At 34.7% G+C, this 72089-nt stretch overlaps 3 protein-coding genes across 7 annotated transcripts; 1 reads left to right on the top strand and 2 right to left on the bottom strand.

Annotated features, from left to right (window-relative positions):
• Positions 1–15866: 15866 nt before the first annotated feature.
• On the bottom strand, positions 15867–27852 carry LOC18441934 (ARM repeat superfamily protein). Its single transcript, XM_088868920.1, has 15 exons — positions 27570–27852; positions 25596–25772; positions 22021–22145; positions 21774–21912; positions 21362–21511; positions 21214–21267; positions 21017–21112; positions 20874–20933; positions 20431–20505; positions 20257–20310; positions 19813–19914; positions 18292–18954; positions 17542–17676; positions 17324–17431; positions 15867–16337 (listed from the first exon to the last, which is right to left on the bottom strand). Exons 1-15 carry the CDS (start codon positions 27780–27782, stop codon positions 16188–16190), a joined length of 2301 nt encoding a protein of 766 aa, XP_088725046.1. The 5' UTR covers positions 27783–27852; the 3' UTR covers positions 15867–16187.
• A 5979-nt stretch (positions 27853–33831) lies between these two features.
• LOC110007902 (uncharacterized) lies at positions 33832–45910 on the top strand. Of its 4 annotated transcripts, XR_002282231.2 has the most exons (5): positions 33832–34406; positions 34495–34589; positions 38850–38943; positions 44885–45132; positions 45397–45910. XR_002282231.2 is itself a non-coding variant. In XM_020672036.2 (4 exons), the coding sequence occupies exons 1-4, from the start codon at positions 34275–34277 to the stop codon at positions 43675–43677; spliced, it is 417 nt and encodes a 138-aa protein (XP_020527695.1). In that variant the 5' UTR covers positions 33842–34274; the 3' UTR covers positions 43678–43924. The 4 variants fall into 4 exon arrangements, 2 of the variants coding, with proteins under 2 accessions (XP_020527695.1, XP_088725044.1); XR_016057018.1 differs by lacking the exons at positions 44885–45132; positions 45397–45910 and adding an exon at positions 43566–43924 and having other exon boundaries at positions 33840–34406; XM_020672036.2 differs by lacking the exons at positions 44885–45132; positions 45397–45910 and adding an exon at positions 43566–43924 and having other exon boundaries at positions 33842–34406; positions 34511–34589.
• On the bottom strand, positions 44178–50572 carry LOC18441936 (BTB/POZ and TAZ domain-containing protein 1). Of its 2 annotated transcripts, XM_006852161.4 has the most exons (5): positions 50131–50572; positions 48932–49062; positions 45383–45686; positions 44864–45177; positions 44178–44528 (listed from the first exon to the last, which is right to left on the bottom strand). In XM_006852161.4, exons 1-5 carry the CDS (start codon positions 50266–50268, stop codon positions 44363–44365), a joined length of 1053 nt encoding a protein of 350 aa, XP_006852223.1. In that variant the 5' UTR covers positions 50269–50572; the 3' UTR covers positions 44178–44362. The 2 variants fall into 2 exon arrangements, with proteins under 2 accessions (XP_006852223.1, XP_088725043.1); XM_088868917.1 differs by lacking the exon at positions 48932–49062.
• Positions 50573–72089: the final 21517 nt, after the last annotated feature.

Raw genomic sequence — 72089 nt, 5'->3', positions numbered from 1 at the left:
AGGCCAAATCTATTGGGTTGATGGATTCAATTTTTTTGGATCATTGCATAAGTACTTGTTCATAGGCGAATACATAGGCCAAATCCATTGGGTTGATGGATTCAATTTTCTTGGATCATTGCATAAGTACTTGTTCATAGGCCAAATCCATTGGGTTGATGGATTCAATTTTCTTGGATCATTGCATAAGCACTTATTCATAAGCCAATACATAGGCCAAATCCATTGGAAATTATATTTTCATATTTCTTGTAATATATATGGGCTCTCCGGCACTTGTATAACGCGCTCCGGGACTTATATACAACGTGCTCCGGCACTTGCAGAACGCCCTCCGGCACATGATGAAGCAACTTCGGCACTTCATTATAACAGACCGGCACTCAACTTGCTGGATGAAAGATCAATCCGGCACTTCACTTGCTCGGTCCGATAAAAAGCTCACTGGATTCATTGGCAGTCCGGTGTTTGAAGCACATCGGATCGGCACTTTGCTCCCTGGAAAATTATTAGTCCGATGTTAAAGCAAAGCGCTCTGGCGAAGTATACAAGCACTCCGGCAAAATCGCGAAGAAGTCCGGCAAAGGTTTATGAGGCTAGGTCAATCCAGCACTCTATAAGAGCTGAGCAGCGATAATGTGAAGCAGTCCGACGATTGGTGGCCTCGGTTCGGTGAAAATCTCACTGAATTCATGGGCACTCCGGCATTCTGAGAACACTGGACCGACGTTTTGCTCCCTGGAAAATTATCTGTCCGATGATTAACTAAAGCAATTCGACGATAGACAAAGGCACTCCGGCAAAATCTTTAATCATTCCGGCAGAAAGGTATCAGGCTACATCAGTCCGGCATTCCAGTGGAGCAGACCGGTGATACATTCAACCAGTCCGGCGATTTTGACCTTCAGTCCGGTGAATAGCTCATTGGATTCATGGCACTCCGACGGTTGAAGAACAGCGGCCTGACACTATGCTCTCTAGAAAATTATCAAGCCGGTACTACTGCAAAGCGCTCTGGCGTTATATACAATCACTTCGGCGCAATCACTCAGCAGCCCGATAGAGTTGTAACAAGCTGGGTTAGTCCGGCATTAGATATATTCAAACCGACGATATTGTCAGGTTGTCCGACGTTTGTGAGCCTCGGTTCGGCGAGTAGCTCTCCGGATAGAAGGGCTCTCTGGTATGTGAAGAACAGCGGACCGACAATTTTCTCCCTGGAGCTAGAGGAGTGTGTTCAGACCGGCGATTTATGAGCACGGTCCGACGAATTTGTACTTGGTTAACTCTGGCATTGTTACTACTGGAGTGGATTCAGTCCGGTCTTATAGATGTGTGTTCCGGTGTATCATTGTCTACTAAGCACTTTGGTAGTTGTGAAAAGCAGTCTGGTATGTAGTATTTGTCCGGCAACTAATAACCGCGGTCCAATGATGTTTTATACTGGGTACGTCCAAAGGATTTGGTCGTACAATGATAGTACGGTAAGCGGTATTTTGTTCAAGAAAAGAGTTCCTTTTTCAGTTGGGGGGGGGGGGGGGTATTAGTAAGAATAGCTGGTTTTTTATAAAAAGAAATAAGAAAAGATTAGTGTGGGGTAGAGTGTTTAGAAGGTACAAATTGGGGGCAGGGGGGGGAGGGGGGGTTGAGCAATTTTCCCATAAATTAATGTACCCTTTGAGAAATGTTTTATCATACCCAACAACATAGTAAGTTATATCTTATCCTACTTTTTAGCCATTCAATTCAAAATCCACGGCTACAATTGTTCATGCCAAATACTGAGTTATTTTTCTTTCTTTTTTTATATAAATCCAACAAAATTTTGGGTGTCCCATAATAAAATTAAGGTGAACTTGGGAAAAATTAGAAAAAAAAACAAATATTTTCTATAAAAATAAATGATCAAAACCCCCATGTTCTAGTAAATCAACAAAAATATTTTTTTTCATTAGTTTTATCATGGGCTCCCCTATCAAATCAATGCATGCCCCAAATTTTGCTTCATCAAGATTGGAGAGTTAAGAGCCAACTTGTGACATTGTACCTCAAGCCATCTAAGCCATCTACTCAGATCTGACGGCTGAGATCAAGGATCCTATATACTATATATGTGGGCAGGGTTACATAGAAAGCTTTCCCCTCTATAATTTCACTCCGCTCAGGTTTCTCTTGAGAGTATACTAGGGGTGGCAAGGGTCGACCCGTACCTGGATCCATTTTTGGACTCAAGTGGACGCAAAGTCATTAGACCTAGACCTGGATTCGAAATTATGAGGTGGATCCGAACATACCCAATACAAAAATCAAAATATCTATATTTTTAAATATATTTAAATATGAATCATAAATTGGGACCCAAAAATATAAAGTGGAACCTAGACCCGAATAGTTTTCGGGTCCATGTTCGGATCCGGACCCAATCCACAGGGTCCAATTTTTAGACCCATACCTAGGCCCGAGGGTTCGGTCTACCTGTCTGGTCCAGGTCTGAATCCATTGCCACCCGAAAGCATCATTCCATGACTTTGGATCCAATCAAAATAGTATTATTATTTTGGAGAGCTTTGAAAATAGCAATGTTGACATATTCGCTTTGGAGTCTTTTTCGGTTTGATGAGAAGAATGAAGCAATTCAGTGTTTCAGCGCTGATTCGACAGAAGACTTCAGACTTTTTTTAAAAAAATTAGTATAAATCAATTAGATATATATATATATATATATATATATATAAATAATGAAAAATTTTTTTTAAAAAATGCATTTATATAGCTATTTCTTTGCCTCGATGAAGCATACCCGAATCACCCCAAATCTAACCGAAGTAGCTCGAAGAGGTTCATGCCGGACCGAAATGACAACACCATGCTTCACTTCTCTTCGGTTTATACCCAAAATCCAAAGGCTTCGGTGGAAGAGGCCAAAGCAAAACGAATTTGAAATCATTGGAAAATAGGAGCCGAGTGGCTGTGGCATTCAATGTTCAAGCGAGATTTGTACGAGGTCACTTGGCTGACACTTCCCTCAAATTTTAGTTTTTTTATCTAATCCAAGCTCACAGAGCCAACATTGCTTAGAGAATACCATGTCCTTGAAGAATTGAATCAGTTCATTCATGGCGTTGAAAGGTCATCTAGAATCATTAAGGATGAATTACATCAGTTTTGATAAGAATTTGAAGCAATACGCACCCTACAATGTTTGGCCACAATTAATTGGTTTTAAAACACGATTTTAAATAAAAAAAAATCTCAGATTTTTTAAAATCCATTAAAAACTCTGAATTTTTAACAAGATATTAAAAAAATCATTTTTTTTAATGAAACTGATATAAATCTGTATTTTATCTTTTTTCAATAAAAGTTTTCACAAAAACTTATTCACTATAATTTTGTTTCTTTATTAACTTAAATATTAAATATAAGAAAATTTTCACCAGTAAATTCCCCTTAAAAAGTGTATAAAAAAAATACAAGCAATATATTTCCTAAAAAAAAATCAAAACAATCTTATATCTCAAAGTAATAGGTAAAGTTAGAAGAAGAGTAAGCAATTGAAAAATCTTTTTTTTTTTTTTAAACCAAAAGTGTCCTTATAAAGAACAAGAGAGAGAGAGATTCCATGATACTGGGGATTTAGGCAGTTAGGAATTTAGTGTGTGATTCGAATTTGCTTAAGCATTTTGTTGTTTTTTTATGCACAGAGAAGTTTGATTTTTGTTTATTTTTTATTTTACCGGTGTATACAATATAGCATTTTGGATGGACCACTATTTTATATATTTTGGTCTTTATATTTTGTTTTAGTTAACTGCAATCCAATGCTAAAAGTCTTTTTTATTTTTTTTTCTTTGAACAGTAATCCTATACTTTGGTATACATTTCTTATTTGGAAAATTATGTAAATATCCGTTAATTTTTTTGTTATTACAATAATACCTAATAATTTCCGTTATTACATATATTTTTCTTCAAAAACCTAAATTAAGCTTATTTCAATTTTTGAAAAACTGAAATTGAGTCCGTTTTTTTCTTCTCTCACTCTTACCTCTCTCACAAAAAAATCCCAATCTATATCTCTTACCTCTCTCACAAGAAAGGGGACCTAAATGATACAATAATGGCGGTGGACAAGGAGACAGGAGGAGCAGAGGGTGCCACTGATGCAGTCCAAACATAACATGTTGCACTCACTCTTATTTGAATTCCCATATGACTTGCATTGACGAAAGAAACCCGTTCATAAAAGAGCTTTCAGCCATAGTGGCCGAACCATCATCTCCCCCTTAAAATCACCAAGAAACCCCACTACGTTTTTTTAGGTAAGTGAACGTATTACGTTATCACCCAAAGAGAACAGAAGCCAATGTTCAAAATATGCTTAGAGATAGAAATACGTAAGACGGTTCAGACTTTAAACCCATATCATGGTTTGATCCACTTCTAGTTTGATGAACAGGAATCGATCTTTTTCTCTCTAGGTTGAAGTGGGGTCAGTCTTCCTTCCTCGTTAACAGTGGGTCGCTCTCCGTTGGTCTCTTTATCTCTATGCCATTTTATGGTCTCTTTATCTCTATGCCATTTTATCTTCATCTACTGTTCTCTCTCATATTACTTCACAGTTTCCCTCTCTAAACTTTATTTTCTCTCTCTTCTTCTTTCACAGTTTCTCTCTCTAAACTTTATTTTCTCAATAAATGGATCTCCAAAAATTTCGGTTCTTCTCTGCCATTTTTTCTTAATCTGCCGTTCTCTCTCATCTTCCTTCACAGTTTCTCTTTCTAAACTTTATTTTCGCAGTGAATAGATCTCCCAAAAATTTTGGTTTTTCTCTTCGAGTTTTACTTAATCTGTCATTCTCTCTTATCTTCCTTCACAGTTTCTCTCTCTAAACTTTATTTTCAGAGTGAATGATCTCCCAAAAATTTCAGTTTATAAAAAACCGAAATTTTAAAAAATAGATAGCTTCGTCTTATTTTAAAATAAAATGTTATGAAGTTGAAAAAATAGTCAGAGGAAACTATTAGGTATTTTTGAAATAACAGAAAATAAATAGATATTTATGTAATTTTTCCTTTCTTGTTATTTACTAATGTAGTTCTTGTGCTTACTATTATTGTAGTTGTTTCATTTTTTGCTCTCAATAAATATGTGAAGTTTTGTGTGATAATAGAGTAAACATTGTTGTTGAAAGTGAAGACAATAAATTGGCAAGTATTACTCTAATGACACTAGGTAAGGTAAGGCCATAAAGTTATTATTCAATAGGCTTTAATATATCTTCAGGTTGATTGCAAATCATAATTCTACATTTTGACATCTTTATCTATCTGATTTTTTTCATTCTATTTTTTTGAACCAAATCTGAAATACCACGATTTTGTAACTTACCTTATATTTTGGCAATCTGTGTTTTTGACCCAATTGTTTCTCCCGACTTTTTAAAATAAAATTGATTTGTTACGACGTTTTGGTTTGCGGATATTATTATTCCCTTACTTTCTAAATATGATTTAGATCTCTCTCGCCAAATTTCCTGAACTTTGTACCAACCAGGAATGTTACAATTAGTTTAACATACTAGGAATGCTACAAAAGAAAAGGGGCAATTGGAGGCCTGCTTTTCTCAAAAAAGAGAAATTAACAGATTGACATCCTTTGAGATCTGACATATATCAGATTGGGCTGAGCTAATACATATATGATAATACTTGTGGCGTTTATTGTCCTCCAATTCAAAAAAATTTCACCTCAATGTGGGATATTGTTGATTTGATGAATCAAAGTACAATTTGGTCTCTAGGACCACTTAATCTTTCACTTTGAATTTGCATATATTAGTACTTTTATTACAAAAGTTATGTAGTTACTGAGGAAAAAGTTTATATAAGGGTGAGGCTCTAAACAGTCGAAGCAAAGCGCACCTCAAAAATTCACCAGCAAAGGTGGTTTCGATACCCAAAAATCTTCAAATCGGTCATCTCGACCTCGAGATGTACGAAGATGAGAAAAAACAGATTTCAAGTCCTAAAAATAGTACATCTTGTAATATATTTTCTACACAGCCAATTTTCAAGATTTTCAAACATTCATAGGTCTGCTTGATCTACACTAGTTTGGGAGTTATCACAAAGATTTCCAATACTAAAACAACATCTTTCCAAACAATTTGAAGATGCACCTTATTTTGATGTTTAGGGCCTCCGCTTTATACAAACCGTATCCAATTATTAAAGGCCAAAAGTAATTATACTCTCGCAAGAGCATAATGTCCTTTTATTCGTTTGAGTAAAACCCCAGCTAGAATTGGTTATAGGACCCTAAATTTTGGGGATGTAACCTCTTTAACCCATAGATTAATTTAATATAAAAAATCCCAAATTTATTTTTGTACTTGAAAAAAATAATATCTCAATAATGAATAGAGGCCATCTAATTTTTAGATGGTGAGATCTAAGAATTAAAAAACTCAAATTCCAAATTTATTTTTGTAGAATAATTATTTATTAATTCTTAAGTGATTCTCAAAATTTTAGATTCAAAAAAGAAAAAAGTTTATATTTGGTTGCAACCTTTTTTTTAGGACAAAAATATTAGGTTGCAACGGAGAATTAAGGTGCATCTAAAAAATCCATGTTAAAAGCCTTTTTCGAAGTCTGAAAATCTTCTAATTAATCATATGAATAAAAAAAATTGGTCCAAAAAATAGTGCAACTTGCAACATATCATCTGGACCATTCATTTTCAAGATTTTTATGCATTTACATCCCACTTATTCAGAACTATTTTTTAATCTAAACTCATATAGTTAGAGATAAAAATGGATTCTCAAATGGAAAAATTTTGTATAGATCTCTAAATCCTCATATTCTTTCATGGTAAACCCCCCATCCGTTTTTCTTTCAAATAGCATAAAAAAATCATTGAGGATTTCACCATGCCTCATCTTCTCTTATCTTCCTCTTTTATTGATTTTTTTATTATAAAACTTAACCCCAATAAAATCTTTTTATACCATTGCAACCCACATGCTTGTTTTAATGGGTAGATAGAGGAAAAAGAAAATTAAAAAAAAAATTGAGTTGAAATAATATAAAAAGATTTGTTACAGTTAATCTTTATAGTTAAAAGTCAATAAAAAAATGAAATATGAGATAAAAAGCTACCATAAAATCATTAAAAGTTGTTTATGCCATTCGAAAGAAAAACTAGAAAAGAATCTACCATAAAATAATGTGATGAATTAGATTTCAATATGAAATTTTCCATTTTCCAATTATCCTAAGAAGATTTTACACCAAAATTGTATGTTCAGATAAAATTTGAGGATGCCTTCAAGGTCACAACCTTACGCAAACTAGACGACGAATACGAGATACACATGGCAAACCCTGGATATGCCATATGGCAACGGCAAAATAACAGCCCCTTCATCATAAAAATTTGGAAATCCTAGAGAGAGAAAGTTCTGTCCAAAATCGTGTCCCCCCTTTTTATTTTGAACTACCAAGAAGAAACATACACGATTCCCATCATTTTCTCTCTCTTTACTATAATCTTCCCCATTGCCATGCATTCTCTTCCCATTCCCTTCAATTTATTAAGGAGAGAGATTCCCAAGGCTCTCTCTCTCTAAAAAAATGTTACACTGTTGCCCAAGTCCTCTTTCTCTCTCTAAGAGAAGGTGTTACACTGTTACCTAAGTCCTCTTTTTCTCTCTATTCTCGCTCTCTATTTCTCTATTTTCGTGTTTCTATGTTTTCTCTCTCTACTTTTGTGTACATATTATTCAAAGGCAAGTAGCCATTTTTTATAGTAGAGTCGTAGTGGAGATGGTATGGTCTTCGAGGCTGCATGGGCAACCTTGTAAACATGCGCGCGTGCCAGCTTTCTCCACAAAGAGTTGGTTCTAATAAATGGATGAAGTTTCTGTAAGGCTTAAGTTTTTCGAAAACAAAATAAAGCCTCACCTCAAATTCTCATCTAAAGCTAAGTTTTTCAAAAAGAGAATAAAGCCTCACCTTAAATTCTCATATAAAGAGTGCTTTTGGCAACTCAATCTCAATGATGACTCTAAAGTCAATTTTAAACATTGACAATAAAACTTCAAATTCAAAAAGTTATAGAGGATTTGTGAACACTTATTTTTAGGATAAAAAGTATAGTCTAGACAATTTATTATAATATACATTAGAGCAATGATATCATGCAACCGTTGTATGGTAATATGATGCAACAAGGTTAAAAAACCATTTTATAGTTATTTGTTTGATCCAAATTTTGAAATATACAATTTTTTCTTTCTAATGAACAATCACAAAAAAAGAAAAAATTAAAAACACAACTTAGAAAGTATTTTTTTAGCCCAATTAACATAGGCCGTTCATTTTGATGAGATGCTTAGATCTAAGTCTTAAAAAGATTTTTTCATTTTCAATTTTTTTTTTATGGCTTTATTATCATTAGATGAACAATGTTTAAAAAAAAAAAATGATTTTAAGTTTTTAAAGGCTAAGATCTTAAAATTCACAAAATGAATGGTCTAGATTCGTTTTTAGAGATGACTCATTTTGACCATAGAATCCAAATTTAACTTTTTTTTTTGGGAGGATTGATTATTGAGATGAAGAGAGTGTGTGTGCAAAATTTAGAGTCATACAAATACCTCAAACATAATTTTTTAGAAGTGTCGTTGTATTGTACTATGATACAACCGTTACGATGTATCATTGCTCTATACGTTATTTTTAGAGTTTGAACTCTTAATGTTTTTTAACAACCGTAATGTTCAATCCGAGAGAAGATCAATGTAAAGGTTTTTCAAATGCTCGACTTGTAAAGGTTTTGATAAGGCTGCAGCCCTAAAAAACTGTTTTCTATAATAAATAAGCTTGCTTTATAAAACTATTTTCTATAACAAATAAGCTTTATTAGGTTATTGGTATAAAAGAAACACTTTATTGCTTATTATTTTGGCTTTGTACGGCTATGTCATGTATGGAGCCAATGTACGGCTCCTCGAGGGTTGCCCTATTGCTTTCTCTTTCTAGGAAAGCATGTTGTCCCTTCCATGACTTGGTTGTGTATTAAAATTGGCTCATTTGAGTCCTTGTCGACCTTTTATTTGGCATGTGTGACTCTGAAAGCAGTTGGCCACACAAAACAATGCCCGGTGGAGTGGGTTCTTTGCTTTATGGTCTGTTGCCTCTCTCTCTCTTCTTTGCGTTTTCGTCCATGGCTTCTCTCCCTTTGAACCTCGGCAACTCTCTCTCTCTTTATCCGTGTTTTATGTGATTGTAATGTCACCTGTACCTTGGAACAGTATATGAAAGCCCGACTTAGGGATGGGACTCGATCCATGCCCGAACTAAGTATGTCAAAAAAGATAATAAATAATAAAAATATAAAAAAAATTTAAAAAAATAGGAAAAGAGTGTTTAAATTAAAATTAAAATAAAATTTTAAATAACGTTTAAAAGGTAGTGAAAAAAAGAGATTTTGAAAAAAAAAATCAATTTGTTATGGGGTATTCTAGAAATAATTCAAAAAAAAAGAAAAATGTAAAAATAAGTATTCATGGCTAAAAAATATCTAATCTTTGCTAAAATTATAAAAAAAAACATATTACAAATAACTTTTTTTTTTTTTGGTGTAGTTTGCATGGTTGCAACCTTAAACAAACTAGTTAAGGCGCACCTTTAAATTTTATTATAAATATAATTTTGATATAAAAATGAAAGAAAGACATATGTAATCTTTTATTGGGGAATACAATTTTTTTTTTTTTTTTCATCATCCCTTTCTTTTGGCAAAAGCTCACTTACATGTGGTCTTTATTATAATAAGATAAATTTCAAAATAAAATCAACATAACAATAAAACCAATATCTTAACAACTTGATTTTATTACACCTCACACTGAGTCACCATCATCCGATGGCGCAGGATCAACGGTCTAGCTTCAATCTCGAACCGGAAAAGAAAATTTCGGTCAAGCTACATCAATGGAATATGAACCCTTTTGATCACAAACTCAAACCCCAAGTGAATTCTCTTAGCAACCTAGTTTAAGAGAGATGGATTTTTTTTTTGCTAAACCCTAAAACCCTTAACCATAAATCCATATTTGAGAGATAAAATAGAGACTAACTCCATAACCAAAACCCTTAGGTTCTTTCACAGTTTAGAAGAGGGAGATCAAACATGATATAGAGAAACTTTCTTAAAAGAGAGATAGAAAGATAAGGTGTAGAGATTTTGGGTAGAGACAATCCATTTTTTATAGGCTTGAACAAGATTATGGTTTCTTAGGGCTTTCCTTGGCTTGCCACTTCTTGTGAGATTGAACATAGACCATCGATCAAGCGTGACTTGTGGGGTGAGATATCTGAATCATCCATTCCATAGATGGGTCATCAACATTATGGAATGTGCATAGACCATTATCCTCCTTTTCTTAACCATTTTCCCATTAATAGAAATTAGATAAATTAAATCTAGTTAAAATATTATGCATTCCATAATCTTTTACAAAATATTCCAAAGATATATCAAGTCAATATACACTTTCAATATTTGGTCAATATATAATCAAAATATTTCATATCTTATTTAACCACATGTCATAACATAATATTACCAAAATATGAAATAACTTAAACTCCAATAAAGAATCCAATGGGTGGGGCATGCCACCCATATGTGGCACATGTGGGCCCCACCCACTTGACACATGGTGGGTACATATGCACTATTGGCCCCTCTATGATATTTTATATAATTTTAAATTATCAAAAAATATTCTGAAACATTATATGAAATTTATCATTTTGTAAATCAATATCTTGATTTTTATAAGTCTAAAAAAAATTATAAATAAAATATCAAATGACTCATAAAAATTCAAATAATATTTCTAAAATAATTTCTATCATAAAACAAATATAATTAAATTAACTTCATGGGAAATGGATCCATATAGTTAAGGAATTTAATCTGCAATCATGGGGCACTCCACCTTCAATTGTGAACTACAGACCACACTTGCCTTATCGAACCGATCCAGTGTTTTCCATGACCCACAGTCCAAGCAGGGGCTCATTAGCGGGTCACCAAAGTCTGGCGGATGAGCCTAGGGAACGTAATCCCTATCTGTGGATTACAGGTCTTCCCTTAGAGACAAGTCAAGGTCATCAAGATGTTATGCGACCACAGCTCTATAGCGCATAGGGGCATCTCTCGAACATACATACGCTTCACCCTAAAATGTGGATTTATGGCTTTCTCAAATGATCTATCGATATGCATACCGTGTGATGGTACATGGATGAGGTTTTGGCCCGTATCTCTAAATGCCATCATCACACACAAGGGTCACATAGTCCCTCGGCTCACTCAGCCGGGTCTGTTCTCCGACCTCATCAAGGACTAACACATAAACTCTCATCGGTTTGTTCTTCATGCGCAGGTAACATGGGTTTTTCCCAACCGACTGGGCTAAATTGTTAAACACAGGTCGGTATCAGCAAATCATCGTTTGCTTAGTATGGTCCACGAGGGACCACACTCCCACTGAATTCATGTTCCACTATATCATTTCATTTTACAAGTACTCATAAGGCCTTTAAAGGTCACATAAACCCTACAAAAAAATTCTTAACATGGCTTGAGAATCTATTTTTCCTCTAATTACAAAATTTTAAACTCTAAACATGGTTCAAATCAAGTAGATCTATAAACACATGAAAATCTTGAAAATTGACGACCTAGATAATGTGTTGCAAGATACACTATTTGGACTCAAAATCTTTTTATCTTTTCAAATTTATACATCTCGATGTCAAATTTATCAATTAGAGGATTTTCCAACATCCAAACAACCTTTTATGATGGATTTTTGAGGTGTACCTTTAATTCTACATTTTAAGGTTACCACCCAAACCGGGGAGTCCGAGTTGGTTTGTCCGAGTTTTGGAACACTGTTCTAGAAACACACTCCTATGCAAGTCTCACTCAAACACAAATCTATAACCCAATGTTTTCAAACTTGGAAATGTATAATGACAGACTATTTATTTTTAGGGGTTGTTTACAAAGAAACCATTTATCTTTTATATAGGAAGTAATAATTGTTCTTGTCCCTTAAATTTTAAAATTGGTGGTTGTAAGAATGTCATTGAATATACAAAGTTAAAATAAATAAAAAAATTCTTGAAGTTCGCGACTCACCTCAAGCCAACCAATTTGACGTCTAATGAGTGAGAATGATTGTGACATTCATGTACAAAAGATAAATGGCCTCTTTGTAAATAATCTCTTGTTTTTAATACAAGAAAGTCACAAATTATTGACCATTGGATATGAAATTTAGTGGATGATGGAATTTCTTGAACGTTGTGACACATTGCAATTTGTTGGATTAATAACCTTATTTCAAAAGTGAATAGCCTTATAGTATATATACCCTTTTAGATCACCTAAGCCAAGGTCACTTGGCCCTTTGCTGAGGTGACTAACTCTTAGTTGGGTTATACACCTTACAAGATGTAGAAACAGACAAAAAAAATACAAAATGGTTTAATATCATCGAGAGTTTTTATCTTTTTTTTTAGGTAATTCAGTGAAAAAAATAGGCCCCTACCCATGTTTTCAACTATATTAGGAGTTAGCTTTTTGAAAGAATTAGTCAAATAATGTTAGTGGTAGGAATAAAAACCACAATATGGTAACTAGAGTATGGAGTACTACCATGACAACTCAAGCCCATGAAAAAGTTTATACAAGAAAGATTATTGAAAAAATTGATTTATACATTGAAAAACATGAAGGTGTTCTAAATCGTCTTAAAAGCTATTAACATCATCTTAAAACATATTCCTAACTTATAAAATGGCGCGTTCCAAATGTTTTGTATTTTTTACATTTTTATATATATTTTAGTAGTTTTTTTTGGTGGCCGGCGAGTTGGGCACAATAACTCCTCTCCAATAGGGCCACCCCTGCTATTGGACCAAGTCGGAGTGGACACGACTTAATACAAAAATACTGCTTGAACCTATTGATATATTTAGGGGTGACAATGGGTCCGATGGCCCAGCCTAGCCCTAAAAAACTAGGGTTGGGCCACAAAACGTGGCCTGGGGGCCGGGCCTAGCACAAGGCCACAATATGGTCAGCTTAGTTCGGCTACTTTCTCTCTTATTATTACTTTTTCTTTAATTCTATCTAGTCCCCTAATAAGCATAGGGCCGGGCGGGTGTGGCCAGGGCTGGCCCGACCCGTTGCCAGCTCTAGACATATTTGTCAAGAGGGTAATGGGCAAAGGATTTGATCTCCACTGTCAATGACATACCACCAACGGTGGACATAATCCATACTTATGGTCCATGGACAATAGCACCACTGTTACCTCCGATGGTAGAGATTGGGTTGCCACAAGTTAACAGGTCTCAATGAATCGTTTTCTCGTTGTTTGAGAAAGCATATAACAAACCAGCGATGGTAGAGATTGGGTTGCCACAAGTTAACAGGTCTCAATGAATCGTTTTCTCGTTGTTTGAGAAAGCATATAACAAACCAGATGGGGAATAATCTTGTAGAAATATTTATAATGGTTCCCTTGAGTCCACAACCATTGATCCAATCCAACTTCGAGATCTAAGGGTACTGAGTGAAGAAGAGTTTACAATTTCATCTCCGCTTCAAGGTTTTAGAATTTGAAACACTTCGTAAATCATTACAATAGGCTGTGGATGGCCACAGGGTGCACAAGCACCTCTTAATGGCTCAGATTGAACTACCCACATCAAAGGGTTAAAATTGAATTTCATTTTTCCATTTTTAATTTTTATCTACAAAGGACATAAATATGAAATTTGGTTATGTGCTTCACTTTTATAATTAGCATTGAGTAAAAATAAATAAACATTATATTGAATGAAATATATTGCTCAAAATAAATTTAAAGATATTTTGGCCATTTATAATCAATGTTGAAATTGGTTTTAGACTGTCATGGAGATTTTAGATGCTCAAAGTGCTTTCTAGATGATTGAGGCATTACTTTGTTTTCATAAAACCTAGGCTCGATAGAAACTGCTTCATATTTGGATGCTAGTTCATACATTTGGATTATGGAATACGCGGTTGCTTCAAAATGATAGAATAATGCAATATGAGAAGGAAAATTATTTCATGCGGCAGAGACGACATTCCGGATTTATGGTGTCCCCATGGTATAAAGCATCCATCTTAAAGATGGATGCAAATGGGTGGTCCATCTAAAAACAATTGAAACTAATGATCCCATTGTTTTATTAATAGAATTATTTGTTTTAATTTTCAAAAATTATTTTATTTTTCATATTCATAATCTCCATGTTAGAGATTACATGTCCTTGAAAATTAGATCCAAGAATCCATCCCAAAAATCGATGTTTAAGAGGTGACTCATTTTTACATAGACTCATAGAAACCTCGTCCATTTGCAGCCCCAAGCATTATTACAGTTTTATTAGGAAAGGGGCTGGGGCTGGGTCGTGGTGGTAACACCCCACATCCTAGTCACTATGTGGTTTCCATTTCCACCACTAACATCACCCCGCTAAACATTACCCCACTAATACTTTCAAAAAGCTAACTCCTAATCTACTTGAAAGAAAAAGGGAAGGACAGTCTTTCCCACTGAATTACCCAAAAAAAAAAAAACCAAAAAAACGGTTTCACTGAGAGAGAGTCATGCGGATGTTGTAACAGTATGTCTGTAGCAACAAAACTATCACCCAGGTCTAATAAAGTTTCTAGAGATTTAAGAATAGCATCAAATACTAAAACAAAAACAGCAAACAACAAATTATTGAATTCATATGCGTTTTGTGCATCGAGACTCAATGTGGCCTTGAAAGGTATCACCAATTTCTTCTTAATCTCCATAATTACAAAAAGATGCAAATAGCATAAGGCCGAGGCTTTACGTCAAAGGGTAATGCCACACCTCAAAAACTCATCAAAAAATGCAGTTCCAACTTCCAATGCCAAATACTCGTGTGATAATCTCAGAATCTATTTGCACCTATGATTATGAAATTTGAAGCCCTTAAGAAGGTACAAATCACACAATCTATAAACGCTTAAAATAGCTGATAACGTATCACACCATTTTCATTGATAGAAATCTAAATTTTCAGATTTATGATTGTCGCGGCTGAAATAATCAATTTAAAGTTTTCCGGCACGTCATTGAAATCTAAATTTTCAAATTTATGATTGCCATAGCTGAAATAATGAATTTGAGAGTTTTCTAACATGAGAATTTGTATTTTCTGACAGTTCTCATTTGCAACCCAAAGCATAATGCAAAACGTTTTTTGAGAATGTCCAATACCTTTGACATCCTCTGCACGAAAATGTTGAATTTTCCTAAGATCTTCTTGACTCTTACTCAAAAGGTCCAATAATATATGGATATTGGACCTTTTGAGGCAGTTATAGGTCCTGGGAGATAATTCTAATTGGTCAATAAGAATACGTTTCAATGCAATTCTTTTTTCGCTTTCCCCTATCCCTATATAAGCCAACCCCTCATGAAAGGGGAAAAAAGGTGCAGTAAATATGTTTTGATCGTCATCTAAGTGGAAGTCCCGCTCCTCCGCATGTAGAAAAAGAATAAATAAATCGATCAAATTACGGGAAACTTCGTAAAGTGCCTTTTTAGGAGTTAAACTTCCATTTGTCCCTATTCCAATAATTAGACCTATAGTTAATCAGAGTTACACTGATGATGGCGAGATCCTATACCTGCCCAAAATCCCCACCATGCCTCCAACCTTTTCCAAGTGTTTGGTACTCAAGTCCCTCTGTCCAATAAGTCCCTCTAAAACTCTTAGCTCTGTTCTGTGATCATATTTCTAAAAATTGTTGTTTCACATTTCGCTACACGTAGAAATGAGAGGACAAAATCAACTTCCTATCAAATAACTAAATACCTCATCAAATCCCCCAATTTGATGGGGTTCCAATCTTTTTTTTAAATTACAGAGAACTCTATATTAGAACCAGGAAAATTTATATCAAAGACCCGCATTTAAACCAAACACATGATTCAAAATTTTAAATGAAATTATGCCTTCAAACTAAAAACATGGTTTTCAAAATTTTCATCGAACCGATGCCTTTTTTACAAGCAATGTCTACTTCCAAGCCTTCCTTCCCCTAAATTGTTTTCCAGCTCTCCGTTGCTTCTGCTTCTTCTCTTGCCGGGATCGTGCTATCTTCGATCTCTTGGCAGCGATTGGCATTGCCTTCTTGTGTTCCTTGTACCGGTTACTCGAACCACCAGTCTGTAAACAGCACAACAGTTAACTCCCTGTCAACACACACACACACACATACAGATGCATGCATGCACAAGCATGCATGTGCACAAAGGCTTCTCTGCCCTCAATGCTCTCAAAATACTGTTTAAGGTTAGAACAGTATCTGATATGATATAGAAACCCTTTCAGTCAGTGAGATTTGCTCGGGTTAATTTCGTCAATGTGAGGTCACAATATAAGTTTCTAGTGAGAGAATTAAAACACAAGAACACTTCTTAGGTAATGTTAAGAGTCCCACAGCTGAGAGGGGAAGAAGGGAACCTATGCAGAGGCATAAGCATATTATACATACAGAAAACAACATTTATTAGGTGAAGTTCAAATTGGCGCTGTTTAACAAATACTATGTTCTGCATAAATTTGTATTGTACACAAAAACACTAGTCCAATTCAATTCACAGTTTCCCACTGAAAAGTGCCATCTACTAGGAGGATTGAGCACTCATGGTCAGTTTTTTTGAGTAATCACTTCCAGTCATTTTATTGATTGCCCGTTGTTATGGACTCTTCTGTTACAATCATAGTACCATTCATAAGGTGAAATTGGCATGCCACTGCTTAAAACATGCTCAACGTCATTTGAATAAATTTGCATCATGTATTGTACCCGTCACAAATGACAAAATTTATTCCCAATAAAAGAGTTCATCTGCTAAGAGATGGGAGTCATTTAATGAATTTTTTCTTTAACAAAGTCTACAACTAAGAAACAGTATTTTCAAGGTTGTTACTGTCAGATAATAACCAACAAACAAAAATAAAATCCTATATAAATAAATTTTAGTCAATTAGAAACTTCAAACTGTTAACTTCTAAAAGAAGTATCATTTCTTGGAAAACAAATAAAGGAAGAGGAATCCCTTACAATTCACATACTGGAAAGCAAATAACTTAGTAAAACTCATATCACGTGAACATATAAAATTTATATCCAGGGAGAGCGGACAAACCTTTTTCTGCTTAACAGCAGTGCGGGCAGAGTACTTTCCCCTTTCCTCCCGTCCCGCTTTCACCAATGCCAGCCTCTCATCCTTTGTTAATCTTCTTCGTATATGAATCTTTATAATATTAAAAAGAGAACATATTAATACAAAAGTATCCCAAAGAGAGCCAGAGAGGCTGTGTAAATGACAATCTTATTTCTAGTTTGCAAAAAAATTAGACATGCCTCAAGTTTGGCAGGGTCCACACGCTTGGTGCTCAGCTCCTCAGAATCTGGTACTTTCAGACTAGTTGTTTTTGCACTTGAATTACCTTTCAATAGACCATGCACTGCCAATGCTGTCTTTGCTTCTTTCTTCGCCTAATAGAAATCCAAAAGAATACTCAAGCAAATTCGAAAGTCATGCTGTCATGCTAGAAATTTATGACATATGAAGTCAGTTCTAAAGTCATCAGGCTTTAGCTGTTCCCAGTGAGCATCTCTATTGAGGTCTAGGTTCAAACTCTAACCTTACATGGTTAGAGATTTGTGGCACCACCATGCATTCAATATTTTACAAATTTTAGAGTTTAATGGCTTGACTTTGATTCATACCTTATGGTTTCTGGTTATTTAAGTTTTTCTGGTTATTTAAGTTTTTAGTTGTTCATAAACTCAGGTTTTGGATGTTTTACTTCAGTTCAACTCTTGAAGTCCATAATAAATCCTTGGAAGATTATAAATATCTGGGATTTTGGAAGGAAATCCAGTTCAATATCCAAAAAAATATGATCTCACTAAATCTTGGCAAGACCCAATAGAAATCACCAAAAAGAACAAAATATCTTTCAGCGTGGTTTTTAAGTGGTGTCTATTTTACAGAGCATTTGTATAAAAATTCTGCCAAGCCAATTGAATTTCACGTTTTCCTTTGTATTGAAATCAAGAGTATAAACTTTGGATTTGACCCATGCAAGCTTCAACAGTAGTGTGTACCTTAAGCTCCTTGATCAACTGGAAATCTTCATTGGACAGAATACCGTCTGTTAAAACTGAAGAAACAGTCCCCATCTTCTCCACAGCAAGTCTCTTCAGAGCCCTCAGGCTTGTTGCTGCACTCGGCTTTTGATCACTAGGATCAAATCTCTTTCTCTTCCTTACATTGGTTTCTCCCTCTTCTTTTTTTCCTCCTCTCTTCTCTGAACTTGATTTCTCCTCTTCTTCTTTCTTCTGTGCACTTGGTTCTTCCTCTTCTTCTTTATTCTCATCCTCTTCATCTCCAGATATAGAATCTCCTCTAACCGACTCTATTTCATCCTCACTCTCCAAGCCATCTTCATCATCTTCTTCAAGAGCTACACCATCATCTTCTCCACTTTCCTCACTACCTTCATCTTCTTCATCCGACCTATAATCATTTTCCTCTGCCCCTGCGCTTTCCTCAGAGGAATCATGTCTATCAGAGTCTGAGACATTGGTAGCCAATTCATCTACTTCATCATCATCACCATCACTAAAATTAGAGGCATTTGCATGTTCCAATAATAGCTCAGCACCAGGCACATTGCTGTTCACACTGGCCTCACCATAGGCTTTTGGCTTTGCTTTTGAATCAGAAGGTCGTCCACGATCCTTCTTACTGAGAAGTGAAGGGCATATCTGCAAATAGCAATACATTTCCAGATAAAGAGAATGCAGATATTTTACTCATTTATGTTAAGGGAGAAATTATCATAGACAGCCTGCATATGGTTATGGTTATGGTACAAAGCCAAGGCATTCAATGTCAGGTCCAACAACAGGCGATGGACATTAACCACAGTTCCTGTTCACCAGGTTACAGTTAATGCATACTGTCTGTCATTGAGAATGGAAGGTGGATGCGCTGGTTGTTTAGAATGATACCACCACCATAAACAGGTTGCAGATGGTATATTTTCCTTCATATATTCTGTTTTTTTCCTGTTGTTTCAGTTTATACATATATAGCAGTTTCCATACGAACACCTCCGTAGGTGTAGAGGTACGGTGCCCTTCAAATTTATCAAGGTATATAATTATGATGTAAAATGTTATTAGGATTATCTCAAAATCTATTTTTATATCTAATTATAAAATTTTAAATTTCAAAAATGGTTAAAATCAAGTAGATCTATAGACATGAAAATCTTGAAAATGGACGGTGAAGATAATATGTTGTAAAATGCACTATTTCTGAGACTTAAAATCTTTTTATTTTTCATAGTCATACATCTCGATGTCGAGATGATCAATCAAAGGATTTTTCAACATTAAAACTATCTTTTCCGATGGATTCTTGTGGGGCATCCGTAGCTCTACATTATAAGGTAGCATCCTTATATAAACTTTTTCCATATATATATATATATATATATATATATATATATATATATATATATATATATATATTCCTTCATATATTCTGTTTTTTTCCTGTTGTTTCCTTCATATATATATCTTTCTTTTCTGTTTCCATAATAAATAATAAATTATTACCTGTCTGAATAAAGTCATCAATGAACGTGCTGCTGATGAAACAGCTTTTTCATGTGACTTTTTATAAAGGACAAGGTCTTGGAGTAAATCCCCAGTCATCAACTGTTCATAAAGAGAGAAGGCATTTAGGAAAGGCATAATGTGAAAACTGATCAGCAAGGTACACAATTGCTCCTGAATATATTTTTCAGGCATAGATGCAAAGTATGTGTGCTTAATGTGTGCGTGTGTGTGAGTGGCTGCTAGTTTTCAACTTCAACAAAATGCAAGTGGTGTCTACTACTATCTCAAACAGATCATAAGTTTCATGTCACTATTTGTTGTAGGTAGCATGTCAACTGCTGAACCTGCCAAATAGTTTAGACATGTTTCACGGCAGAGCACAAATGAATTATGCATGTTTAGGAAAGAACCCAATGTGAAGCTGAAGTTTTAGATATTCACCAAAGGCATGCGCAGGCACATCTCCCTCACCACATTAAGCCCCACTGCAATTGCCTGGCAAAGCAAGAGTAAAATAAAAAACCAGCCCACCGCCTATGGAAAGCAACAATGAACAAATCAACCGAAAAACCAATATCTAAACTAAAATAATTAGCTGTCAAACCAGTTTATTACTTCAGTACGAGATCGATCATGGACAAATTGATTCACCACTTGCTTCAGAAGTGACTCAACTGCATCTGGAGGCACCTGGTCCCAGCAAAATAAAATAGAATGCCCCACAATAAGCCACGCACATAGAAATATACTCAACAAGAACTAACAAAACAGACGGCACAACGCATGAGAAAACAACAATGCTAAAGAATATAAATTGGGAATGACACTTACACCAATGAACTATAATACAGCATTAGTCCATTAGCATCATCATTATTTGATGCAAAATGGACAGATGGAGTAAGACAGAGAGCAGGACATGACCCCAACGGTGGCCCCCACTCTCTCTTCACCAGTGTCCAACATTCCATTGCACAATGATAAGCCCAATGGACTATGGTTTTCCAAAGTTCATTGGATTATATAACATATCCCATATTAAAATTTCGAATTACAACCATATCATGGCAAGCCTGGACAGCTGCTGCTAGCAAATTAGTGACGTCCCGCTGATGAGGCTGCAAGAGTAAACATGCAATTAGAGCTTAATATAATAATAGCTCAGATTTGCACTAGCAGTAGCTGGAGTGTCCTAGCATACCTGAACATACTTTCGAAGGAATTCATAGAAATTTAACAATATTAGGCGATGAAGCCCCACAGTCCGAGCAATTACTTTTAACATCATCATCTTAACCTGAAAATTCAAATTTGGGAATGAGGTGGCATAAAATCTTCTACAGGGATATAAAAGTTTCATTTAAGGCAAAGACGAGGCAATCTTTCAAGAGCAGCTACCTCAAACCTCTCATTGCATGTTTGAAGACGAGAGAAGAGCTTCTCGGCGAACCCCTAAGGGGAAAACGAAATGAAGTAAAATCAAAGAAACTTCCAATCAAATCAAAGAAACTCGTAGCCAAAGTTCGCAGTGAGAAGCAAAGCATACCTGTGCATCTTTCAGATGTGAAAGAGGTGAATAGCCACTAAAACCAGAGTTTTCTGAAGACACGCGTTGCTGTCTTTTCATACTGCGCATAACACGTTGCAATTTTGCTTTTTTCTTCTTCTTGCTTGCAGTTGTACCTTGATGATGTGCCTACAGAGAAAAAAGGCTTCGAGTAAGTGCCTTGAGCATCGAGTAACTCACAGAAAAGGCACTACTGATATCACCATGGATCATTTGCTTCCCAAATCTCATCCAATTGAGCGAAGGTGATGAAAATTGAGTTCTAAGTAGACACTAAAAATTTTCATATTATTCATACTTTTTGCTATTTTAGAGAAAAAATGCAGTATTTTTATGTTAATCAGTAGAGAAAAAACACAGTAACTAACAACAAATTTTTTGAGGTAACCACCTTGTGAACCGCCGCCCTGCTTAGAACCACATGAGGTTTCTGTTCAGTTGTATCATCTTCGCTGCTTGAGCCATCACTCTCATTGCCTTCCTCAACGCGCTCATACCCAAGAAGGAAAGATAGAGCAGCTTTCATGATCCTGGATTAACAGAAATACAGTAGGCCTTCTAAACAATTACAAAGTCCTGAAAGGATGATCATGATTGAACAAATACACAGGATTACGGAAAGAGGTTTTACTCTATACCTGGATGATTTATGAAAACAGGCTGTACAAATTGCATTTGCAGTCCGTTCATCAAACCAGACTTTTCGGCGGTGAAGATCACATAGTACAATTAGCGCCCTTTTAGCCCTAGATTCATCTTCTTCCTATGGCAAGATATCAGATTTCATTCACATAAAGTAGTAGCATAATCATCTTAGACCTTCCCCGTTTAGGAATCAAGTGTCAGTGACCAAACACGAAAGAAAAATGAAGCAACTTGACTATCAATTGCAAGTAAATTGTGAAGTCCATAATAGATAAGTAAATTCATAAATTGGTAAATATGATGGGTTTGTACAGACCAGTGTTTCAAAACTCGACAGACTTGGCTGAGTTACTCGGCCTCAGCACCCCGCTAAGGCGAGTAGTGGTGTCCATACTGGCGGTATGGGCTTGCCCAAGTTCCACAGTACTTCGGCGAGTTTGTACAGCACTTAATAAAAAAGCATAAAAGGGGGGCTGAAATCTGCCCTTCTTTTTACATCTGTATCTCTTCTCTGAGAAAACTCTCTCTCTCTCTCTCTCTCTCTCTCTCTCTCTCTCTCTCTCTCGTCGAATGCCAATCGCCCACAATCTGTCTCTCTCTTGGCCACATGCACTCTCTCACTATTTCTAAGCCACGTGCCCATGTACTCTCTCTCACTATTTCTGGGCCATGTGCCCCATGCACTGTCTCGTTCACTCTCTCTTGGTTATGTGCCCCATTCTCTATGTGTGTGTTTCTTTTTCTTCTTTTTTATTCTTTTTTTTTTGTTGGGGGGGGGGGGGGGGTGGTTTGTGCGTGTAACGTGGCCAAGCTGAGTAACTTAGCCCTTACCCAAGCTGCGTAACTTGGCGGGGGGGGTTGTGCATGTCTTTGTGCATTGGGGTGGTTTTGAGGGTTTTTTTGCTCAAGCGTGACTTGGTGAGTCCATTCAGACCCACCCAAGTTACTCAGCTTGGGCAAGGGCTAAGTCCGGAGCCCTAGCCAAGTAATTTAACATTGGTAGATTAGAGTTTTTGGAAACACATGAGATTCCAAATCATCTTAAGAATCAGAATTGCACAATTACAATTGGCTAGAAGATTCTTGTTTTTGGAATCGACGTCTGTGCGAGGGGCAGTGCAAGAAGGGATTCCTATTTTATAGGAATTGAATTTTGACCCAAATGGAGTCAAGATCCCTATATACATAGAATCGAGATTCCAACCACTTTAGAATCGAGTTTCTAACCTATTTGGAATCGATCCATATGGAAATGAGATTTCTTCATATATGGAATTGAGATTCCTGGAAACGAGTTTCTAACCTGTTAGGAGGTACGAGTTAGTTTGTGTGGAAGGCTCAAAAGGGGCAAGGCAAAAGGACGTGGTTGGCAATAATGAGAAAAGATATAGGGACTTATAATCTCATTGAGGGTATGGCTTTTAATAGAGTAGAATGGCACACCGAAATTCATGTAGCCAGCCCCAATTAGTTGGGAAAAGGCTTTAACAATGATGATGATATCGGATTCACTAATGTAGGAATATAAGCCCAATGGCGACATACTATTCAAGTGGCCATGTTGTGAGCCACTATTTATGTACATACTTTTCTATATACACATACTTTTCTATAAATCACTATGAGATGAAATTTGGGATGTCCTCCTTTACTGCACCAAATAAAAGGAATAGTAAAATATCCTAATAATAAAAAAAGACTAAGATAGCCCTTATAAGTTTTAAGGTATTTGGGTTATTTTTATTATAAAAATATTTTTTATTATTTTTAGTAGGTAGTCCTAGCACGAAGGGTGGCCTAAAAAGGGTGAGGACCTTAAATTTTCCCTTAACTCGTCCCAAGCCAAGGTAAAGAAGGTGGGTTGTGTTAGATAGGCAGCCAACGTAAAACTTTGTTAAAACTTTTCCATGAATCCTGAGCTAAAAAAAAGCAAGGGGTAGGCCCAAAAGGACATGGTCGGAAGTTGTTAGAAAAAATATGGGGACTTATGGCCTCATTGAAGATAAGGCCCTTAATAGAAGAGAATGGCGGACCAGGTTTCGTGTAGCCCGCCCCAATTAATTGGGAAAAGGCTCTGATGATAATGATAGAATCGCGAGTCCGACATCTTTGGAATCGAGTTTTTATGTATTCGGAACCAACATTCATACCAATTTGCAATCGAGATTCAAATCAGTATGGACTTGAGTTTCAACCCACATGGTAATAGAGATTTGTCACTCTATGGAGTTGAGTTTCAACCCCTTTATAATCAAGATTCCTACATCAACAACATCATGTCCCTTAACAACTTAGAACCTCATCAAACAATCAAGATCGGAGGTCTCTAATACCTGAAGAAGGGTTCCAAAGATATGAAGTCAATGTATTGAATTATTGACTATTAAACCTCAGACACAATATCAGAAGTAAGGTTTAATCCACCAGGGAAATTGTCTACAAAAGATACAAATATTATCTCGTATTTTTTAAATGTGAGTTTGATTTCATTATTATAGTTCAAAATAGGACTTTGTCTGTGCCATGGTGTTGTCTGTGTTGTAGTCTGTAAAACTCTTTACCGCTTATATTTTAGAAAACACAACCAATCTTAGCACAATTAGAAACATGATCCGAGCCAGTCCTGGCACATTTTAGAAATGCGATCCAAGTCATTCCTATAACCATTAGTATTCTCATTGACAATCTAATGCTAGTTATACCTGCCTTTGTTACATGCAAAAGACATAAGAATTATATAATGTTAAGTACTTGTTAACTCTTAACATTTGCATTTGAAAATTGGTTCGTGTTATAAATACTTCAGCACTGTGCTCATCGGATCATTATTTGCAGCACCTATACACCAGGAAAAACAATGTTCTCAAATCGGGTTACCAAATAACTGAAAGTAGAATCCATAAATATTTGAGGTGAGATTCCACATCAAAGAGTCATAGTTTTGTGCACTTATTAACATCACTACTTGATTTTATGGAATCAGGGATTCCACGAATATTCGGATAGAAATTATGTGAAGATGGAAGCAAGATTCCATGTTGATTGAGTCACAGTTTCCTACACCTACAAACCAAGGGTACTTGATGTTGTGGATTCTGAATTCAAAAAAGCAATCAAATCAAGATGCATTATATTTGGAATCAGGAATCAAGATTCAATAAATATAGGAATCGAGATTTGAAAAGTTGGAATTGAGATTCTATGAATGTTGGGATCAAGATTCTTAAAAAGTTAGAATCAAGATTCTTAAAATAAGGAATCAAGATTCTTGACTTCAAGGAAACAAGTTCCGTGAAGATTCCTTGTCGGAATCACCGAATCGAGATTCCGAAGAAAAATTTTGACTTGGGTAGATGGATTCTAGTAACTATGGTACAGATTATAGACCTTTGTTTCCTTCTTCTTCTTATTTAATGACCATGGACCTCTGTTTATATTGGTTCTGAATTTGACAACCAAGCACATATAGAAAAACAACAATAGCAAATGCATAAACACAAATTTTTGTGGTAAAGGCATAAACACAATGTTTTTGGATAAAGGCATAAATACAATCAAAGATGCATACCATCAGCATAGCAAAGAGAACATTCTGAAGTGAACGATTCTTGGCATCATTTCTATGTTTACAATTCATGCGCCGAATACTGTGGACAACATGAGAAAAGGTCATCTTCCTTAAAATCCTGTCTCCAAGAGTTTGAAGTGCCATAAACAGTGTAAGTGTTTCTTCAATATCCACCATCTAGTCAACAATCAAAGATCGAAGATGCAGTTAAGAGACCCATTATAGACCATGAAATTGTAAAAGCAAGCATGCCCCAAGTGCAATGTCTTCCTAAAGAGAAACAACACTCTAATGAAGATCTCAGACTCGGATTGTATGTTTGAAAGAGCAGTAAAGAAGAAAATTTTCCAAAACCAGCTTGCAAGTGATCGTTTAAATGATAGCAAAGCCTACTCCCTTTATTGTATAATTGTACAATTTGCATGTACAAATCATCTTTGATTTTAAAAATGAAAGGTTTCAAATTTTACATGGTTCATTGTTTTTCTTCATATCTTCAACATCTTAGCAGATCAAATGTTGAATGCATGAGTATCAAACAAGTTAATAGAGCAACAAAAAACTATAAGAGCATAACCATGAGGAGAAAGATACGAATTTCTCAGACAAAAAGGATGCAGGGTCCTAGAGGTGAAAAGGATTAAAAGAATGCGTGGAAGTAACCGTAAGTGTTGCAAAAGTACAATGTCAAGTTACTCAGCAAAGAGTAAATGTGCTAAATTTGAAGTGATCGAAGTTTCTTTTTCTTTTTTTTGAATGAAATTAGGTAAAATAATTGAAGAAGAAGATGCCCTTGAAGAGGAAATAAACAACACATGAGAATCTGACAGAATTTGGAAGGCAGAACTACCAAAAAAATCATGCTTTTCAATATCATTTAGTAGACACTTCATAACATGCCATTCAATAACATTTTCGGCAAGCAAACCATCATAATGGGTTGTCCTTATTTGAACTGGTATGATCACTGGTTCGGTTCTGGCAGCAGCAGTCGTCTTCTTCAACTGCTTGTTAAGTTTTTGGGGATTGGTTACCCATAAAGTTACCATAGATAGAAATTCTATGATTCCCACCATCTGCAAGTGATATCTACTTGAAACAAAATACAGTGTTTCCTCTATAAATGCCAGAAAGATTCATTATAACAACAGGGTTCTTCTGTATATGTCATGCGTATTCATCCAATTTTAGTGAATAAATCTGACTAATTTGATTTGAGCACAAATTGTGTTAGTATATTAAAAACTTTGAACTTTTCTCCAAATGAACCCAATTGAAAACACAAAACAATATCCATGCAATTTATACAAACTCTAGCATAGCCATGGTACTACAAGCAATTCCCACTTAAACTCACCCCAAACCTGCTATTAAAAATGGAATCATAAGAATTCAGTTCAACCCTGTCTCTGTGAGTGAAAGATCGACAGATTACAATTATTTAACCAGCTTTAAGCACTAGTTCAACATTTTAATAGCCAATAATTCCTCCTATAGTTTATTCATTTATACACAAGAGCAACCAACCAACAGTACCTGGACAAAGTACAAGTCTAGACGATTAGTTTCAAGAACACAAGAGCAACTGCACCCATTTTCTAGATTGTTTCCAAAAAGGAATGAACATCAATGCATGGTTCTAAGTTTTTGTTTTGTCAGAAGAGTTCCACTTGTATGATCTTCAGCTGAATTTCACTATTGTTCTCTTTCCTTCATGGCTAAATCTATACCAAATCCCAGCGCTATGCCGATTGCTAGTATTTTCTTTTTAAATAGTTAATTACACTTATTTAGCAAAGAAAATAACAATACTAGTAGCAATAATAGCAAAATAAAACCATAAATATTCTAAATTGAGATAATAACACAGCCATACGAGATTGAGAAATTGTAGTCACATTATGCTAACTGTTCACAAGCAGGAGACCTAGTACTCAAACAGAGAAGAGAAGAGAGAGACAAAGAGAGAGATACCTGTCGATTGACTAACAAAATTAGAGCTTGAGTAATCTGGCACCTCAAGCTTGAAGGCAAAGTACGAGCCCCAGTCCTCAACAGCTCAATTAAATTAGCAGGAAAGCTACCGAGCTTTTCAGGATAAGAGGGCATGACATGAGAGAGAAACATGGCGAGATCACCAAGGTCCTTCGTGATGGTCGGGTCTGGTTCCATGAAAGCTGATTTCATGGCGGCCTGTTGTTCAAAGACAAAGAGAGCAGAGGAGAACTGTTTGTGAAGGAGGTCCAGCTCTGTTGTGTAACTCTCTGGATCAACCTTCATTTTCGATTGCAGAGAAGGGAGGCTAAGCTTCTCTGAGCTTCGGCCTGAGGCCATAAGGCTGTCTGGTGTGGGCATCGTGGTGGATGGGAGCACCATGTCTCTCTAAGTCGCCGTTCCTCGCTAGAGAGAAAGAGAGAATATGAGACTGTTTAAAAGAGAGAGGGGATACAGGGTTTAGAGAGCGAGAGAGAAGCAGTCGGCTTGGTCTGGGCGCGCGCTCTCCTATTGGGAGAGGGAGCGTAAGAGGGAGAGAAGCGGTTTAGGGCTATTTCGATTTTAACGTAAGGGTGAGGTGCGTATAACTGTAGCCTTGGCACGGACCCTGACCCGAAGCCGGACCGAGGGCTAGACGACCTATGGATCCACAAGTTGGACTTGGCGGGTTGGCTCCGGATTCCATCGGGTCCGGATCTAGTAATACTTTTCATGTCTTGTGTGATATAATTAAATACATGTATATTTTTAATTTTGGAAAAAGTTTATATGGAGCTTAAGCTCTAAACAACCAATTTGAGCCTACCTCAAAAAATTCAGTAGGAGCGTGTTTGATAGCATGAAGCAAGAACATGAAATGGAAATTGGAAGTTACTAAAGAACTCTAAATAAATTAGAAGTTACTTAATAAATTAGAAGTTACTTAAGAAGTTAATGGTTTATGTGTTTGATAACCTATCTGAGAAGTTAAGAAGTTCATAGTTTATGTGTTTGATAACTCCTGAGATATATGATAAATATCTTATATCTATATTACATAGATAATAATTTAAATAAAAATATATAATATTTATAACATATTATAATATATGATATACTGTATTTTATATTTATTATTAATATATATATAATTATCTTATATTAATAATATCATATATTATAATATATTTTTATTATATATAATATATTATACATTGTATATATAATATATTATAATATTAATTTCGGGGGTATTTTGATCACTTTATTTTTCACGGATAATTTTTTTTATATTTTTATTAGATGCACCTCAGTAAGATATACATATCCTCCAAATTTCAGTTCATTCCAATCTGTAGAAAAAATATAAAAATATAAAAAAATAAAATACTACCAGACAACCTTGACCGCGTAATGAAATTTGGATGGTGACGAGGGTAAGTGAAATTGCTATTCATTTTTCGCTTATAGGTGTTGGGAAGATTTTTTCTATATATATATATATATATAATGGACAAAATAAAAAGTTCCATTTTCAAGTTCCATGGTTTACAATAGAATTTTACTCAAGCCTAAAAGGTGGGAACTTCAACAGTAAAGGAGAGTTTTCAAATTATCTTCCACTTTTTATCAAACACATAACATGAACAACAATAGGTAACGCGCCTTCTTTCTCTTATAACTTCCTGTCATCAAACACGCCTTATAAGAGGTTGTTTTGATGCCTAAATATCTTCAAATTGATCATCTCGACATCAAGATGTATGAACATGAGAAAAAAATAGATTTCAAGTTTTGGAAATATTGTATTTTGTAACGCATTTTTAGATCGTCAATTTTCAAGATTTTAAAGTTTTCATAGATCTGTCGATCTACATTATTTTAAAAGCTTTGAACTTTATAACTATGAAAACATATTTTAAGGCTATTACAACGACTTCCAATAATAAAACCACATTTCTCGACACTACTTGAAAGCGGGCTTTAATTTAATTGTTTAGAGCATAGGCTCTATGCAAACCGCACCCTTTAATTTTTTGGTCAAAGCTCCATGTTTAAAGAGCATTGATCTAATGTGACGGTCGTACCATAGTATAATGCAATGACACTTATGGAAAACCATGTTTGTGGTATTTGTATGATTCCAAATTTTGCACACACACTCTCTTCATCTCAATAATCAATTCCAAAAAAAAAAAAATATCAATTTGAACCCTAGATATGGTCAAAATGAATTTCCTCTTATGAATCTAGACTATTCATTTTGTGAATTTCAAGATCTCAGCCTTTATAAACTCAAAATCATTTTTTTGTTTTTTAACGTTGTTCATCTAATGATAATAAAATTATAAAAAAAATTTGGAAATGAAAAAATCCTTATAAGGCCCAGATCTATGTATCTCATAAAAATGAACGACATATGTTAATTGGGCTAAAAAAATACTTTTTAGGTCGTGTTTTTTAAATTTTATTTTATATAATTGTTCATTAGAATAAAAAAAAATATATATTTCAAATTTTGGATCAAACAAATGGTCATAAGATGGTTTGTTAAGGTTGTTACATCATATTACTATACAACAGTTGCATGAAATCATTGCTCATGTTTCAAATATAGGATTATGTACAATGAGACCATTTACTTTTTATACAGAGATGTCACAATCACTGATAACTATGTGATGTTAAATCTAATAAGCTTGGGTGTGTCACGAAATTCAAGAAAATTTATTTTAGAGTTTGAGTTTAGTCAATGGAATAAATGTAGCCATCCAATAGTCAAGATTAATTGTAACTATTTTGTACCGAAAATAAATGATTTCATTGTATACTTTTCCTTATATTATAGAAGTAAGACACGCCACCAAATTTTGCCTCGATATATAATATAACATTTCGAAGCAAGCTCTGTAATGGTTTAAAAATCTTTTTTTTTTCGTGGTATCTAAATATTTTGAAGTCGAGATGATTAAATTAAAAAAAAAATCAAGGTCATAACACCACTTTTCGGATGATTTTTTAGGTGCACCTTTCAAGGTGGGCACCTTATATATACATTTTCCTTTGTGAGATTAAGAGGCTGGGTGGCTGCCTAGATATTTATTAGGTTTTATATGAGAGAATAATATGGACAGCATGCTTTCTCTGTAGCATGAAATCTTTTGGTTTTATTAAGCGGTTTCAAAACCCAACCTTGGGTATTGGAGTGGTCCCTGTTGTATCGATCTGGATCCGTGATGTGACTTTGACAAATATAAAAGAAAATATTCAAATAAGGCGCAAGTTTATGAAAAAAATAGTACGGTCGTGTCTCAAATGTTGTTGAAAGTTTTGGATTCGAAAACCTTCAAATGATCTTCATTGTAAAAAAAATAGTTACGATTTTTAGCCTAAAAAAGTGTACATTGTAAGAGGTTATCTGGATCATTTATTTTCAAGTATTTATAGATCTAGATGATCTATATCATTTATTTAGCTATAAATTTCATGATCAATAGTGAAAATAGATTTTAGAGCCATCATAAATTTTTTTTATGCCCCTTTTCTCTCAATGAAATTTTGAAGTGAGGCTTTACTTCGTCTTTTTTTCATAAACCCTAGGCCGTATAGAAACGGATTCGAATATAAAGTGTTACATAAAGTAAAAATTACTTGGTTTTTTTAAATTACCTGGTTTTTTTGCCCGAGTTGCCAATTCTACTCCAAAATTGTCTGGGTGAATGATAAAACTGGGGATTTTTTATGCCCCTTTTCTCTAAATGAAGTAGAAGAGTTAACCAATGCGATATCACTTTGTACTTCGGTTACTTTTATTTTCAGAAAACATACCCATTGTCTGCATAAAGTCGTATTCTAAAATTTTATCATTAGGGATGAAAATAGATTTTTAAACCATTTAGACACTGAAACCACAACTTTCGGTAAGACTTGTCATTATTTTAATTTGAAAAGTTTATCAAACAACCTATAGAAAAGAAACTATTTTAATCGTTTTGCAACTATCCAATGTCGTGATCATGTGTTTTTTATGGGTATTTTGAAGTTAAATGCAAATAAATATGTACATATTAACAAATGGCTATCATTTGCACAAGGTTGCAGTCTTAAACAATCAAAGTATGGCGTATCTCTAAATTTTATAATAAGATATAATTTTATTGTCAAAAAGTCTTAGGATGGTTGAGAATCTATTTTCATTTTTAATTATAAACTTTTAAAACTTCAAAATAGTTCAAATCAAGTAGATCTATAAGCACATAAAAATATTGAAAATTAATGATCCAGATATTGTGTTGCAAGAAGCACTATTTTTTGGACTCAAAAACCTTTTTTTTTTTTTTTACTCATACATCTGGATGCCAAAATGATCAATTAAAGGGTTTCCAATATCAAAACAAAGTTTTCTAATGGATTTTTTAGGTGCACCTTAATTCTATATTTTAAGATTGCAACATTTTATTATTATTTTTAAATAATTTATACCTCATGATTATTTTGATAATAAAAAGTTACATAAGGTAGCAACTTGATGTTATAAGTAAAGTTGCAATAATCTATATCGTCCATTTTATTTGAACAATATGAATTTAACTTTTTCTTAAATGAAGTATTATGTGTTGATACTATTACAATACATTTGAGATCTACACTATCCAATTAAAGTAGATGGTTTAGAACGTAGAAACATTACATGGATAAAGTCTCAACCTTACATAAATTGCAACTTTTTGACTAATATTCTATTAAAATCTAGATAAGTTTATGAAAATGTCTATGAGAGATAAACCATTTAATATTTTATCCATTTGATTTAATTTAAAAATACTCGTAAAAACTAAAAAGACAACAACATGAATAGTGGAAATGTATATAATAATACCATTTACTTTTGATACAAATAGGTCACAATCATAATTGATTGTTAGATTTGAAATCGGGTCGTTGAGGATGTGTCATTGTTTAGTCTGAAATAAAAATTCTCGAATATTAACACACTTACATTTATTAGATTTCATATCTAATGGTGAAAAATGATTGTGACCTCCATGTACAAATAAATAAAATGGTCTCATAGAATATAATCCCATGTGCAAAATGTTAAATAGCGTGCATGTGAAGGGTAAATTGATCAAGACAAATTGTTTCACGCAGGTTGGACTGCATTTCTACTTATGCGGTCCAAAAAGTGTAAAGTATTCATTTTAAAGATGGGTGCAAGTAGTGTTTCATCTAAAAACAAATGGAAACTAACTGTCCAAATGTTTTTTTACTAGAATTATTATTTTTACTTTTTAAAATTTATTTATTTTATCATATTAATTATCTCCACGATAGAGATTATATTTCATTAAAAATTAAGTCTTAAAATCCATATCAACAATAGATTTAATAAAGGCCCGCATTTCTACATATGTAGGATTGGCCGCAGAGAAACCAAGTCCTTTTGATTAATGTAGTTAAAATTTAAAGATGTGATTTTTATAGGGCATTGGCTTTATGGAAATAAAGTAAAGCCTCACCTTGAGTTATCATCCATAAAGAACTTTGGATACTAGGAATCTCCATGATGATGCTAAAATCAATTTATAACATCGACTATGAAACTTGAAGTTAAAAAGATACATAAATCATGTATATCAGCTAATCATTTATTTTTAGGGCGAAATAGATAATCTAGATAATGTGTGTTACCATATACACTATTTTCAGGGTTTGAATTTTTTTTAAAAAAACTAACTATAATGATAAAGGCTGAGATGATTGATTTTAACATGATTATATATATATATATATATTTATTTATTTATTTATTGTGAGTTTTGAGGTGAAGGTTTGCTTTTATGTTGACATCAATGCACCACTATCAAAAAATTTGAAAAATGTAACCTCAAATAACTGGGAGTTTTTTTCAGGAAAAAGTTTGTCTAATGTTTCTATCTTATACTTCTGAGAAAAGGTGCATCTCAAAAATCTTACAGTAGAGAGTGTTAACACATGGGAGAACCCTCCAACTGATCATATAGACCTTGAGATAAATGGACATGAAGAAAAAAAAAGAATTCTCAGTTCAAAAAATAGTACATTTATTAAAAAGTCATTTGAACAGTTAGTTTTCAAAATTTCTAAATGCCTACTAATCTGCAACATTTTTTAAATTTTCATTTTTCTAACTGAATTCTAAAAGAAAATTTGAAGCCATCGTAAAATTTGCGACGCCGAAACGATATGTCTAAAAGTAAATTTTATAGGTCTGCCTGACCTCTACGGTACGGGTAGGCAACCTTATACAAACCTCATCTTTTTTTTCAAACATCCGCGCCGTGGGCTTTACGGACCCGTAACTGTCTACACAAGCAATTTATTTTAGCGCCATTAAAAAACTTTTTGGTCACCTTAAACCGCCCAAAGAGACACAAAAAGGAGGAAGAGGCGGCAAAACAATTAGAAACCGCAGAGAAAAAAACGAGCACGAAAATGCAGAAGCTTGTCGCTGAGATGAAGCTGTTCAATCTAAAGAATCTTCTGTCCAGTGAAGAAAAATAAATAGAAAGAATTTCACATAGTGATAGTGAAGAAGAAGAAATAGATCGTACAATTCAGATGATGATGAAGCTGTTCAATGAGAAGGATCTTCTGTGCATGTAAGTGAAATAGAAAAAATTTCAAATAGTGATAATGAAGAAGAAGAAATAGAAAATTTTTCACATGGTGATGAAGAAGAGAAGAAAGAAACAGAAAGTCGGAAGCCAAATACTAGTACTGGAGCGATGCAGTTTTCAGAAGGTTCGAAGGCCTTTCAAACGGCTTTCGAAGAAGAAAGTGACTGAAGATTTTCTGGTTTGTCTACTATACTCCATCAATTAGTTTAGGGTTATTACCGTTTTAGTGTTGAAGCTCTTAGTGATGGTTTTGGTTTTGATTTCAGAGGCCTATTTTTTCAGGTGATGAGAAGCTTACCGCGAAGAAACTTGCAGCAGAAGAAGATGAAAATGCTCAGAAGGCTTCAAGGCGAAGCTATTGGTATGATGTTCTCTCTGGATTTAACTTCCCATTGATAATCTTATTCAAGGTAGAATTGTTAATTTATTATTTTATTTAACTTTTGCTGGTTTTATTATTATTATTATTATTATTATTATTATTTATTTTTATGAGAACATTTTTTTGTCTTTGACTCCAAGTACCCTTAGAATTAAGGGTGTCTATCTGTTTTAGAGCGCCAGGGTAAGGTTAGAATTGTGGAAATCAGGGTTTTAGTACATAAATGTGTTTTTGTTGTTGAATGAATGGAAAGCTGGGCAAAGGCTTTGAATAACCAGTTGATAATTGTCAAAAATGGACCTGAGGTTTCAGTTTTTAGTATTTACCTGGAACAAGAGTTTAAAGTGATTTTAGTTTGGGCAGAAGTTTTTGACAAGACTGTAGTTTGAATATAAGAGCCAAAAAAGGCTTAATGTTTTAGTTCTTTTGTATGCTTGTTATATAAGATGAGTAAGGATCATATGAGACCCTCCCACACCCATGTGTAGGACCCTAAAGGATCACCATTAAATATGGCACAGATCTCTAGAAAAATAAAGTTCCACACCCATGTGATAACTTTTATAGAAATCTGTGCCATATTTAATAGTAATCCTTTGGGGTCTTACCCACATAGGTCTGAGAGGGTCTTACAGGATCATTACTCATATAAGATACGTACTTTTGTGTTGGAAATTTTATGGGGCCAAATGATGCTTATATTTAATGGAAAATGTGGTTTGCGGACCACCATGTGCCACTTGGGAAGAGCCTACAGCTCTACGTACATGGAGTCCGATTAAGGTTCTCTTGGAAATGACAGCTTCAACTATGTTTTGTTAGTTCAACTGTAGCAAAAACAAAAATATCTGTGTTTTTTGGGACAAAGTGTATTTACAATTGCTAGCTGCTTGTTACAACTTGATTGTTGCAACAGATAATGTTTGAGAAACGTATTTAGAAGTGGTGTGAAGGAGTATGCCTTGGCTTGTATGTAACTCGCATGGCTCCAAACCTGGTTATAGAGGACGATAAGCCTCAATCACATGCTTTTCTCTTAAAGGAGTATAAAGTGACTTTTTTCTTGTTGAAAATATACTGTCCGTGTTTTAGAGAGAAGTATCTTTATTGATGTTTTATTACGATCACCCATATTGTAATATGTTTGTTAAGTTCAAGCACTCCCTCCCAGACCTAGTTGTTTAGGCTTAAGGAAAAGGAGTCGGCAAATGGAAGTCTTGTATTTTAGGTAATCTAGTAGTTTGACATCCCTATATCTACTTCAATATGAGAAGTTACAGTTTTCCGAAGCATTGATTAGTGGTGATAGTTAGAAGCTCCATAATTTGTGTTTCGGATTCAGCAAGGGATATGCCCCAAAAAACTCAATTGGGACCTTAGCTTCACCCCCTTTTCTGGTTTCCACTCTGTGCTCGAAATGCATGGATTTTGGTGAGCCTGCGGATTCATTCATAATCTACAAATTCTTGCATTGATTTGTGTGGTTTAAGCTAGTGTTGCTGAAGCTAATGCTTGGAATTTCCTCTACAAAATCAAGCCCAAAAAATTGTGGAATCACCTATGTTTTTTTATATGTTTGATTCATGTACTTTATTAGCTATACATCTTTCTCTCTGGCTAGTATTTTGTTTTTCTCCTTCATTTTTCTGAACAATGTCTTCAGTACTCTTGACTTGGACTATACATTGGCATCAGAAACTCTAAGGTTGCATGCAGCTCTACTTTTTTTATATGGTTAAAAACTGAATAGGGGATTTTTTCATATTCTGGGAAATAATGAGATTCTCCCCCCTCCCCCCAAAAAAAAAGAAAAAAGGAAATAATATTATCCTATGTCTAGCCATCTAGGTGCTGTTTGGTCATTTATCACCAAGGGAATATCTTTTTAAAAAATAAACAATAAAAAATTAGGGTCTGGCCGTCATCCTCCCGGTGAGGTGTTTCTCTGATCGCCTTCAACTCGTGTGTTTCTCTGATCGCCTTCAACTCATGCAATTCTTTGTTCTTTCAATGCTAATTGCTAGGTAAGATCACTGTTTTTTTTTTTGGGTGAATTCTAGGTAAGGTCATTGCTCAAATGAGATTCCTCATGAATCTAAGAGAAGTAGACTTGATAATGCATCCATGAAGTTCTTAAAGGAGAGACATCCTAAGTGTGAACATTGCAATCGTTTGGAGACTATGAGTTAAACACTAGTCAAGTGGCTCAATTTCTGCATTAAGGAGCAATTTCTTGCTGAAGTGTACGTGTGGATATTGACTATTTTAGCTTCCATGAAAGATGCAGCTTATTTTGACTGTTTCAGATGATTCCCTACTTATTTGAAAGTTGGATATGTCTCAGAATGTGTGAATGATACAATGTGAATCATGTGAGTGTCGATTAATAGAGATGCTATATGGGATTAAATTATTCATAGTGTCACATAGGAATATTCTCCAGCTATGCGGGAAGATTGCTAAAAAAAAAAAAGCGAAATTTACAGAAAAATCCTATTTTATTTTCAGAATGTAAAAAGAGTCCCATACGTTTCGTATTTTACATTAAAGTCCTACTTTTTGAGAGATTTTTTTTTGGGTGATTCAGCAGGAAAGGGGTCCCCTACACATGGTAGGAATGGCACTAAAGACACCGTGTTGTGGCACCCTGACGCCCTACTTTTTGAGAGCTTAAAGTGTGCTTTAATTTTGTCTCTTTTTTCTAGACATCTAATTAGGTTCAAATTTGGTATATGTCCATATTTATCACCATCACACACCCTTAAAAAATAATTAAAATAATAAATAACCAAAATACCCCTACAGTAGTAATGAGTATTTTTTTATTTTTATTTATTTTAAATTACTTTAAAATTATTTTTTATAGGTTTGTGATGGAATAAGATTTTAATGTAAATTTAACCAAAATTAAGATGATGGTGCTTCTTTATTAATTTTCTCAATAACTTTCCTCTATACATGAGAGTTCAGGTTAATGCTTTGGAATCTATTTATGTAGATATGCATAACATAATTTATTTCCTTTGCATGGAAGTGAACATTTCAGTAGCTTTTCTTCTAGCATGTAACATTAAAGAAACAAGTTGACAATGGACCTGGCAGATCCTTGCATAACGTTGAGACTCTTTGGGTAGCTGATTTCATGTCAGTATCTTCCTAGGTCACATATATGTCATGTACGTACATACTCAGGGAATTTGTGAAAGAATAGAACCCGTCAGAAAAGACCTTACTTCCATTTGAGATTACTCGAGTGAGTCAACTCAGTTTCGCAGATGATCGAGTTTAATAATCAAAAGTTCGAGTCTAGGCTGAGTTTTTAAATTTATAAATTAAACATTCTTACTTGGTATCAAATGTGGGTTTTGTGGAAATGTGCATATCCTCTTTCCCCTCTATAAATTTGGTCTCAAGTTCGAACGATGTTGCTAATATTGAATTGCTTTTGCCAAAATAAAAGAAATTTTCTGTGTTAATTCTTTGACTCGGGGAGTTGACTTGCTTTTAGCTTTGTCCAAGTTGGGGAGGGATTGAGGGAATCTTTTGGATTTGAAAATGTGAAGATTTATGTGTTGGAGAACTTACCTACTTTTATTGGAGAATTTGAAAGTTTAGGTTTCTTTGAGTAAGGTTCTGATTTTTGTCAGAATTTCTACTGATTATTGGGGAGTGCAAAGACTTATGTGTGCTGGGAATGGGAATTTGGTTCAAACTCTTTCTGGGAATTCATAAAGGCCTATAGGGAAATTATGAAAATTCACCTAAGACATGAACTGTTTAACATTTTACCTGTATCTTTTGATTTAATTTGAAAAGGCCCATCAAAAGATCATGAGTGGGAATGGTACAGAATGAGTAAAATTTTAAATGGTCAATAAGTTAAGTGTATTTTGACAAAATTCCTAATTTGTATATGACACGTTCAAACTATACGACAAACACACATGCACTCATAAACACACCCGCACAAACACCTAGACCCACAAAGAAACACACTCACAGATGCAACACACACACATGCACAAGGAGAATGATGATGAGTTTTTAAGTTTACAGTATTCCTAAGCAAGCTGCTTTGGAAATTTAAGACAGTTCTTAGATTGGGCTTAAGGCATGATTAAAAAATCTTATAATGTAGGATGGTAGCTTTTGTTATCTATAGTTTTGTTGAAATTCCATTTGGCCATGTTTTCATATAAAACATGGATTCAGTTGTAGCTAACTTGTTTCTCATAACAGAAATTAAATCAGGTGAAGGAGAGGGGCCATGTAAAGCCTGCAAATTTCTTGGATATGAAGGAGAAGTTACTCATAAGTTTGGTGACAAAAGGAGGTGAGTTTCCAATTTAAAAATATGGAAGTCTTTAATGTAAAGAAAGTGAAGCCTTAGTATCTGATTAGGAGCTTTGAACTAATGGTTGCACTTCTTGTGTGTAAAATTACATGTTTCAGTGGTGAAATTATTGAATGGGGTAAGTTAACTCCTAAGAATGGCCTTTTTCGTATAGCTTTTTAGTACATTCTTCACAGTGACGTGCGTTGGTTAAATATCTCACCTAATTAATTTCAGTTATTACAGTTGTATGATATGACATGTGCATGTTAATGAAGCACAACTTGTTCGGAAAGGTGTGAGTATTTCAAAATCAAAAGATGTATAGGGTATGTGCGAGCACTTTTTATTACCTCTCGATTTAAATTGTTACATATTTTTATTATTGCACATATTAGGTTCCAATTTACACAGCTTTAAATATTCTTCCGAAATTTTTGTTCTGGTACAATTTCATTTTGCCTTCTACTGTCCATGTACACTTTTAAGATATATCGCTGGTGAGAGCAGTGCTTTGCTAACTTCATAAATTAGAATGATAATTTTTTACGGAGTCAATACTTTCCAAACTTGGTGTTCGTTATGTTTTTTATCATTGACTGTCGTGGGCTAAAGGCCAATAGTTTCTTATTGAAAAACTCGTTAGAATGTGCTGAATATCATCTTTGAGCATTGGAAAGATATCTCCAATGATCTAGTAATGTGTAGGATATCATTTTTGAACAATATAAATTGTGCCAATGGTTTCTTTAACTGCATGCTCTTTCTATTCATGACACTGGATGAAAGTGATTTTTCAATGGTCTCCGGTCTCTGCATGCCATGGTTTCTATTCAAGAACCTTTTCAAGGAATTGATTTTAGTTTCAGAGGCTCAATGGGTTACAATTTTCTTTACAATAAGGTTCTGGCTGCTTCACTGTACATGGTTGGCGATTTTTTGGAATTTGCCTTCCATATAATAATCTGTCTCAATTGAAATGGTTAGCTTTAGGTTTTTTGTCCCATTGAAGCATTTTAATGTGACCTGATGAACAAAATTTTCATGTACACCAAAAGTTAAAGGAAAGAACATAGATTTTTAAAGCCGAATTGGAGCAAATTAAACATAACATCCAATGAAAAATGCTAAATTGGAAGAACTCAATCAAAAGATATTTGTCCTTTTTTTTTTTACTTTCGTTTATTTTTATTGTATTATTTTTTCTCTTTACAACTATTGTATTTCCATTGAACTCCCATTATAATATCTGAATAACTAGGTGTTACACTTTTCTTGTTTTGGTAATTAACTTCTATTGTTGGGTAAGTAAAGTGCGCAAGTGGCGCATTTCATTGAAGTTACAAAAAGGACATAGAGTAAATAAATTTGAACCATGGAGCATTTATCTATCTAGGTTCTGAATTTTTCGGAGTTATATAAGTCTCTATAATTGTAGCCCAAGAAGTCAACAAAGGCCTCATTATGACACTACCAGAATAGCCTTACCATAAAAAAGTGCGAAAGTAGTTTTTTTATCACTGGTTATTTTTGGTTAAAAGGAAAAATCACTGTAGTCTTCACTGGGATACAATTCTCTAGTGTTGCCTGTTCTAGCTGTATCATGTGCCTCTACCTTGGATTCTGAAATGAGATCTGTATCATGTGCCTCTACATTGGATTCTGAAATGAGATCTTCATTGTGCTAAGCATCTCTGTAATTTCCTTCAATACATTGACTTATTTCTGTGGAAGTGTATCTCCTCTGCTGACTCACATTAAAGGAATCCCTTTCATAATTTGGGGGCCAAGGAAATGTCTATGGTGATGTCTTTCACATTTAGCGACTAGAGGAAATGTCTAAGGTGATACCTTTCACATTTTGAAACTGATACACTTGTTAGGGTATTGCATTTGTTTTAAACAGTTTATTATTGCTCTATACATTAGTATGCATTAATTAGTGAATTGATGCTCTTCAGAACTAAAATTTCTAGTCTCTGATACTTACAGATGATTTGGCTGTTCCTATGTACCCAGTTCGTAACTTTGTTTTCCCCTGTTCATATGCATCTATTTGATTGGTTTCGATGTTTCAGTTATCCACAATTTGGGACTATTAATATTATCACTCGTTGGATCCTTACTTGGAGCTCATGTTCTTTGAGAGGTTACTCTCATACATGATCTTGGCACAGACAATTGAATTTGAGTTATTTTTAATGAACTGATTGAGTGTGCTTTCTATTGACATTGTTTGAGGGTTTTCAATCTTCATAAGTTTTGTGTCAAATATGACTGAATGCTGTTCTGGAGAACATATTTATTTGTTCTCTCTTTTTTCTTTCTCTTTTTCTTCAATAATAGGGTCTCATTAAAGGAAAGTATGTATGGTCCCCCTCTTCTTGAGTTTCACCCTCAGTTACTCATAGGGGCCAAAGCTTCTCGTTCGTAACTTTTCTGTACCTCTAATCAATGAGAAGGATTTCTTATCCAATAAATCCTTCCGTAGAGAGGCCAACACTTTGGCTGGTCGTTATTGTTGAAAAAAGAAAAGGACAGAGAAGAAGAAATCGCCTTTTGATTTGTTTTTAATGTTTTAGGTTTGGTTGTTTTTAGAGTTTTATGTAGAAGTCCTTAAGGATTTCATAGTGAAACTTATACAAGATTTGGGTTGTCCTCTATCTTGTGATTCTCCTAATTGTTTGTTTGGTACTCTTTTAAAGGTTATGTCCTGTTATGGATGTTTTCATATACCACATAATTAGTAAAGAAAAGCAAAGAGGTTTTCCTTGTGCTGCAAGTAAACTTTGCTAACCCAATTTAATCCTATGATAATTTGATCCAGGGTGGGCTCCTGGTAATTTGATCCAGTTTGGGCTCCTACCTGATAATTACATACTGACTAGTTCAAAATTGAAGAGAATTAAAGGGTTGGAATAAGATGCCTCTAAACACTGATTCCTGTTGATTCATTATATGTAGAATTTACAAATTGTGTGTAGTTTAGTCTTCTTTCTTTCATCCTTGCTCTTCAGGATGCAGCTGCCACAGCTGTTTCAGCTGAAACACTCGTTGACAGTTCATCTGAAGATGAGGAATGATCTCATTATGTTGATGAATGAAAAATCAGGTAATAATAAAAGAAACTATGAAAATTTTGAAAGTTTCAATATATGGTACTGAAAATGCCTTTAGAGTCTGAAACTAGTTTCAATAATGCCGGTTTATTAACCAACAATAGAACAAAAAGACATTGGAGTGCTTTTGTGTGTAAACAACAATGCTGTATCATGTATAAACAAGCCACCAAAAGCCTAGGTAAATGGAAATGGCTATCTGGAATATACTTTTGTAACTCTAATCATGGTTTCATATATTATTACCCAACTCTCTAAGGAAATAATGATCTTTTAGAGAACTACCGCTACATATTGGTCAAGTTATGGATGATAAACTGACCGTAACATATATAAATAGATAGTATACTATGAGAGCATTTATTTTTAATACAAGAAGGTCACAAAATTTCTTAGCCATTGGATGTGAAATCTAACACATTAAAATGTATAACAGCTTTTGAGAAAATTTGTTTTGAAATTTGTGCTCAATTAGTGATACCCATCCGATTTCACATCCAACGGTTGACAATGATTGTGGCCTTCTTGTATAAAAAATAAATCGTCTCATCATATACATTTCCATATGTAAAACTCCATAATATAAATTAATCACATTCTACTTTTGTAGGTAGGCCAATAAAATATTTAATTTATTAACCAATCATTTTATATTGAGAAACCTCATAAAAATACTATAATAATTGAAGATGAAAAAAGTATAATCGACTTACATTCAATCTCCTCCAATGTTTTGGGATTAAATTAACTCCGATTGTAAATTGCAGTCATCTAAACTTTGAAGTATGAAATGAGCAAGTTCAAATAAAGAATGAGGACATTTAACATGCCTATTCACAGTGGAAGTATGCTGAAAAAGAGTATTCGAGAGGCATAATCAAAGTAGGTAAAAAGCATGACACTTATAGTGTATATAATATTTTAATAATTTTCACTCATGATTCTTATAATTTTGAATTCAGCCACGTACTCTAGGAGACTAAACTTTTGATGAGATGTGTATGAGATAGGGTGAGTAATTTTATATGTTTTCTATATAGGTAACTACATTACTTAGAAGTCATAAGTATCATCATTGTGGAAGTATTCTATAACCTCATGGTAATAGTATAGTCATGATTATCATCACTCTATAAAAATGAAGATGGTATATGTCAAAGCAAATCCTCCCACACTTACAAAAGTGCTTTATCTATCGTATGACATTTGTAAGCTATGATAAATTTTTATTTTTTTTAATGTTTAACCACGAGATCTATTAATCTCAGTAAGAAGTTGCCATAAGTCAATACTTTGGCATTTCTTAAAAGTATGGGCAATGCTTAAAAAATGACTCCCCTGGTCTGCAATTTGGACCATTAATTGCATCATTGACCCCAATTCACCTTTTACGAGACTTCTATTAATCCACATATTTTTACGAGACTCTCCAGTGAATCCACTATCTTTGCACCCCAGCGCATGCTATTAATCCGCACCTTTGTATGTGTGCTTGAAACACAGATGTGCGTCGCCATGTTTTTGGTTTGGACCAAACAGCGATTACGACAAAGTTCAACTTCTTACAGCAGTTAAAGCCTCTGTAAGCCTACTTCTGAAAGTCCTGGCCTTTTGACCTGACCGAGATTGGATGAGCCCGAGCCTGCCCTATAGGGACTTCAGCCGAGCTAGGGCCAGGGCTGGCCTGCCCCGGTGCTGGGCCTGCTTTTTGGAATTCAATTATACTTCGGACGTCCAGTGACTTAAGTTTCTGATGAACTTAGACTTTGTCATGATTGTTTTGACCTTAAACAAGTTTCTCATGAACTTAGACTTTGTCATGATTGTTTTGACCTTAAACAATTTTAGATCTTTGAGGTGCATTGAATACCTTGTTTGTTTATTTTGATCCTGTTCATGCATTTTCAATTTGAGAGTGCACTTAAACTGCAGTTCTGCAAATCGGACAGCGGTTTTATAGTTTCCAAGCTTAGTGGAAAGAGTTTGTAAGATTTTCGAGGACCAAAAAACCGACGACTGTGTTAAGATGGTGTCTGTTAGGGACAAAAAGCAGAAGCAGCTTTGATTAGGGTCTATTCTCTCTCTCTACAGTCTACAGAGGGTAACACACTCAAATTTGATGTAAATCAATAAATAATGCTCTCCCTAGTTTACACTTTACTGTGTAAAACAAACCAGACAAATATACACAAATAATACTCTACGAAACTAAAGATTTATTCACAGATGGCAATGACTTCTCTCTATTCAATGGAAATTAGAGAAAAGTGATCAGGGCCTGAAATTGCAAAATCGTGGCATTAGGCATCTCTTGGGCAAGGTCTCTCTCCAAAATTATGCAGTTCCTCCTCTCTCTTTCTCTTGGACAAAGAAGAGATGGCTTTAGCTGATACCACCTTTCTCACAAGCAACTTCCAGCGCTCCTCATCCTTCTTGGATTGAAATTGTATTTTTAGCTTGAAGTGCCTGATCAAAAAGAATATTGATTTTAAGAGTCAAAATAAGTAGCCATAAATTTCAACAAATCACATATAGTGATTGCTAATGATTTTCATCATATAAGTAATTGTTTGTCAGAAGTTATTTATTTCAATATATGAATAATTTGCTTCTATGTTTTACTTCTGTATGGTGTCTAACTTGAATCATGAATGGCCTGTTGAAATTATTGTAATATGTTTTTCTTGTATCAATGTTTCCCGTCTTTCAATTCAAACTTCAAAGATCAAAGATATGAGAGAGAGAGAGAGAGAGAGAGAGAGAGAGAGAGAGAGAGAGAGAGAGAGAGAGAGAGAGCTTACATGCAAAGGGGAACCTTACAGGTTGCTGACTGCTCACAAATGCGAGAGTGGAGCTCAAGCAACTGCCATAACCTCCTGCAATGGGGACACCCACCTCCCACCTTCTTCTTGCACCCAGCAAAATGGCGAATGAGACGCTCCAATCCTTCACAGGTCTGATATTTACAGGGCCCCTTCTTCACATTCAATTCCCTGTCATAAGGTCCAATTGTACTGCAACCTTCTGTGCAAATGTGGAGGAGAGACTCCATGGCCTCACTTAGTTGCAGGTATATCTTCTGTTCTTCTTTGTGTCTTTGCCGTCTTTTCTCCCTCTGCAAATTGCCCAAAAGAAAATAGCATAAGAGCCCAAGTCAGAGAAATGTTTTCTTTGTTGATTCTCTCTCTATAAATTTGATCCACCCAGGCACCCACCCAAACCGATCCAAAATCCAAAACTCTCAAACTATGAAAGAGAACAAAATAGCCAATGGAAATTAAAAGACTTACAACAGAATTGTCGAAGAAAAAAAAACTTACATGTTCTTCTTCAGATAAGACCTGCAGGATTTCCAGTTCAAGCCAAGGGTCATTATCTTGCATGAACTTCCACCCTTCTGAGCCCTCCACTTTCTTAAAATCCTTAGAAATTAGCTTCATGCACCTCAAATACAAGCTGGGTGCATCACATTGCCTGGCCAATTGGAGAACATCCACCACATTATCAACAGTGAGGAGCTCTGCAAGGGCTCTGGTGCAAATCCTCTTCAATTGGGGTACTGAGAAGGCATGAGAAAGAACCAAGAGGTGGACTCCATACTTCTCCATTTCTCCCTCCATGCATCTGTGCACAAGGTTCTCAATGGTTAGGGCCTATGATATCAAATTAAACTTCCAGCATGTTGAGTTTGAATGTTTAAAGGCAGGCAACTTGGAATACCAAAGGTCCCTTTAGTTTCAGTATGAACACTATGGGAGTTGGGTCTATTTTCTCCACTCTATTATCTAAATTTTGAATATGTTTCTCACTGTGATTGCATATAATTAAGACTATTTACTTTTACTTTAGTACGAGGAAGTAACAATCACATATACTTCTCAAATGTGAAATATCTGAGAATCTCCCAACTTAAGTGTGACAAAGTTAAAAAAAAGTTTATTTTGAACTTTGAGCTTGGTTAATGGAACAAATGCATCTGTCCCATTTTACATTCAACGGTCAAGATTGATTGCGACATCTATGTACTAAATATAATATATATTTTTCCCTTCTTATAACTTACGTAGCTATGAAAACTTTGTCTATGGTTTCTCTTTTTTCATAACTGCCTATTATTGGAATCTCACTTTGAAAAATACATTTAACATCATGTAAAATCTTATATATGCTTTTGTAAATAGTGTAAAGATGTGTTTTATCTGCAAGACTAATTTCAATATTGACATCTCCAATGCTTGTACCATAACAAATTTAAACACACATCCCTTTATATGTACCCTAACATCATTTGTGCAAAAGATGCAGTGATTGGTGTGACATCATTCAAGTCTTAATCTCAATTACACAAGTTTCTTTTCTTGAATGTTAATTTGGAAAAGAAGTTCATAAAAATGACAGACCTTTTTCATTTTGAATCAAATACTTGGCCATAATTTGCCTGAACCATGGCGACCATATCAAATATGCTTGACATAACCTTCAATTTCTCTTTCACCATTATAAAACTACTTGCTTATGATTGTATTAGAATTAAGTTGCACAACCATTGGACGTTGTGTTGTACATATGTGAAGGTCCATCGAGACCACCTGTGTTTCTTCTCTCCCTTACTTTTTCTATTTTGTTTTTTCCTAGTTCGTACATTTCATTATCTTAATAAAAGCTCACACTTCAAAAAAAAAGAAAAGGAAAAAAGGAAAAAAGGAAAAAAAAGAAAAGAAAAGAAGACAAGAAAGTCTATCGAGACCATCCATTCTAAAATCACCTACAATAGACCGGTGGTCACACAAATAATTGTAGTTCCCCACCACAACACAGCACACCTGACAAGTGGTCAACAAGAGAAAACCTCCAATTTTTTTTTCATAATCTCTTTATTAAAACGGTGCCAAATTTTTATTAAAATAATTTTGTTATTTTTCATGGATTTTTGGATTTTTTTTAGTTAATTGGGAAGATGATCATCATCATCAAAGTTTTTTTCTAGCTATTTGATGTAAATTACACGAATTTTCATCTATCAATTTGTTTTATCAAAGTCTTTTTCTAACTATTTGATGTAAATTACACGAATTTTCATCTATCAATTTGTTTTATCAAGTGTCATATTTTTTATAAATCTTCGTATCTTTTCTTATTACTTCAAACCGTAATCTTTTAAGCAAACCGTAATCTTTTAAGCTTACTTTTCATTGTTTTGTACCTGGTAATTCCTATCAAGTGTTGTAACATGATCGGATCGGTCCCAAGTGAGTCGACCTTTTATTTAATTGAAAAGGCCATCGTAAACATTTATTTTACTCATCTAAGAGCATGGGAAACATTTCAGACCATTGGATCCCTCGCATCAATGAAGATGGGCCATGGGCATATCACATGGGTGAAAATTGAGCGAAATATGACTAGAGATACTTTTGTCCACTTTAAAATGCGCAGCTGGCAAATGCAGCGCACGTGTTTGAGTACTCAATTGCACCGCCATGATTGCCGTGCCTTCAAAAGAAAAATTAATAAATGACATTTGTGTGATTGAAAAATGGCACGTTTTGGTGGTCGGCCGGATCACCTAGGCCGATGCCTCCCAGAAAAGCACATGGGTAATTAAGAAAAGAAAACTGAATAAGACCACCAAAAATCTTCTAAATCATTACTCCCGCGTCGACCTTAATTCTAAGACCTTGGAAGCATTGTTTTGTGCATTATTCACGTGGTGAATCAAAATGATCTCAAAAATTTCATATCAATTAAATCCCCGATTATATTGGTGGACCGTCTAATCAGGTAAATTGGTTTAATTATATAAGTTTGTTCTGTAAAAATAGGAAAATTATGTAAAATTTGTTTTTGCTTCGGGATTTAAAATGTTCCTATATATTTAAAGTTTTATGCGCAAATCTCAACTTTTTTATACCAAACACATTTCACTCGGATTAAGTTCAAATTTTGGACATCATCCTTCTCACTATTATAAATAAATATAAAAAATAATTCAGTACAAATAAATGACCAAAATTCTCTTACAAATTTTAAATGTTATGTGGTCATTTCAACCGTTTATTTCCTTTATTTTTATACTTTTTAAGGGTTTGTGATAGTAAGAAATAAAGCCACCCAACATTGAACTTTATTTGATGTACAAAATTAAATTAAATTTGAATACAATCTTAAACCATTAATTTTAGGGTTTTTTTTATTTTTTTTGTGGAGACGAAAACTCAACATCTATCTTTAAGATAGATATAGGATGCGTGGCAGGAAGAAAATGTAATTATGCACCCTTGACGCATAAATTATTTTACTTTAAAAAAATATTACTTGAGCATTGTATACAAAAATATTATCTAAAAAAATAGAAGACTATTTTTAAATTTCAATAATAAAATATGTTTTTTTAAAAAAGAGTGACGTTTTTATAGAATCTTCTTCTACTAATGTGTATAAGACTCTAAAGGATCACTATTAAAATTAGCCCGGATCTCTAAAAAAATTATCACATAAGTATAAGACTTGACCTTTTTATAAATATGTATCAAATTTAAGGGTGGTATTTTTGGTCCTATATATATGGAAGAGTGTCCTATAGTATCAATTCTCTTTTAAAAATATGGAAACGTAAAATAACTCAATAAAATATAATTACAACCGAACCAACCTAATATGGAAATGTAAAATAATGTATGAAATATAATTACAACCCAACCAACCAAACAACCCAACACAAAGAAAAATCAGAAGTATTTGTGCCAAGTTTGACAAGATTAAAAAGGGGTACTTTTATCAATCTTGGGATCAACAGCACGCACTAGCCAAAAGAAAATGGAAGGCAGGACTAGGGGCGGTTTTGTCATTTTTGAGAGAGAAAAGCATACCGGAGAGTGGAGAGAAACCCAATAAAGGCGTGCACAGCTCCATGGGGAACTCCAGGGATTGAAATGGTCTTCAGCCCTTCGTTCCTTTGAGGCCGGCCAACAAGGTTTTCTAATACTGGCGAAGCAAATGCCTACAAATGAAATATCACGTATTCAAAAACCAAATTTAGAGAGGGAAAAGAAAAAACAAGATCTAAATAATCAAAATTACAAAATATTTTACTAATTTACAATTTAATTACGGGCACAGTTTTGGTGAATCAGCCGACTCGCTTATTACCGTGCCGTCCCTTGTCTATTTAACACATCCATCTTTATGACGGATCTGAAAAAATATTTCAACTAAAACGTTAAAATGGACGGTGAATAAAGGAATTTAAAAAATAATACTTTAATTTTTGAAAAAAAAAATTTCAGATCATTGTCACGGTTGAGATTATTGAACTCTTAAAATTGTGGATCGATTTGTAGGGAGACCAGACGAAAATAGTGTAAGTCGGCCGACTCACGGAACATTTTTCCTTTAGTTTCCGGGCGACTTTTTTCGTGGAAGGGCAGATTAGCCATAATTATAAGTTGTTGGGTTTGAGAGGAGACGGCTCCAGCCACCTTTGATGAATCCTCGAATTTCTCTCTCATCACCTGTTCAAAATAAGCCGCTTGGATCTCTCTCTCATCCCCTGTTCCTAGGAAACTACTTCGACTTTCTCTCTCATCCCCTGTTCCCATGAAGCTTCTTGGACTCTCTCTCTCCCTCTCTCTCTTATTCTTGTGAAACGGCTTGGAATCGGTCTCGGTTATTGGAAAACAGACTGGAATACAGCCTGGCATCTTTCTGTTTCTCAATCTCAGTTTTTGCATAACAGCAAAGTATCTCTCTCCATTGATTCAAGATATCTTTTTTTGCTGCTCGTAATTTTTAGGGAAATTTTCGGTAGATTGAACGTGGTTCTCCAAAAGAAAAGAAGCATATGAAATTATTGAGCAGGTTGAAGAATTTTTCTAAACGCTAAAACTCAAAAGAATTGAATGACAAAGAGGTTGAAGATTCATCCGTTTAAACTCCAGCAAATCCTGCCTAATTCCAAGACAGATATATCAAAAATCTTACCATCAAGCATTCATCCATGAATAATTATTCATAGAAATGAAGGATACAATCCATCAAATTAACAGAAGAAGAAGAGAGAGATATGTACCAGAATTCTGGAGTGAGAGGCAATGGAGTGACCATCAGATGTAACGATCTGAACATCGGCAACAGGGCCCTGTGCAATGCGTTTGCAAGAATCGGCATCAAATGTGCTGATATCATGCGGTCGAAGTGGCTTTTCCATGAATAAGAGGATCGGGGTAGAGAGCGAGATATATAAGGCCTTAGATTTAAAGCGAAAGAGAGAGATATCCGGCCTTGAATATTAGGGCAAAAATGTACAGGTACAAAACAACAGTGCAAGAGCAAGATGCTTCAGACGCGCGGCTCTCCAATCTAGAGAGAGAGAGAGAGAGAGAGAGAGAGAGCAGTGTATAGGAGAGAGGAAGCACTGTATAGACACGCCAAGACAGAGCAACCAGAGGCTTCGTTTGTGTGGTTCCTCGGTTTAGAGAGCGAAAGGATGAGTGGTTCTTCTGTTTAATGATATAAAGAGAAAGGGTGAGTGGGTCTTGTATTTATAGAGAGAGGAGGCGCGAACGTGTGGAGTGGGTAGAAGGTGGGAGAGGGTAGAGAGACTTGGAGGACGGTTTTATTTGTTTCCTCGCTCCTCGGATGTAGCTGTCGGGACGCCGCGATTAACATAAAAAATTATTTAGAGAGAGAGAGAGAGAAAGCAGGGTTTAACACCACGCGAAAATGCAGGTTACATGTCAAGCTTAGCTGGACGACGTGGAGGATAATGTCCAGTGTTGGAGACACGTCAGCAGGCCAAATCATATGCCGCCCTTTGATAACTCGCTTGAGACGCTTCCCCAAGTGGCTCTCCCGCTCTCCATCTCTTTACAATGTGGTCGGGTCGCGCTCGCACTCGAAACTACAAAAAAAATTGGCCCTAAGGCCTGGCCGGGTCGGGCTAATGGCTATGACAGTACTAGCCTCTTTCGGCCCAATTTTTTTCTTTTTTAATTTTAATTCTAGAGAGGGTTGGGCTATGCATAATTCGATATTCTTTTCTATTTCTTATCGAACAAATGATATATTTTTCATGAAATCCAGCTATTTTTAGCATGATATTGGAGAATCTCATTGCTATTACTCAAACAAACATGAAATATATGGTTGCATATTCGTCCATAGGTCAAATCGAATATGTAATTAATGGTGCTTATTTAACCGACATTTAGATTCCGCTCTACCGAAAATTTATTGATTCTCCCAACATTACCAACTTGTCTTATTGTTGTTGACCAGTTTGTGGATATCAAACAAAGCTCTCCATATAGTAATTTTAATGTGGCAGATTTACCCTATTTTACAATCAGTTTCGCTAACTAATTGTCCACCATTTCCAAGTGTTATTTTTATATTATGGATAGCTTGAGCCAACCATAGAGAGAATAGGCTCAAGCCGGGCCAAGGCTGGCCCCTAATTCCGGGTTTTGACAGGGCCGGAGTAGGGCGAGTGGCTTTCTTGTTTCTCTCTCCTCATTGGCTCCATTACGTGACAGCCATCGTAGTAAAGAAGCTCCACCCACCAATCCTTTTACAGTGTTCACTACTATTTTGTGTGATTTTAAGAGCCCCAAGGGCGAAGATATGTTCGTGCCCCACAGGTTGGCCTTTCAAAGCGCCTCTTCAAACGTTGCCCCTCCTCTTTCTCTCTCTATCTTTTTCTGACCTTTCTCTGTCTACTATTTCTCTCCACGTGCGTATTGCCCCTTCTCCTACTCTCATTCAAATTATTGGCAGTTGCCCTGTTCAAAATTGTCGCGCGTACGACTCACCAAGCCTATCATCTCTCTCTAGGCAGGTGGAAAATTTTGAGCGTAGAGTGGAAAATTTTGAGCGTAAAATTGTTTCATGCCAGCTGTCCCGATGGTTACATACGGATCAAATCAGTATTTGAAAACTCGTCGAGTCGAGCCGGACTCGTCCGGTTCGATTTGAGAATCGTCTGCTATCAAGCCGGTTCCACGAAAAAACTGGGAATCGCTCGCGTCCAAAGAGAACCGGGCGTTCTAAATAGTGAATCGCAAGTCTCACATAAAACTCGTCGAGTCGAGCCGGACTCGCCCGGTTCGATTTGGGAATCGCTTGCTATCAACCTGGTTCCACGAAAAAATTGGGAATCGCCCGTGTCCAGAGAGAACCGGGCGATTCCGAATAGGGAATCGCGAGTCTCACAGAAAAAACCTGTACGATTTGGGAATCGCCTGCTACCAAGCCGGTTCTACGAAAAAACCGGGAATCGCCCGTGTCCAGAGAGAACCGGGAGATTCCGAATAGTGAATTGCGAATCTCACAGAAAAAACAGGTATTTTTTTGGGTTTACACGTGGCAGCCTCACCTGCTACCAAGCCGGTTCCACGAAAAAACCAGGAGTCGCCCATGTTCAGAGAGAACCGGGCGATCCCGAATAGTGAATCGCTAGTCTCACAGAAAAAACCGGGAATTGCCCGAGTCCAGAGAGAACAGGGCGATTCCGAATAGTGAATCGCGAGTCTCGCAGAAAAAACCGGTATTTTTTTGGTTTACACGTGGCAGCCTCATAGAAAAAACTAGTATTTTTTTGGGTTTACATGTGGCAGCCTCACATGGGGTTTACACGTGGCAGCCTCATAGAAAAAACTAGTATTTTTTTAGGTTTACACATGGCAGCCTCACATGAGTGAGGCGTGGCCACCGCACGAAAGTGACACACAGCCACACGTGATAACTCATCTCACATTTGCCTCCCTCATGTTTCTACAAGCGCAACAGAGTTTATAGAGAATCAAGCAACACTCATCCTTCGATGTGGGATAATTCCCACAAAAAGTCATTAAAGCAATATCATTGAATATATATTATTATGGAAGCTAGAAGAATGTGGTGACGTGGCTATGTTGGTTGACAACACCGAATTTTGGGTGTATGTCTTGACTTTGAACCCCATAGCGAACACCAAAAAATATTTTGAGTTCGAACCCCTTAGCGACAACAAATATTTATTTTTTTTTTGATTTCGAACCCCTTAGCGCATAACCAAAAAATACAAAAAAAATTTTGCTGTAAAAAAATAAACAAAGGCAGAAATACTGTTGTAAAAAACATAGAAAAAATATAAAATAAAAGGCTTTTCAAGATAAAGACAAAAAATATAATACAATATTTTTTTATTTTTTTTGTAAAAAAATACAATTTGTTGTCAAAAAAATAAACCAAGGCAAAAAATACTGTTGTAAAAAAATAGAAAAAATATAAAATAAAAGGCTTTTCAAGATAAAGATAAAAAAGATCATACAACATTTTTTTATTTTTCTTGTAAAAAAAATACAAGGTAATATAACAAGTATTTCTTGCAAAAAAAATAAAACAAAAGGCATAAAAAAATAAAATATACTTTGACAGCATCATTTTTTATTTTTCTTGTAAAAAAAAATAAAAAGTAATACAACAAGCAAAAAAAATGTAGTACAACATCTTCTTCTTTTGTCAAAAAAGAAAAAAACAAAGATAATCAACAAGTATCATATTTTTCTTGTAAAAAAAAAAAAAAAGGTAACACAATAAGTGTTTTTGTCAACAAAATAAAACGTATTTCTTCATACAACTTAGGAATAAATGGTCTAATTATATATATATTTTTTATAACAAGATGGTCTTTAACATAAATTTAGTATTATTAACTTAAAGATAGGATTCATACAATGAGGCAATTTGAAATCTCTCTCTTTCTACTAACAATCTCTTCCACTAATTTATTCTAGAAACCTAAAAAATTAAAGAAAATTGGTACGCATTCTAATAATTTCTGCATTGATAACCAAATTTTTTATTTTATTTATTAATTTTTGTATTATAAATCGTGTAGTGTACTATTTTTCTTACAGTTGTCAATAATACATTTTAAATTAGATGATATTATAAAATATTTTGGACTTGTTATTATTTATCTAATAAAATAATTATAAAATATTGTTGGTACATAATATTATAGTTAGTTAGGTTGTAATAATTTTGGTTTTTTTAGCGGATTAGGGTTTTCCGCCAATTCGAGATTTTAGTGGCCAAATTTTCATCGATTTAGTCAACTCTTCATTGTAGTCCATATATGATTATATAATTAATCCATGATAATTCTAGGATTTCTTTTGTGTGATGTAAATTTAATGATCAACATAAGTTCATACAGGGAAAGAGCATCTCAATATTCACAAATTGATAAAGAAAATGGAAGTTAATAATGTAGTACCCTCATTTCTTATTGGATTCCTAAAAAACAACATTTATAATGAATTTTAATAATTTTTCGGATTTTTTTGAAGCTTTAATCTAACCAATTCAGCCGATTCCCTATCCGGATCGCCGATTTGCCAATCCGAATCGATTTTTGAGGTGCCCGATCTGGGTCACTGATCCGCTTTTTAAACCATTGGTTCAAATAGTGTAAAACATCCAATGCAATTAGGTGTTTTAAAAATAATGTAAACTAATAGTCTAAATGTTTTTTTGGGAAAGCTTTTTATGTTCTCCTGCTCCTCTCCTATCCAACACTCTATTTTTTGAATGGAGGGCTAAGATAATCACAATGTCAAGTCTCTACATCATTTTATTTTTAATTTTTTTTATAAACTGTTTTGACACCAAATTTTGGAGGTCCATTTCTCTATTAAACTCGCACTAACAAAAAATATAAAAAAAATATTTTCAATTAAATAAAATAACCAAAATACCTCTGAAACTTTTAAGGGATATTTTGGTCATTTTTTTTTATCAAAAAATTATTGTTAATATTTTTTATAAGTACGCCGCAATGTGAAGACAACACAACCAAATTTCAAAATTTAAAAATTTGTATTAAAAAAACTAAAAATAAAATACTTTGAAACATCGAATCTAAGATGAAACAGTGAGTGGCTCTCTCAATAAAAAAATGGAGAGCTCGATGGTAGGAGGAAGATAGAACTTTTATGTTGTAGGGGACCATAAAAACTTTCCAATGTTTGTTTTAGTAAAATTATTATTTTTAGGTTTTAAAATTTATTTATTTATTCTTGATCTTCATATTAAAAATTACATGTTTTTAAAAATTAGGTCATAAAATCCTAAATTTATTAAAACGCCCTCATTTCTACACATGGGCTGGCTACAAAGAAATCACGTCCCTAGAGAAATGAGACGGCCATAACTTTCCACAATTTCGCCCGTCCATCTCCCACTCAAGACAAATCGGAAGTTCGTTGCTGATTCTGGGACCTCCCTCTCTCTAACTACAAAATACCAAGTATTTGCATTCAAAACACCAAGTATTTCCATTCAGAAGGCCAAAAGATGGCCCAAATGCAACTAACAGTAGTTAGGCGATGCGTCAATTTCAGACAGAAAAGGCAAATGCCAATAACCCCAACCCTTCATTACAACAACTGTTAAAGTTAATGAAGAAAGTTTTGCCTAAACAAGTGTTCGATTCCACGAACTGGCCTCAGAACCAGGCCATGGGCCGTTTACCAGTAACCCGAAACTCGGTTTGGGTAACCGGCCCTAATTTGTAGATCCTGACCAGGCCAAAAATGATACAAAAATTTAAAAAATTATAAAATCCCAAAAAATATGAAAGTATGTTTAACATATAGTTAAACAAAATTCATCCAAATGAGAATGAACAAGTATTGAAAAATGGATTTTGAAATCAATTTTTACCTAGGGGTATTTTAGAAGAGTAATGATCCTATAAGACCCTCTCCCACCCATGTGTGTAGCACTCCAAAAGATCATCATTAAAGTTGGCACGGATCTCTATAAAAGTTATCACATGGGTGTGGGACTTGATTTTTTTATAGATCTGTGCCAAATTTAATGGTGACCTTTTGGGATCCTACACATATAGGTGAGGAAGGGTCCTATAGGATCATTTCTCATTTTAGAAATAATTAAGAAGATGAAAAAAATATAAAAGTAGGTATTTATGGCAAAAATACTTCTCAATATTGTCCAGAATAATATAAATTAAAAAATCTATTTTGAATAAATTTCTTTTTTTTTGGATTTCTTTAATTTCTTGAATTTTATTTTTAAAGTTAGGGTGATGAAGCTGGTTAACCACCCTAACCAGCCATGGCCCGTGTTGATGCGAACATGAGTCTAATTAAATGTAGTACAAAAATCCAAAAGGTCCTCCTACTGGCCCGACTTGGCCATAACCTGATCAAGGGCCTAAAATTTTTGTGCTCGGCTCGGTCCAAACGTTAAAGGAATCTGGCCTTAGCCTCGGTTCCATATAAATATAAAAATCTATAAATAATATATAAATTTTTGGGGATGCCACGCAGCAATTCAACAGTCACACATGTCCAGCCCAGCCCGAGAAGGCCTCTTCCATGGGCCTCATTTTGGGAATGAATTAGGCCTTGGAACTTGGGCCCGGCCAAAGCCCGTAGTCTGGCTAGGCAAGTTGGTAGCCCTTGATTCCACCATGGTCAATTTTCGCAAATGCAAAGAAGAACGCAAGATAGTCGTTATTGTTTCAAAAGCGGGATCATCAGGTTGGTCGTCCACCTCATAAATTTGTGTCAGGTCATCAGATTGTTGATTTGGATTGGTTCCAATCGGCGATTTAGAAAATTACTAGAAAATAGAAAAATACGCAGAATTAATATTTATAGGATATGGATTTAGGGAACTTTAAAAAATATTAGATAAAATTAAAGAATAAATAAATAAATAAAATGGAGGTTTTAGAATGGGGGGAGTGCTAATACCTTCTTGGAGCCAAATTAATTCCTGCAGATTTCTAGACTGGATTGCGATACTCTAACTCGATTACAAAGTTTTAAAATGCTGATACTGGCCAAGACCCAATGGTTTAAGAATTTTCATGTTTTTTAATGAATATGCGAATATTGATATGTTCTTTCCCGCATGAACCACCATTTAGCATTTAATTTACATCACACAAAAGGATAAACATAGAATTATCATGGAATAAGTATATCAACATACATGGACTATAATAAAGCATAAAATTAGTAACATATGATCTAAAAATAAAATGATAGATGACGTTATTGTTCTTCTTGGTCACGCTGGTGCCATTGATTGAATTCGTTTAACAATTCATTGATTCGATCTAAAAACGAATCATCGATATTAGCAGGCGTTTGACTATTCCCAAATCCTTGAGTGTTAGTGTTTTGTTGTGTTCCCAATCTAAAATCCCCGAAGATTGTCCATCCTTCATGCTCACCTGCACTGTCGTGCTCATCCCTACACTAATGCTGTTGTGACTCGATATGTGAATAATATGGCTGGGATAGGGTGGCCTCATAATCATCATCTCTCTCATTTTCTCTTTGAATAATATGGATTAAAAAAAAAAAAAAACAAATTTTCAAAAAAATCGATCATGGATTAAAAAAAAAAAATCACAAATTTTCAAAAAAATCTATCATGGATTACAAAAAAAAATTCGATCATGGATTAAAAAAAAAAAATCACAAATTTTTAAAAAATTCTATCATGGATTACAAAAAAAAATTCGATCATGGATTAAAAAAAAAAAATCACAAATTTTCAAAAAATTCTATCATGGATTACAAAAAAAAATTCAATGGATTAAAAAAAAAAAATCACAAATTTTCAAAAAATTCGATCATGGATTACAAAAAATTTGATCATGGATTACATAAAATTCGATCATGGATTACTTCGATCATGGATTACAAAAAAAACAAAAAAAAAAAAACAAAAAATTCAATCGTGGATTACAAAAAAAGAAAAAAACAATTCGATCATGGATTACAAAAAATTCAATCATGGATTACAGAAAACTCTATCATGGGTTACAAAAAAAACAAAAAACAAAAAATTCGATCATGGATTACAAAAAAAAAAACAAACATTTCGACCATGGATTACAAAAAAAAAACAAACATTTCGATCGTGGATTACAAAACATTCGATCATATGGATTACAAAAAATTCTATCATGGGTTACAAAAAAAAAAAAAAAAAAAAAAATTCGATCATGGATTACAAGAAAAAAAAACAAACATTTCGATCATGGATTACAAAAAATTCGATCATGGATTACAAAAAAATCTATCATGGGTTACAAAACAAAAAAAAAGACAAAAAATTCGATCATGGATTAAAAAAAAAAAAAAAAAACAATTCGATCATGGATTACAAAAAATTGATCAAGTATTACAAAAAAATCTATCATGGATTACACAAAAAAAAAAAAAAAAAAAAACCGTACGGGACTTGCCGATCACTGTACGGACTCGCCGATTCCAGTACAGTGAATCGGCGAGTCACTGTGCGGAATCGTCCGGTTCGCTCTAAAACCGAACGATTCCCAATTGTTCATCGATTCGATCTGTCCATGGCGATTCCCAAGTCGAACCGGGCGAGTCCGGTTCGACTCTGCGTTTTTTTAAACACTGCCAAGACCTATTTGGACAATGTCTGAATCGCCGGACAATTGGGGGGTAGCATCCGGAGTGCTAAATACCTTCTTAGAAGGGTGCTGTTAAGATTCGTGAGAGCATAAACATTGAATGGAAAATAGAGAGAGAAGAAAAGAGAACACAACATTTACGTGGTTCAGGCTGAAGCTTTATGCCTACGGATCCAAAGTTCAACTTGCTACATTTTCACTATTTTAGATAAGAATTACATCAATACGTGCTTCAAGGGACAATTACAATAGATCTTACAGATAAAGGTAAATAATAAGATGCGTTATCATCAATAACTAATTTGACCAAGTAATTAGACTTGCTATCTTCTTATCTTCAATGCTCTCCCTCAAATTAATGCACGGAGTGAAGCGAAGTGCCCAACTTACCAAACTGAAATTGGAACTGAAGTATTGAAACCAAAAAGTTCCCAAAAAATTTACACTACTCTCTCTAACGTGCTTAAATAATCTACAAGAGCGAAGAAATGTGATCCGGGACACGTGATCACCAAACTTGGTTTAAAGATCATTAAAAGTGCTATAAAGGCATAATGAAGACGGCTCTGCGACAAATAAAATGGCAATGAATACTGAAGATTGGCGAAAATTTCTCATTGAAAAATTCGCTAATTATGAATGTGCTCCTCCTAAAGATGTCACTAAAATAATGGTGTGACGAAGTCCTCCGCTACATGGCGAGACGCTAAGAGCAAATAACGAGCGAGACAACTGGAAAATGCGCGAAATACCTACAAGAACTGATGTTTTTGCCCACATAGCGGTTACATTAGAGATGTTGACTTCACCTCTATTTATCTCCATATCTCCTACACTCTCCCCTCAAGTTGGGTGTGGATGCGAAAAAACACCCAACTTGCTAAATACATTTTTTTGCTTTTTTGTTTTTGTTTTTGTTTTTTTTTTGTTTTTTAGTTCTTCTTAGAACAAAATTAGCTCCTACAGATTTCTTGTCACACCCCAAGAATTTACAATACTATTATTCCTGAGATGTGACAGACAAAACATATATACATCTATTGATAGGACAAATTTACAGTGGCGAGGTCTTACATAGTAAATAAAGAAAGCTAGCACAACAACAGTATCTTCCAAGGTTGATCTTGACTAGCACTCAAAATGAATCCGTAGTTATCCTGAAAAAATGTTTACCATAGTTTGATGAGTTTGGCTACTCAGTAAGTGATCATCATAATCCTAAAAATAATCATGATTGAAAGATATCAATATTTTCCAAAACGAGATCTATTAACAGAAATGCATCAACAGTTTCACTTTCAATAAATGCATAATTAAGTATAATCCGAGTAATTGAAATGCTTATAACACTTTTAACGGCAGTACATAATTCAAAGGATTTCACAAAATACCCTACTGGCGTCCCAAGTAGGTCACTTATATACCCCATCAGCGTCCTGATGGGTCCACTTAATCCCTATCGGCGTCCCAGATAGGTCCACTTAATCCCTGCAGGTCCACTTATACCTCACCGGCGTACCGGATGAGTCCACTTAATCCCTACCGGCGTCCCAGATAGGTCCACTTATACCTCACCGGCAAACCGGATGAGTCCACTTGCATACTTAAATTATTTCTAAATCTCTTTAAACATTCGAAAGCAGCAATATCATGTACTCAACATATCACTGAAACCATTAATATGAATTTCACTTAAACCATTAATAACAATCACTCTCTATAATATTTCAAAAATAACCAATCAAATATTTTGGGCTCAAATTTAGAAAGGTAGCAGTTTGTAAAGGCATTCTAGCATAATTGCCAATTTAATATGTATAGAAAAACTCTTATAAAAATTCAAGAATACGGAATTATCACAATTTATGGAATATCAATTCACAAATAAACATTTCACAACAATACTATAATCAATTGCAAAAATGTCAATTTTTAAATAATAAGGCAGTCATTTGCACATGAATTTTACAATGTCTAAATATTCAAAACAGTAGAAAGAAATATCACAATTTTACTAAAAGCAGAAATATCACATTTATTCCTAACAATAGACAAGAAAAATAAATAAATTTATTTTTCTAATTTACAGCATTCAAAATTTCTAACATAGATAAAATATCACAATTTTTTATTAAAAAGATTATTTTTCAAGATAATGAGGTCACGTGCTCATAAAATTTATCGCGCCTAAAATTCATGCTAATAAGCAGAAATAATTATTTAATTTTATTTTTAAAAAGAATGGATTATTTTTCGAGACAATGAGGTCACTTACACATAAAACTGATAAAATAAAGATTCTAGACGGAAATATCACTATTTATTAAAAATAGACTATTTTTCAGAAAGACGATGTCACTTACCCACAATTATTTGAGAGGGAGCTTCCGATAAAAAAAATCCGGTTCGAGAGAGAAGTTCACTGTGTTTCGACCAGAGAGAGAGATCTCAAAATTTTATTTTAGGGTGGGAGTGCTCACATCCCCTATTTAAATTCTTATAACGTATTATTATATTGTTTTATTACGCTCTACCTCATACCTGAGGTGTCGCGTTAAAAGAAGACTTTTATCGTACGAAAACCACGTCCGCTAAAGGACGCTGCCAGCTGCAAGCAGCAAGCGGCAAAAGCAGGCAAAGGGAAAAAGTAAAGGCAAGGCAAAAGTTAATCCAAAGCAAAAGTTTTGAAAATAGTGATGGTCCTCAAGGACCATCATATTCAAACAGAACATCACCTAATTAAAAGCATATTTTCTCCTTTTTTCTTCTTTTCTTCTTTTTTTTTTTTTTTCAAAAGTTTAGGATTGTTACATTTCTAGACTAGATTAGCGATGCTCGAACTCGATCATGGAGTTTTAAAATACTGATAGTTGCCAAGACCTATTTGGACCAGCTGTCTGAATGGTTGGACAATTAACCTGTGCCCTGGTTTGTTTGATTCAAAGTAAAAACGAGGTTTACTCGAATGTTAGTCAAAACTAATGTTGACCAGTTAAACTGGCTAAATAAATATGTTTTAGATTTTTTTTTGTATTTTTTTTTTTAAGTTCCCTTCTAACCCATTTGACTTATGGATTGGACCCAACCCAAAATAAATTGGTGGCCTGTCCAGTCCCAAACATTAGAATGGAAGGTTATATGCCCTTTGGAGAATTAGACTACTAAATCACAACCATTGGATTACAATTTGTACATTATATTTTGTATATTTTCGAGTACTAAATCACAACCATTGGATTACAATTTTTACAATATATTTTGTATATTTTCAATTAAGAGTTATCTATATAGAGACTATTTATCTTTTGTATATGGAGGTCACAATTATTCCCACTGGTTAATTAAATTGATGGCTTGAGATGACTAAAAAAATTCAAAATTTTTTTTTATTTAAAATTTTGCGTCTATTTAATGACATTCCCACAATCACTTATTTTGAAACTCAAGGCACAATAATGATTGTGATTTTCATATAAAACAAAAATTGTGTTTTTGTTATGAAATATTAAAAAAACTCTCACACAGCCCACGTGAAAAACCTTTTAACTTGTCAAATTGTTAAACTGTCATATTCGCTCAACAAAAAGAGGATCGCTTTTAGATTTTCGTCGATTAAATCGGGGAGCCATACTCTAAGTCAAGCCTATGCAAAATCTCATAAGCTCATACATTTAGATCGTTAGAGTTAGACCGTCCATTCTTATGGCCCTTTTTTTTTTGAAACTTGAATGGCATTTTAATGCGCAATAATAAATTAGATGTGGCCTACACCTTACTAACCCGTTTGACCTTATAGAAACATTGTCACTTCTTTAGAGGACCCCCGGTTATGACCTGTCCAGATATAGCTACCTTCTGGGGTCCAAAAATGGATTTGCGTCTATTCCAGGGGATTCACTTGGTGTGACGGAAAAGGCTCGGGTATCAGCACAAAAATACGGGTTCAAGTCATGAAAGCGGCGACTTTGTGTATAAAATGTCAAAGCTTAGGACCGTTCATATAGCTCAGGCTTCCCAAATACGTAGGCCGGACCAACACCGGACTACGTCCCTTTTAGATATGCGTCCATTCGCTTCACCGATTTACATCTTAACCACAAAAATGCTAGAAGCCTCCCCCACTAATGCCAAATCAACTCTCTCTCTTCTACATAATGTGTGGTTGTGATTGTGGTTCTCGTATTCAAAAGAAGGAGATGCTTTGGGAAGCCGGGACCAACTGGTATAGGAGGTATTATACGTAATTATGAAAATGCATAATTTTTGGCCGTCCTACAAGGTCTTAAATTTTTTAGTGTTATCATTTTTGTTAGGAGATTATTTAGGGGTTATTTAGGTACCTGAAAATTCATTACATGACAATAGATAAGGAAATATGATATTTCTATTATTTGGCTACACTTTGATAGTGAGCAAACCCGCCCCCTCTCTTCTTTCTTGAGCCATAATAACTGGTTTACATAAGTTGAGCGTTCACTCTTTAAGCCTCCCCCTCTGTTTCTTGAGCCCTAATAACGGGGCTTTCTCTCGCTCTTGAGCCCTAATAACTGGTTTTTGTGCATTTTGTACTCACTTATCAAACCTTCTAGTTTACCAATCAAACTTCTTCCCATTTTTTAACTTGTACCATGAAGATTTTGAATTTGGTATAAATTTATTGTTTACTTGAAATTATATAGAGACATTTGAAAGAATCCTATAAAATAAAAATAAAAATAAGGCTTATCATAATAAAAATATATCATTCCAATCATATTATTCCAATGACTTATCATGTTAAAACCAAAGTCTTAATCATGTTAGAATACCTAACACATGTGATTCTATGTAAGGGCCAAAAGCATGCAAAATAAGTACGAAATGGTATGATGATGACTTTATGATGGTACAAGTTATTATTAAAAAATATTTTAGGAATGATGATGATGTTATTATTAAAAAATATTTTTGGAATGGTGTGATGATGACTTTAATTTCGTATTTTAATAGAATTTTGTGACAAAAAAGAAAAAAAAATGATAGTTTATAGACAAATGCTGGTAAAATGTTGGTAATGTATTTTCCATATTTCTTCTAGATATAGCCAATTAGCAGCAACGTATTTCCCAGGTTGCATCTAATTTTCTTAGTTGCATTTAAATACTACCCAAACAGTAACAATCCATTTGCAGGTAATATATTATGTAGTAATGTATTATGCCAATAATATATTTCACAGACAATATATTTTTAGGTATCCAAACAACCCCTAAATGTAATAAATTTGTGCGATAAGCTTGGTAAACCACCATGAAATCTGAGTAGTGTATGGCGAGAGGTCTTGGAAATCTGCCACTTCGATACAATAGTGTTCCAATATGGTTTTAGGGAAGCAAATGATTTGACCGTTGCTTTCGGCGAAATCAGGAGCTCAATCTGCGGAGCTTGCTTGTTTCTACTTTTTTTTTCTTTGTAATTGAAAATAACTTTTCGGGAAAATATCCTATTATCCTCTATTTGTAACTTCCATATCTCATGAGACTCAAGAATTAAAAATAGTACTTGTAAGCAAAATGTCTCCATCTTTTCTATCTTACAACCCCCTAGACCCCTTTGACCATAAATTTTTGACCCACTCAAACACTAAAATGACACCCTATCTAAACTCTATCTCTTTCTCTAAAACTCCATCTCTCTTTCAAATCACCGCCTATCTCTCTCAAAAATCCATTTCTCTCTCTAAAACCCAAACTCCATCTCTCTCTAAAATCCAAACTCCATCTCTCTCTAAAATAAAGTCTCTCCCTGCATCTGTCTGGTTTTCTACGCTTTCTTGGCCTTGAACTCACCATCCAACAGAGCATTACTGCTCCGGTTTTCAACTCTTTCTTGGCCCTGAACTCACTATTCAGTTTTCTTATCCATTGATAATGGTATCACATGTAACAAAATCAGGAGAACACGTAAATGCCTTCATTTTTTTAAGAAACATCCATGCCTCCAAGCACTACAACCCCACACAACAGGCCACTCTTAGCCACAACCCAATAGGGAGCCAAGCTTCCACTTTCTCTCTCTACATTTTGCCTCTCAAGCCCCCTCACCTTTTTGCCGTTACAAAATATTGACCATTCTAGATCCAATCCATCCACCAAGAGAATGGCATACTTGAAATCCTTGAAGGCAATCACAGTTCTCTGCCTCTTTCCTCATCGCATCAAGCACTAAATCAATGAGCTCTGCCCTCTCTGTGTAGTGGCCTTTGGCCCAGCTGTTTCCAGCACCAGATTAACCAAACACAAAGTTATCAGACCTGAAGATTTGGCCATAAGGACCAGTGCGCACACTATCTATGGTTTCGGGCTCAAGATCCATGAGAATGGTTATGGGAACCAACTTTCCAAAATTTCAGTTCTTTTTCATTGAGCCAGGAACCAAACCAGAAGGGGTTTCCAAAATTTCAGTTCCAAAATTTTGTAATTTTCCAAAATTTCAGTTCTTTTGGGTTTCTTCATTGGTTTTTGTGGAATAGGTTTGGTAAACATGTATTAGCAATCTGATCTACACTGTAATTTACAGCAAATTTGAATGTAATATAAAGAAAACATGAACACACTGAGCAATACGCCAGATTTTTGAATATTTAATGGACCATAATTTATTAGAGTATTTCCTAGTTTAATGACTCTAATTTTGCCACGACATTCCAAATACTTTCAAGAATGTGTAAATATCAGGTGATTATGAGGGAGGTAATATTATCTGCTTATATTTGAGTTGTTAAAGAGACAATTTGCTAAATTCTTCAGTAGTTTATTCATGAGAATTGTGGAAGTCAGAGACAAAATTTGAATGTTGTGTATCCAACTGCCCCAATTGGGGACGCTTGTGGCTGCAACAATAGAAAACCAGAGAGATGCAGGGAGAGACTTGATTTTAGAGAGAGAGATGGAGTTTGGGTTTTAGAGAGAGATGGAGTTTTGAGAGAGAGAGGGAGATGGTGATGTGAGAGAAAAATGGAGTTTTAAGAAAGAGAGAGATGGTGATGAGAAAGAGAGATAGAGTTTTAGAGAGAGATGAAGTTTGAGTTTTAGAGAGAGGTGGAGTTTGAGTTTTAGAGAGAGAAATGGAGTTTTGAGAGAGCGAGACGGTGGTGTGAGAGAGGGATGGAGTTTTAGAGAGAGAGAGAGAGTTTAGTTAGGGTGTCATTTTAGTGTTTGTTTCGGTAAAAAAATTTATGGTCAAAAGGATCTAGGGGATTGTAAGATAGAAAAGATGAAGACCTTTCGCTTACAAGTAATATTTTCAATTCTTAGGTCTTATGAGATATAAAAGTTAAAAATAGGGGATAAGGGGATATTTTCCCTAACTTTTTTTTCTTAATAAAATTTTGTGCCCTTATCAAAAAAAAAAAAAAAAACAATCCGCCTCCACTACTACTGCCCTGAAATGACTTTCTGCCCCCTTTCTCTCTCTCTCTCTCTCTCATGTTACCATCAAACATGAGTCCCTTTCTCGTCGATCTCATGAGAACATCTCTCTCTCAAACGTGCCTCCTATTATAGAGGAATCATCATTGGAAGCCGATTGTATTTTGGACGTTTAAATAAAGGGTGTGGTTTCTATAAGGTTGCAACTAGTGTTTTAAAAATCGGCTAGTCGCAACAGACTCCCTCGAGTCGATATGGGAATCGGTCACCACGTGTCGATTATTGTGTAATACCGGGAATTGCCCGATTCTAGAGGAGAGTTGACACGGGAATCAGTCACCCCGTGTCGATTCTTGTGTAATACTGAGAATCGCTCGATTCTAGAGGAAAATCGCCGATTTTGAACCATAAAGTTCTAGAGGAGAATCGTCGATTTTGAACCTCAAAGTTCTAGAGGAGAATCGTCTATTTTGAAGAATAAATCTTTCATAAGACGTCATAAATCACGATTTTGAGCCATAAATCGTTCAAGTGACATTTCATATGACGTCATAAATTGCGATTTTGAACCTTAAATCGTTCATATGGCATCATAAATTGCGATGACGAATGTAGAGGAGAGTCGACACGGGAATCGGTCACCCCGTGTCGATTCTTGTGTAATACAGGGAATCGCCTGGTTCTATAGGAGAATCGCTGATTTTGAACCGTAAAGCTCTAGAGGAAAATCTCCGATTTTGAACCTCGTTCATATGATGTAAAGTTCTAGAGATAATTGCAGATTTTGAATCGTAAATCGTTCAATGACTTCATAAATCACGATTCATATGAACTAGAGGAGAATCGTTGATTTTGAACCGTAAATTGTTCATATGACGTCATGAATCGCCGATTTTGAACAGTAAATTGTTCATATGACATCATGATTTTGAATCGTAAATAGTTCATATGACGTCATAAATTACGATTTCGAGCCGTAAATCATTCATATGACGTCATAAATTGGTGATGATTGTCATTACTAATTTTGAACCGTAAATCGTTTACATCATAAATCGCGATGACGAAATTGTTGATTACCGATTTTGAACTGTAAATCGTTTGAACCGTAAATCGTTTACGTCATAAATCGCGACGACGGAATCATCGATTGCCAATTTTGAATTGTAAATTATTCATATGACATCATAAAATCGTCGATTTTGAACCGTAAAATCGTTTACATCATAAATCGCGATGACGAAATTGTTGATTACCGATTTTGAACCGTAAATCGTTTGAACCGTAAATCGTTTACGTCATAAATCGCGACGACGGAATCATCGATTGCCAATTTTGAACTGTAAATTATTCATATGACATCATAAAATCGTCGATTTTGAACCGTAAATCTATTGTACGTTGTAAATCGCGATGATGGAATCGTCGATTGCCGATTTTGAATTGTAAATCGTTCTTATACCATCATAAATTGCCGATTTTGAACCGTAAATCGTTTATGTCATAAATCATGATGATGGAATCGCTGATTTTGAATCGTAACCGATTGCCGATTTTGAATCGTAAATCGTTCATATGACGTCATAAATCACCGATTTTCAACCGTAAATTGTTTATGTCATAAGTCGTGATGATGGAATCGCCAATTTTGAACCGTAGCCGATTGCCGATTTTGAACTGTAATCGTTCAAATGATGCCAAATTTGAACTGTAAATCGTTTATGTCATAAATCGCGATGACGGAATCGCCGATTTTGAACCATAAATCGTTCATATGACGTCATAAATTGCCGATTTTGAATCGTAAATCGTTTACGTCATAAATCACGATGACGGAATCGTCGAATTTGAATAGTAGCCGATTGCCGATTTTGAATCGTAAATCGTTCATATGACATCGTAAATCACGATGATGTCATAATAATGATGTCATAAATCGTGCCAATTTTGAACCATAGCCGATTGTTGATTTTGAACCGTAAATCGTTCATATGACATCCTCGTGATGATGTTATAGCGATGACATCATAAATCGTATCGATTTTGAACCTAGCCGATTGAACCGTAAATTGTTCACATGACGTCATAAATTGTGATGACATCATAAATCGCGTCGATTTTGAATCGTAGCCCATTGCCAATTTTGAACTGTACAGATGTCATAAATCATGCCGATTTTGAACCGTAAATCGTTCATATGATGTCATAGCGACGACGTCACCGATTTTGAACCGTAGCCGATTGCCGATTTTGAACCATAAATCATTCATATGATGTCATTGTGATGACGTCCGAAGGCCGATTTTGAACTGTAAATCATTCATATGATGTCATCGTGATGAGTCATAAAGCGCGTCGATTTTGAATCGTAGCCGATTGCCAATTTTGAACTGTAGCCGATTGCCGATTTTGAACCGTAAATCGTTCATATGACGCCATAGCGACGATGTCATTGATTTTGAACCGTAGCCGATTGCCGATTTTGAACCGTAAATCATTTATATGATGTCATCGCGATGACATCCGATTGCTGATTTTGAACCGTAAATCATTCATATGATGTCATCGTGATGACATCATAAATCGCATTGATGCCGATTTTGAACCGTAAAGACGTCATAAATCATGCCGATTTTGAACCGTGTCATCGCTACGTCATAAATCATGTCGATTTTGAACCGTAGCCGATTGTCGATTTTGAACCGTAAATCGTTCATATGACAACATAGCGACGATGCCACTGATTTTGAACCGTAGCCGATTGCCGATTTTGAACCGTAAATCATTCATATGATGTCATCGCGATGACGTCCAATTGCCGATGCCGATTTTGTCGGTGCCGATTTTGCCTTAGTCGATTGCAGATTTTGAATCGTAAATCATTCATATGATGTCATCGCGATGACGTCCAATTGCCGATGCCGATTTTGTCGGTGCCGATTTTGCCTTAGTCGATTGCAGATTTTGAATCGTAAATCATTCATATGATGTCATCACGATGATGTCATAAACCACGTCGATTTTGAATTGTAGCCGATTGCCGATTTTGAACCGTAAATCATTCATATGATGTCATCGCGATGACGTTCGATTGCCGGCACAGATTTTACCGTAGCCGATTGCCGATTTTGAATCGTAAATCATTCATATGATGTCATCGCTATGATGTCCATGAATTTTGAACCGTAAATCATTCATATGATGTCATCGCAATGACGTCCATGAATGATTGAATGATGTCATCGCGATGACGTGCGATTGCTGATTTTGAACCGTAAATCAATCATATGATGTCATCGTGATGACGTCATAAAGCGCCGTATCATCTTGCCGATTTTGAACCGTAAATCATTCATATGATGTCATCGCGATGACATCTGATTGTCGATTTTGAACTGTGAATCATTCATATGATTTCATCGGAATGACGTCATAAAGCGCCGTATCATCTTGCCGATTTTGAACCGAAATCGTTCATATGATGTCATTGCGATGACGTCTAATGCGCCTTATCATTTTGTCGATTTTGTACTGTAAATCATTAATATGATGTCATCGCGATGACATCATAGAGCACCATAAATCCTTCATATTATGATGTCATCGCGATGACATCCAATTGCCGATTTTGAACCGTAAATCATTCATATGATGTCATTGCAATGATGTCATAAAGCACGTCGATTTTGAATTGTAGCCGATTGTCGATTTTGAACGATGACATCATAACGCACCGTAAATCATTCATATTATGATGTCATCGCGATGACGTCCGATTGCCGATTTTGAACCGTAAATCATTCATATGATGTCATCGCGATGATGTCATATGAATGGTTTACGGTTCAAAATCAGCAATCGGCTACGGTTCAAAATCGACACACTTTATGACATCATTGCGATGACATCATATGAACGATTTACAGCTCAAAATCGGCAATCAGCTACAGTTCAAAATCGACGCGTTGACATCATTGCGATGGCATCATATGAACGATTTACGGTTCAAAATCGGCAATCGGCTACGGTTCAAAGTCGACGCGCTTTATGACGTCATTCGATGACATCATATGAACGATTTACGGTTCAAAATCGGCAATCGGCTATGGTTCATAAAGCGCTACGATTTTGAACCGTAGCCGATTGCCGCTTTATGAACCGTAGCTGATTGCCGATTTTGAACCGTAAATCGTTCGTGATTCAAAATCGTAGCCGATTGCCGATTTTGAACCGTACATCGTTCATGATTCTAAGCGGACTATGATGTCACAAGGTGTGTGAGTCACTGGATGAGGATATTTTGGTAATTTAGTTTGAAAATATGGACTGCAAGTGTACTTCGGCCCCTTTTCTTGATCACGTTGACGGTAGGGGTATTGAAGAGGTATTTATAGCCTTTCAAAGTTTGTCTAATTCTTCGATGTGGGATATGAGCCGAGTGATATAATGTTGAAACATTATTCAATATAAATATTATTAGACTACATTATTCAACAACTTGTGATGGGGTGTCATGGTTATCACTTATGGTTCTTCCTAGGTTGTTCTAAGGTGGAATGTTATCTTGCATTTTTATTTTTTGTCTTCAAAAAAATATATGAATATGAAAATAAAAATAAAAAATTAAGTCCCAAAAATAATGCATCTTGCAACACATTATCTACACCATCCATTTTCAGGATTTTCATATATTTATAGATCTACTTGATTTTAACCATTTTTGGATTTTAAAATTTTCTAATTAGGTATGAAAATAGATTTTAAAATAATACTAAGATTTTTTTACAATAAAATTACATGTTATGATAAAATTTTAAGGTGCGCCTTAATTGGATTGTTTAAGATTCCAACCTTATAGAAACTGCACCCAAAGAAGAAAATAATATCATCGAAAAAGTAAAACGAAAAAAAAAACGTTTTACTTAAAAAAGGTAATGCAACATCTTCTTCTTTTTTCTTGAAAAAAAAAAAGGTAATAAAACAAGTATTTATTGATAAAAAGATAAAATAAAAGGTATAAAAAATAAAAGGTACTTTGGCAGCATCATTTTCTTATTTTCTAGTAAACAAATATAAAGTAATACAACAAGCACAAGAAAAGGAAATACAATTTCTTCTTTTTTTTCTTGTCAAAAAAAAAAAAGAAGGTAATACAACAAGTATTTATTGCAAAAAAAAATAAAAGATATTTCTTAATATAACAAGTATTTTTTAATACAACCTAGGAATAACTGATCTAATGATAATTTTTCTTTTTATAACATGGTAATCTTTAACATAAATTTAGGAATCTTAATTTTAAGATAGGGTTCATACAATGACACCCTTTGATATCTTTCTCTATCTCTACTAACAATGTCTACCACTAAAATTATTCTAGAAATATAAAAAATTAAATTTTTGAAAAATGAAAGTGTTATTTTTAAAATTGGTACGCATTCTAAAAATTTCTACATTGATAACCAAATATTTTATTTGCATTATAAATCAAGTAATGTATTATTTTTCTTATAGTTGTCAATAATACATTTTAAATTAGATGATATTATAATAAATTTTGAATTTGTTAGTATTTATATAATAAAATAATTATAAAATGTAAACCAACAATTTCAATTTCAGTATATAATACTGTAGTTAGTTAAGTTGTAACAATTTTGGATTAGAGTTAGTTAGGTTGTAATAATTTGGGTTTTTTTTAGCAGATTAGGGTTTTCGTCTATTCGAGATTTTAGTATCCATTTTTTCATCGATTTAATCAATTCTTTATTGTAGTCTATGTATGATTATATACTTTATCTATGATAATTCTATATTTTTTTTTTATGTGATGCATATCTAATGGTTAACAAAAGTTCATACATGGAAAGAACAATGTAATACCTGTATTTCTTATTGGATTATTAAAAAACAACATTTATAATGAATTTTAATAGTTCTTTTGGATTTTTTTTTTAAGGTTTAATTGGACCGATTCGACCGATTTTCGATCCGAATCACCGATTAATAGATCCAAATGGGTTTTTGGGGTGCTTGATTCGGGGCACCGATCAGTTTTTTAAACCACTAGTTGTAGCCTTAAACAATCCCATTAAGGCGCACCTCCAAATTTTATTATAACATGTAATTTGGTGTAAAACATTCTTCAGATTA

Source organism: Amborella trichopoda, chromosome 6, assembly GCF_054954075.1.
Source record: "Amborella trichopoda isolate Santa Cruz 75 chromosome 6, AtrichopodaSantaCruz75HAP2 v2.0, whole genome shotgun sequence".
Classification (NCBI taxonomy): Eukaryota; Viridiplantae; Streptophyta; class Magnoliopsida; order Amborellales; family Amborellaceae; genus Amborella; species Amborella trichopoda.
The sequence above is the reverse complement of the archived record's forward strand: the minus strand, read 5'-3'. Positions and strand labels throughout refer to the sequence as shown.

Coding starts and splice junctions, on each gene's coding strand:
- LOC18441934 (XM_088868920.1), bottom strand. CDS start 27,782: ATGAAATCAGCTTTCATGGAACCAGACCCGACCATCACGAAGGACCTT. Junction 21,113..21,213: donor CATGCAATGAGAGGTTTGAG/GTAGCTGCTCTT, acceptor TTGAATTTTCAG/GTTAAGATGATGATGTTAAA. Junction 20,311..20,430: donor ATGATCGATCTCGTACTGAA/GTAATAAACTGG, acceptor TTGCTTTGCCAG/GCAATTGCAGTGGGGCTTAA.
- LOC110007902 (XM_020672036.2), top strand. CDS start 34,275: ATGGTGATGAAGAAGAGAAGAAAGAAACAGAAAGTCGGAAGCCAAATA. Junction 34,590..38,849: donor GCTTCAAGGCGAAGCTATTG/GTATGATGTTCT, acceptor TTCTCATAACAG/AAATTAAATCAGGTGAAGGA. Junction 38,944..43,565: donor AAGTTTGGTGACAAAAGGAG/GTGAGTTTCCAA, acceptor CTTGAAACACAG/ATGTGCGTCGCCATGTTTTT.
- LOC18441936 (XM_006852161.4), bottom strand. CDS start 50,268: ATGGAAAAGCCACTTCGACCGCATGATATCAGCACATTTGATGCCGAT. Junction 45,687..48,931: donor GGGTTTCTCTCCACTCTCCG/GTATGCTTTTCT, acceptor CCTTGTGCACAG/ATGCATGGAGGGAGAAATGG. Junction 44,529..44,863: donor TGTAAGGTTCCCCTTTGCAT/GTAAGCTCTCTC, acceptor CTTTTTGATCAG/GCACTTCAAGCTAAAAATAC.